Genomic DNA, 72,089 nt, shown 5'->3' on the forward strand with positions numbered 1-72,089 from the left:
ATCCCCCAGTTGGTGTCTCCCTTGTTTCCCCCTGTATCCCCCAGTTGGTGTCTCCCTTGTTTCCCCCTGTATCCCCCAGTTGGTGTCTCCCTTGTTACCCCCTGTATCCCCCAGTTGGTGTCTCCCTTGTTACCCCCCTGTATCTCCCAGTTGGTGTCTCCCTTGTTACCCCCCTGTATCTCCCAGTTGGTGTCTCCCTTGTTACCCCCTGTATCCCCCAGTTTGTGTCTCCCTTGTTACCCCCTGTATCCCCCAGTTTGTGTCTCCCTTGTTACCCCCTGTATCCCCCAGTTGGTGTCTCCCTTGTTACCCCCTGTATCCCCCAGTTGGTGTCTCCCTTGTTACCCCCTGTATCCCCCAGTTGGTGTCTCCCTTATTACCCCCTGTATCCCCCAGTTGGTGTCTCCCTTGTTTCCCCCTGTATCCCCCAGTTGGTGTCTCCCTTGTTACCCCCTGTATCCCCCAGTTGGTGTCTCCCTTGTTACCCCCTGTATCCCCCAGTTTGTGTCTCCCTTATTACCCCCTGTATCCCCCAGTTGGTGTCTCCCTTGTTACCCCCTGTATCTCCCAGTTGGTGTCTCCCTTGTTACCCCCTGTATCCCCCAGTTGGTGTCTCCCTTGTTACCCCCTGTATCCCCCAGTTGGTGTCTCCCTTGTTACCCCCTGTATCCCCCAGTTGGTGTCTCCCTTGTTACCCCCTGTATCCCCCAGTTGGTGTCTCCCTTGTTACCCCCTGTATCCCCCAGTTGGTGTCTCCCTTGTTTCCCCCTGTATCCCCCAGTTGGTGTCTCCCTTGTTACCCCCTGTATCCCCCAGTTGGTGTCTCCCTTGTTACCCCCTGTATCCCCCAGTTGGTGTCTCCCTTGTTACCCCCCTGTATCCCCCAGTTGGTGTCTCCCTTGTTACCCCCCTGTATCCCCCAGTTGGTGTCTCCCTTGTTACCCCCTGTATCCCCCAGTTGGTGTCTCCCTTGTTACCCCCTGTATCCCCCAGTTGGTGTCTCCCTTGTTACCCCCTGTATACCCCAGTTGGTGTCACCCTTGTTACCCCCTGTATCCCCCAGTTGGTGTCTCCCTTGTTACCCCCTGTATCCCCCAGTTGGTGTCTCCCTTGTCCCCCCCTGTATCCCCCAGTTGGTGTCTCCCTTGTTACCCCCTGTATCCCCCAGTTGGTGTCTCCCTTGTTACCCCCTGTATCCCCCAGTTGGTGTCTCCCTTGTTACCCCCCTGTATCCCCCAGTTGGTGTCTCCCTTGTTACCCCCTGTATCCCCCAGTTGGTGTCTCCCTTGTTACCCCCTGTATCCCCCAGTTGGTGTCTCCCTTGTTACCCCCTGTATCCCCCAGTTGGTGTCTCCCTTGTTCCCCCCTGTATCCCCCAGTTGGTGTCTCCCTTGTTACCCCCTGTATCCCCCAGTTGGTGTCTCCCTTGTTGCCCCCTGTATCCCCCAGTTGGTGTCTCCCTTGTTACCCCCTGTATCTCCCAGTTGGTGTCTCCCTTGTTACCCCCTGTATCCCCAGTTGGTGTCTCCCTTGTTACCCCCTGTATCCCCCAGTTGGTGTCTCCCTTGTTTCCCCCTGTGTCCCCCAGTTGGTGTCTCCCTTGTTACCCCCTGTATCCCCCAGTTGGTGTCACCCTTGTTACCCCCTGTATCCCCCAGTTGGTGTCTCCCTTGTTACCCCCTGTATCCCCCAGTTGGTGTCTCCCTTGTTACCCCCTGTATCCCCTAGTTGGTTTCTCCCTTGTTACCCCCCTGTATCCCCCAGTTGGTGTCTCCCTTGTTACCCCCTGTATCCCCCAGTTGGTGTCTCCCTTGTTACCCCCTGTATCCCCCAGTTGGTCTCTCCCTTGTTACCCCCTGTATCCCCCAGTTGGTGTCTCCCTTGTTACCCCCTGTATCCCCCAGTTGGTGTCTCCCTTGTTACCCCCTGTGTCCCCCAGTTGGTGTCTCCCTTGTTACCCCCTGTATCCCCCAGTTGGTGTCTCCCTTGTTACCCCCTGTATCTCCCAGTTGGTCTCTCCCTTATTACCCCCTGTATCCCCCAGTTGGTGTCTCCCTTGTTACCCCCTGTATCCCCCAGTTGGTCTCTCCCTTATTACCCCCTGTATCCCCCAGTTGGTGTCTCCCTTGTTACCCCCTGTATCCCCCAGTTGGTTTCTCCCTTGTTACCCCCTGTATCCCCCAGTTGGTGTCTCCCTTGTTACCCCCTGTATCCCCCAGTTGGTTTCTCCCTTGTTACCCCCTGTATCCCCCAGTTGGTTTCTCCCTTGTTACCCCCTGTATCCCCCAGTTGGTGTCTCCCTTGTTACCCCCTGTATCCCCCAGTTGGTGTCTCCCTTGTTACCCCCTGTATCCCCCAGTTCGTGTCTCCCTTGTTACCCCCTGTATCCCCCAGTTGGTGTCTCCCTTGTTACCCCCCTGTATCCCCCAGTTGGTGTCTCCCTTGTTACCCCCTGTATCCCCCAGTTGGTTTCTCCCTTGTTACCCCCTGTATCCCCCAGTTGGTGTCTCCCTTGTTACCCCCCTGTATCCCCCAGTTGGTTTCTCCCTTGTTACCCCCTGTATCCCCCAGTTGGTGTCTCCCTTGTTACCCCCTGTATCCCCCAGTTGGTGTCTCCCTTGTTACCCCCTGTATCCCCCAGTTGGTGTCTCCCTTGTTACCCCCTGTATCCCCCAGTTGGTGTCTCCCTTGTTACCCTCCTGTATCCCCCAGTTGGTGTCTCCCTTGTCCCCCCCTGTATCCCCCAGTTGGTGTCTCCCTTGTTACCCCCTGTATCCCCCAGTTGGTGTCTCCCTTGTTACCCCCTGTATCTCCCAGTTGGTGTCTCCCTTGTTACCCCCTGTATTCCCCAGTTGGTGTCTCCCTTGTTACCCCCTGTATCCCCCAGTTGGTGTCTCCCTTGTTACCCCCTGTATCCCCCAGTTGGTGTCTCCCTTGTTACCCCCTGTATCCCCCAGTTGGTGTCTCCCTTGTTACCCCCTGTATCCCCCAGTTGGTGTCTCCCTTGTTACCCCCTGTATCCCCCAGTTGGTTTCTCCCTTGTTTCCCCCTGTATCCCCCAGTTGGTGTCTCCCTTGTTACCCCCTGTATCCCCCAGTTGGTGTCTCCCTTGTTTCCCCCTGTATCCCCCAGTTGGTGTCTCCCTTGTTTCCCCCTGTATCCCCCAGTTGGTGTCTCCCTTGTTTCCCCCTGTATCCCCCAGTTGGTGTCTCCCTTGTTACCCCCTGTATCCCCCAGTTGGTGTCTCCCTTGTCCCCCCCTGTATCCCCAAGTTGGTGTCTCCCTTGTTACCCCCTGTATCCCCCAGTTGGTGTCTCCCTTGTTACCCCCTGTATCCCCCAGTTGGTGTCTCCCTTGTTACCCCCTGTATCCCCCAGTTGGTGTCTCCCTTGTTTCCCCCTGTATCCCCCAGTTGGTGTCTCCCTTGTTACCCCCTGTATCCCCCAGTTGGTGTCTCCCTTGTTACCCCCTGTATCCCCCAGTTGGTGTCTCCCTTGTTACCCCCTGTATCCCCCAGTTGGTGTCTCCCTTGTTACCCCCTGTATCCCCCAGTTGGTGTCTCCCTTATTACCCCCTGTATCCCCCAGTTTGTGTCTCCCTTGTTACCCCCTGTATCCCCCAGTTGGTGTCTCCCTTGTTACCCCCTGTATCCCCCAGTTGGTGTCTCCCTTGTTACCCCCTGTATCCCCCAGTTGGTGTCTCCCTTGTTACCCCCTGTATCCCCCAGTTGGTGTCTCCCTTATTACCCCCTGTATCCCCCAGTTGGTGTCTCCCTTGTTACCCCCTGTATCTCCCAGTTGGTGTCTCCCTTGTTACCCCCTGTATCCCCCAGTTGGTCTCTCCCTTATTACCCCCTGTATCCCCCAGTTGGTGTCTCCCTTGTTACCCCCTGTATCCCCCAGTTGGTTTCTCCCTTGTTACCCCCTGTATCCCCCAGTTGGTGTCTCCCTTGTTACCCCCTGTATCCCCCAGTTGGTTTCTCCCTTGTTACCCCCTGTATCCCCCAGTTGGTTTCTCCCTTGTTACCCCCTGTATCCCCCAGTTGGTGTCTCCCTTGTTACCCCCTGTATCCCCCAGTTGGTGTCTCCCTTGTTACCCCCTGTATCCCCCAGTTCGTGTCTCCCTTGTTACCCCCTGTATCCCCCAGTTGGTGTCTCCCTTGTTACCCCCCTGTATCCCCCAGTTGGTGTCTCCCTTGTTACCCCCTGTATCCCCCAGTTGGTTTCTCCCTTGTTACCCCCTGTATCCCCCAGTTGGTGTCTCCCTTGTTACCCCCCTGTATCCCCCAGTTGGTTTCTCCCTTGTTACCCCCTGTATCCCCCAGTTGGTGTCTCCCTTGTTACCCCCTGTATCCCCCAGTTGGTGTCTCCCTTGTTACCCCCTGTATCCCCCAGTTGGTGTCTCCCTTGTTACCCCCTGTATCCCCCAGTTGGTGTCTCCCTTGTTACCCCCTGTATCCCCCAGTTGGTTTCTCCCTTGTTTCCCCCTGTATCCCCCAGTTGGTGTCTCCCTTGTTACCCCCTGTATCCCCCAGTTGGTGTCTCCCTTGATTCCCCCTGTATCCCCCAGTTGGTGTCACCCTTGTTACCCCCTGTATCCCCCAGTTGGTTTCTCCCTTGTTTCCCCCTGTATCCCCCAGTTGGTGTCTCCCTTGTTACCCCCTGTATCCCCCAGTTGGTTTCTCCCTTGTTTCCCCCTGTATCCCCCAGTTGGTGTCTCCCTTGTTACCCCCTGTATCCCCCAGTTGGTGTCTCCCTTGTTACCCCCTGTATCCCCCAGTTGGTGTCTCCCTTGTTACCCCCTGTATCCCCCAGTTGGTGTCTCCCTTGTTTCCCCCTGTATCCCCCAGTTGGTTTCTCCCTTGTTTCCCCCTGTATCCCCCAGTTGGTGTCTCCCTTGTTACCCCCTGTATCCCCCAGTTGGTGTCTCCCTTGTTTCCCCCTGTATCCCCCAGTTGGTGTCTCCCTTGTTACCCCCCTGTATCCCCCAGTTGGTGTCTCCCTTGTTACCCCCTGTATCCCCCAGTTGGTGTCTCCCTTGTTACCCCCTGTATCCCCCAGCTGGTGTCTCCCTTGTTACCCCCTGTATCCCCCAGTTGGTGTCTCCCTTGTTACCCCCTGTATCCCCCAGTTGGTGTCTCCCTTGTTTCCCCCTGTATCCCCCAGTTGGTGTCTCCCTTGTTACCCCCCTGTATCCCCCAGTTGGTGTCTCCCACACCCCTATCCCCAGTTGGTATTACCCGTCCCTAGCCACGCCCCCCAGTCATGTCTCCGCCTCGCTGTCTCCGCCCCCGCCCCCGCCCCGCCCCCTGTTTGCTGGCTCTGTCTGTCCATGGAGTGCCGGGTGCTGTCCATCCAGAGTCACGTGGTGCGGGGGTATGTGGGCAACAAGGCGGCCGCCTTCCCCCTGCAGGTAACCGGGGCAACTGGGAGGGCGGAGGCAGGTAGGTAGAGGGGGCAGATGGTGGGAGGGAGGTAGGTAGAGGGGGCAGATGGTGGGAGGGAGGTAGGTAGAGGGGGCAGATGGTGGGAGGAGGTAGGTAGAGGGGGCAGATGGTGGGAGGGAGGTAGGTAGAGGGGGCAGATGGTGGGAGGAGGTAGGTAGAGGGGGCAGATGGTGGGAGGAGGTAGGTAGAGGGGGCAGATGGTGGGAGGGAGGTAGGTAGAGGGGGCAGATGGTGGGAGGGAGGTAGGTAGAGGGGGCAGATGGTGGGAGGCAGGTAGGTAGAGGGGGCAGATGGTGGGAGGCAGGTAGGTAGAGGGGGCAGATGGTGGGAGGGAGGTAGGTAGAGGGGGCAGATGGTGGGAGGGAGGTAGGTAGAGGGGGCAGATGGTGGGAGGCAGGTAGGTAGAGGGGGCAGATGGTGGGAGGTAGGTAGAGGGGGCAGATGGTGGGAGGCAGGTAGGTAGAGGGGGCAGATGGTGGGAGGGAGTTAGGTAGAGGGGGCAGATGGTGGGAGGGAGGTAGGTAGAGGGGGCAGATGGTGGGAGGGAGGTAGGTAGAGGGGGCAGATGGTGGGTGGTAGGGAGGTAGGTAGAGGGGGCAGATGGTGGGTGGGAGGGAGGTAGGTAGAGGGGGCAGATGGAGGTAGGTAGAGGGGGCAGATGGAGGTAGGTAGAGGGGGCAGATGGAGGTAGGTAGAGGGGGCAGATGGAGGTAGGTAGAGGGGGCAGATGGTGGGAGGCAGGTAGGTAGAGGGGGCAGGTAGGTAGAGGGGGCAGATGGTGGGAGGCAGGTAGGTAGAGGGGGCAGATGGTGGGAGGCAGGTAGGTAGAGGGGGCAGATGGTGGGAGGGAGGTAGGTAGAGGGGGCAGATGGTGGGAGGGAGGTAGGTAGAGGGGGCAGATGGTGGGAGGGAGGTAGATAGAGGGGGCAGATGGTGGGAGGCAGGTAGGTAGAGGGGGCAGATGGTGGGAGGCAGGTAGGTAGAGGGGGCAGATGGTGGGAGGCAGGTAGGTAGAGGGGGCAGACGGTGGAAGGCAGGTAGGTAGAGGGGGCAGATGGTCGGTGGTAGGGAGGTAGGTAGAGGGGGCAGATGGTGGGTGGGAGGGAGGTAGGTAGAGGGGGCAGATGGTGGGTGGGAGGGAGGTAGGTAGAGGGGGCAGATGGCGGGAGGGAGGTAGGTAGAGGGGGCAGATGGCGGGAGGGAGGTAGGTAGAGGGGGCAGATGGCGGGAGGGAGGTAGGTAGAGGGGGCAGATGGCGGGAGGGAGGTAGGTAGAGGGGGCAGATGGAGGGAGGTAGAGGGGGCAGATGGTTGGAGGTAGGTAGGTAGAGGGGGCAGTTGGTTGGAGGCAGATAGGTAGCGGGCAGTGGGTGTGTGGCAGGTAGGTAGAGGTGCAGAGGATGGGGGATGACTGTGAGTGGAGGGAGGTGGCCGTGCATTGGGGGTGACCGTGAGTGGAGAAGGTGGCAGGGTAATAGATTGGAGCAGGTGAAGAAAGGAGGATAGATGTGCGGTGAATTGTAATCACTCGTTCCCCCCCTTCATCTTGAAGTTTTGATATTTTTGAGTCTGTCTGCACCCCCCCATCCTTTATGTCATCTCTTGACTCTTCCTTCTCTGGGACCTGATGACTTGTCACAACATCCCATGAGCTTCACTCCTCACTCTGTTCCTCCGTGGTCCTTTGTCCTCCCTGTACCTGCGTGGCGACAAGCAGCGACGAATCATCAGTCTTGCTCTTTCTCCAGGTTCTGGGCATTGAGGTGGACACTGTCAATTCTGTCCAGTTCTCCAATCACACTGGTAAGTCTGCAACTTTTCCCTTTGTGATGTTTGCTTTGTTTTGAATTAACGCCATGAACACCGCCCGCCTTGCTTGATCTAATTGATCGTCCTGCCCGTCCCGCTGGGTCTCAGTGACCCATCCTGCCCGTCCCGCTGGGTCTCAGTGACCCATCCTGCCCGTCCCGCTGGGTCTCAGTGACCCATCCTGCCCGTCCCGCTGGGTCTCAGTGACCCATCCTGCCCGTCCCGCTGGGTCTCAGTGACCCATCCTGCCCGTCCCGCTGGGTCTCAGTGACCCGTCCCGCTGGGTCTCTGTGACCCGTCCCGCTGGGTCTCTGTGACCCGTCCCGCTGGGTCTCAGTGACCCGTCCCGCTGGGTCTCAGTGACCCGTCCCGCTGGGTCTCAGTGACCCGTCCCGCTGGGTCTCAGTGACCCGTCCCGCTGGGTCTCAGTGACCCGTCCCGCTGGGTCTCAGTGACCCGTCCCGCTGGGTCTCAGTGACCCGTCCCGCTGGGTCTCAGTGACCCGTCCCGCTGGGTCTCAGTGACCCGTCCCGCTGGGTCTCAGTGACCCGTCCCGCTGGGTCTCAGTGACCCGTCCCGCTGGGTCTCAGTGACCCGTCCCGCTGGGTCTCCGTGACCCGTCCCGCTGGGTCTCCGTGACCCGTCCCGCTGGGTCTCCGTGACCCGTCCCGCTGGGTCTCCGTGACCCGTCCCGCTGGGTCTCAGTGACCCGTCCCGCTGGGTCTCAGTGACCCGTCCCGCTGGGTCTCAGTGACCCGTCCCGCTGGGTCTCAGTGACCCGTCCCGCTGGGTCTCAGTGACCCGTCCCGCTGGGTCTCAGTGACCCGTCCCGCCCGTCCCGCTGGGTCTCAGTGACCCGTCCCGCTGGGTCTCAGTGACCCGTCCCGCTGGGTCTCAGTGACCCGTCCCGCTGGGTCTCAGTGACCCGTCCCGCTGGGTCTCAGTGACCCGTCCCGCTGGGTCTCAGTGACCCGTCCCGCTGGGTCTCAGTGACCCGTCCCGCTGGGTCTCAGTGACCCGTCCCGCTGGGTCTCAGTGACCCGTCCCGCTGGGTCTCAGTGACCCGTCCCGCTGGGTCTCAGTGACCCGTCCCGCTGGGTCTCAGTGACCCGTCCCGCTGGGTCTCAGTGACCCGTCCCGCTGGGTCTCAGTGACCCGTCCCGCTGGGTCTCAGTGACCCGTCCCGCTGGGTCTCAGTGACCCGTCCCGCTGGGTCTCAGTGACCCGTCCCGCTGGGTCTCAGTGACCCGTCCCGCCCGTCCCGCTGGGTCTCAGTGACCCGTCCCGCCCGACCCGCTGGGTCTCAGTGACCCGTCCCGCCCGACCCGCTGGGTCTCAGTGACCCGTCCCGCTGGGTCTCAGTGACCCGTCCCGCTGGGTCTCAGTGACCCGTCCCGCTGGGTCTCAGTGACCCGTCCCGCTGGGTCTCAGTGACCCGTCCCGCTGGGTCTCAGTGACCCGTCCCGCTGGGTCTCAGTGACCCGTCCCGCTGGGTCTCAGTGACCCGTCCCGCTGGGTCTCAGTGACCCGTCCCGCTGGGTCTCAGTGACCCGTCCCGCTGGGTCTCAGTGACCCGTCCCGCTGGGTCTCAGTGACCCGTCCCGCTGGGTCTCAGTGACCCGTCCCGCCTGGTCTCAGTGACCCGTCCCGCCTGTCCCGCTGGGTCTCTGTGACCCGTCCCGCTGGGTCTCTGTGACCCGTCCCGCTGGGTCTCTGTGACCCGTCCCGCTGGGTCTCTGTGACCCGTCCCGCTGGGTCTCTGTGACCCGTCCCGCTGGGTCTCTGTGACCCGTCCCGCTGGGTCTCTGTGACCCGTCCCGCTGGGTCCCTGCTGCCCGTCCCGCTGGGTCTCTGTGACCCCTGCTGCCCGTCCCGCTGGGTCTCTGTGACCCCTGCTGCCCGTCCCGCTGGGTCTCTGTGACCCCTGCTGCCCGTCCTGACCTCCCAGGTTTCATCAAACCACTTCCTTCTCATCCTGGTGGGTATTTCTAACACCCCTCCTCCTAACCCGACCCCTCCGATGGGTATTTTCAAATGCCCTCACACTATTAACCATGATCCCTTCTCTTGACTCACTCTGGGCTTACTCTAGAAGTCTACCAGACTTTTTCATTTCCTTAGGTTACACTCACTGGAAAGGGCAGGTGCTCAATGCTGAGGAGCTGCAGGAACTGTACGAGGGTCTTAAACTGAACCAAGTGACACAATACGACTATGTGCTCACAGGTAAGAAGAATCTCTAGCCAGAACAGATTGGACATAGATTTAAGCTGTATATAGGTTAAATGTGTGTACTGACGGTATGCCATCGGGTAAGGGGTGTGTACTGACTGTATGCCATCGGGTTAGGGGTGTGTACTGACTGTATCCCATCGGGTTAGGGGTGTGTACTGACTGTATCCCATCGGGTTAGGGGTGTGTACTGACTGTATCCCATCGGGTTAGGGGTGTGTACTGACTGTATCCCATCGGGTTAGGGGTGTGTACTGACTGTATCCCATCGGGTTAGGGGTGTGTACTGACTGTATCCCATCGGGTTAGGGGTGTGTACTGACTGTATCCCATCGGGTTAGGGGTGTGTACTGACTGTATCCCATCGGGTTAGGGGTGTGTACTGACTGTATCCCATCGGGTTAGGGGTGTGTACTGACTGTATCCCATCGGGTTAGGGGTGTGTACTGACTGTATCCCATCGCTTTAGGGGTGTGTACTGACTGTATCCCATCGGGTTAGGGGTGTGTACTGACTGTATCCCATCGGGTTAGGGGTGTGTACCGACTGTATCCCATCGGGTTAGGGGTGTGTCCTGACTGTATCCCATCGGGTTAGGGGTGTGTACTGACTGTATCCCATCGGGTTAGGGGTGTGTACTGACTGTATCCCATCGGGTTAGGGGTGTGTACTGACTGTATCCCATCGGGTTAGGGGTGTGTACTGACTGTATCCCATCGGGTTAGGGGTGTGTACTGACTGTATCCCATCGGGTTAGGGGTGTGTACTGACGGTATGCCATCGGGTTAGGGGTGTGTACTGACTGTATCCCATCGGGTTAGGGGTGTGTACTGACTGTATCCCATCGGGTTAGGGGTGTGTACTGACTGTATCCCATCGGGTTAGGGGTGTGTACTGACTGTATCCCATCTGGTTAGGGGTGTGTACTGACTGTATCCCATCGGGTTAGGGGTGTGTACTGACTGTATCCCATCTGGTTAGGAGTGTGTACTGACTGTATGCCATCTGGTTAGGGGTGTGTACTGACTGTATCCCATCTGGTTAGGGGTGTGTACTGACTGTATCCCATCTGGTTAGGAGTGTGTACTGACTGTATCCCATCGGGTTAGGGGTGTGTACTGACTGTATCCCATCTGGTTAGGAGTGTGTACTGACTGTATCCCATCTGGTTAGGGGTGTGTACTGACTGTATCCCATCTGGTTAGGAGTGTGTACTGACTGTATGCCATTGGGTTAGGGGTGTGCACTGACTGTATCCCATCGGGTTAGGGGTGTGTACTGACTGTATCCCATCGGGTTAGGGGTGTGTACTGACTGTATCCCATCGGGTTAGGGGTGTGTACTGACTGTATCCCATCGGGTTAGAGGTGTGTACTGACTGTATCCCATCGGGTTAGAGGTGTGTACTGACTGTATCCCATCGGGTTAGGGGTGTGTACTGACTGTATCCCATCGGGTTAGAGGTGTGTACTGACTGTATCCCATCTGGTTAGGGGTGTGTACTGACTGTATCCCATCTGGTTAGGGGTGTGTACTGACTGTATCCCATCTGGTTAGGGGTGTGTACTGACTGTATCCCATCTGGTTAGGGGTGTGTACTGACTGTATCCCATCTGGTTAGGGGTGTGTACTGACTGTATCCCATCTGGTTAGGGGTGTGTACTGACTGTATCCCATCTGGTTAGGGGTGTGTACTGACTGTATCCCATCTGGTTAGGGGTGTGTACTGACTGTATCCCATCTGGTTAGGGGTGTGTACTGACTGTATCCCATCTGGTTAGGGGTGTGTACTGACTGTATCCCATCTGGTTAGGGGTGTGTACTGACTGTATCCCATCTGGTTAGGGGTGTGTACTGACTGTATCCCATCTGGTTAGGGGTGTGTACTGACTGTATCCCATCTGGTTAGGGGTGTGTACTGACTGTATCCCATCTGGTTAGGGGTGTGTACTGACTGTATCCCATCTGGTTAGGGGTGTGTACTGACTGTATCCCATCTGGTTAGGGGTGTGTACTGACTGTATCTCATCTGGTTAGGGGTGTGTACTGACTGTATCCCATCTGGTTAGGGGTGTGTACTGACTGTATCCCATCTGGTTAGGGGTGTGTACTGACTGTATCCCATCTGGTTAGGGGTGTGTACTGACTGTATCCCATCTGGTTAGAGGTGTGTACTGACTGTATCCCATCTGGTTAGGGGTGTGTACTGACTGTATCCCATCGGGTTAGGGGTGTGTACTGACTGTATCCCATCGGGTTAGGGGTGTGTACTGACTGTATGCCATCGGGTTAGGGGTGTGTACTGACTGTATGCCATCGGGTTAGGGGTGTGTACTGACTGTATGCCATCGGGTTAGGGGTGTGTACTGACTGTATGCCATCGGGTTAGGGGTGTGTACTGACTGTATGCCATCGGGTTAGGGGTGTGTACTGACTGTATGCCATCGGGTTAGGGGTGTGTACTGACTGTATGCCATCGGGTTAGGGGTGTGTACTGACTGTATGCCATCGGGTTAGGGGTGTGTACTGACTGTATGCCATCGGGTTAGGGGTGTGTACTGACTGTATGCCATCGGGTTAGGGGTGTGTACTGACTGTATGCCATCGGGTTAGGGGTGTGTACTGACTGTATGCCATCGGGTTAGGGGTGTGTACTGACTGTATGCCATCGGGTTAGGGGTGTGTACTGACTGTATGCCATCGGGTTAGGGGTGTGTACTGACTGTATGCCATCGGGTTAGGGGTGTGTACTGACTGTATGCCATCGGGTTAGGGGTGTGTACTGACTGTATGCCATCGGGTTAGGGGTGTGTACTGACTGTATGCCATCGGGTTAGGGGTGTGTACTGACTGTATGCCATCGGGTTAGGGGTGTGTACTGACTGTATGCCATCGGGTTAGGGGTGTGTACTGACTGTATGCCATCGGGTTAGGGGTGTGTACTGACTGTATGCCATCGGGTTAGGGGTGTGTACTGACTGTATGCCATCGGGTTAGGGGTGTGTACTGACTGTATGCCATCGGGTTAGGGGTGTGTACTGACTGTATGCCATCGGGTTAGGGGTGTGTACTGACTGTATGCCATCGGGTTAGGGGTGTGTACTGACTGTATGCCATCTGGTTAGGGGTGTGTACCGACTGTATCCCATCTGGTTAGGGGTGTGTACCGACTGTATCCCATCGGGTTAGGGGTGTGTACCGACTGTATCCCATCTGGTTAAGGGTGTGTACCGACTGTATGCCATCTGGTTAGGGGTGTGTACCGACTGTATCCCATCGGGTTAGGGGTGTGTACCGACTGTATCCCATCGGGTTAGGGGTGTGTACCGACTGTATGCCATCTGGTTAGGGGTGTGTACCGACTGTATGCCATCTGGTTAGGGGTGTGTACCGACTGTATGCCATCTGGTTAGGGGTGTGTACCGACTGTATGCCATCTGGTTAGGGGTGTGTACCGACTGTATGCCATCGGGTTAGGGGTGTGTACCGACTGTATGCCATCGGGTTAGGGGTGTGTACCGACTGTATGCCATCGGGTTAGGGGTGTGTACCGACTGTATGCCATCGGGTTAGGGGTGTGTACCGACTGTATGCCATCGGGTTAGGGGTGTGTACCGACTGTATGCCATCGGGTTAGGGGTGTGTACCGACTGTATGCCATCGGGTTAGGGGTGTGTACCGACTGTATCCCATCGGGTTAGGGGTGTGTACTGACTGTATGCCATCGGGTTAGGGGTGTGTACTGACTGTATGCCATCGGGTTAGGGGTGTGTACCGACTGTATGCCATCGGGTTAGGGGTGTGTACCGACTGTATGCCATCGGGTTAGGGGTGTGTACCGACTGTATCCCATCGGGTTAGGGGTGTGTACCGACTGTATCCCATCGGGTTAGGGGTGTGTACCGACTGTATCCCATCGGGTTAGGGGTGTGTACCGACTGTATCCCATCGGGTTAGGGGTGTGTACCGACTGTATCCCATCGGGTTAGGGGTGTGTACTGACTGTATGCCATCGGGTTAGGGGTGTGTACTGACCGGCTGATTGGATATGCTGAATTCTATATGCTGTCACTATTGATTTCTCAGTATTTGCTTTTTGTAGTATTTTTGGCTGTCCTCCTGTTCATATGGTTGGACGATATAGATTTGTTATTCTGAGGTTTGTTTTCTACAATGTAAAAAGATTTCCTGAAGTGGAGATTGTGTCTGTTTCATACAAAGGCTATTGGCCCTACCTTGACTGGCGTCCTATTTACTTTATTTGGCCCCTGGAGCTTCAATGGACCCTGGAAATTGAATATTGATTTGCAGTGTTGCATGCCATTGACGTCAGGTGATTTTAATACATTATGAGTTTTATTTATTTGCGACTGAGAGTCTGGTAGACTTTTTTTTTTTTACGGATTGCCACTGTGACAGAGTTCCCTGTACCCCAGCTAGGTACCTCCACAAAGGACCGCTTCCTAGCTGGAACAGGGGAAAACCTCAGCGCTTCTGCCCCAGTCGCCGTGTCTGGACTGGGGTCTTCCTGGAACAGAACAGGGGACTAGCTCTATTCCCTGCCAGGGACTGGACGACACACAGTCCTGGGAGCTCTAGTCCTTACAAGGGCTGTGACGGACCGTCTGGCACTCCGATTGGGTACCTCCGTCAACCGCTGCGTCCTAGTAATCCTTGAGTACCATAATCACCGTACTGGAACACCATAACCACCGCAAAGACCACAAACCGCTGCAGCTTAGTTGGGGTCTCGCTGTCCTCCACCCACCCTGGACCCAAGACCAGGATCCAGCTTCCAGTGGGTAGACCTCTCCTAGTCCCGAGAGCGAAGCAGGCTGCTCTTATAAGATCAATCGTTGTGATCCAAGGGAGTATAGTGATTATAGCAATCCCCCAGAGTGACTATAGCTCTCCAATCACCCAAACAGGAGCCTAGACTTCATGAAGGGTAAAACAAATCTCTTTAATGGAAGCCACAACTGGCCTTTTATGCAGGTCCCCATGCAAGGGGCACTTCCCCCTGGACCTGAGAGTAGACTGCAGTAAAAACAAATACACAATTACATTGGCTCTTAGGTCCAGGACGCTCCCATACAAAATAGGTCAATCCCTCCCCTATGACTGGGAGATAATTGCGTCAGCACTGAATTAAACTCCATTATCTCCACGCACAGAAAACGTACATTTTTCCAAAACCCACAAAATACCTTAAAACACACACAATCCTCACAAGTTACATCCCCTGTGTAGCAAAATCCACCTGGCTGTCCAGCATATTTCCCTTCCATTGTTTTCCCCATAGACTTCGTGTGAATTAAAACGTTTGTCTAATTGTACCCATAAATCGTACTGAAATACTTTATTCACCATACGAACACAAACTACCGAACACCGGACCACCTTGATGCAAAAGTGTGACTTCAATTAACCTCCCTGTTCGCTTAATTGAATTCCCCAGTGAAAAGCACAAACTCATTGTTAAAGTCCCTGGGTGGTCGCCATTTCGGGAGCCAAACACGTGGCGGCGGCCATCTTAAACTCCTGAACAGTGGTGTTTTGCCGTCGAGTGTCTGGAACTAAAATCGGACACTCGACTAAGCGAACACCGCTGAGACCTCCAGAGCTATGGAAGAGACTGATAGAAGCTCCCGAACGGCCTGCCGTTCAGTAGTTTAAATCCCACGAATAAGGGGATTCATCCGAATGCAAACACAGCTCTGGATGGCATTGAGTTCGGGACTTTTTAGACACAAAAAGAGACCGACCGCAAGGCCAAAACTCATGGAACTATTTTCGGCTACTGTTGCCTGTGCGGTCGGTCAAAACTTTACACCTCCATAACTCCCGAACCCCTGGTCCGATCTGGGTGATTTTTGAGTATGTTGCTCACCCAGATTAGGGGTGTACCTTATGTAGTTGGGGTACATCTAGAACTTGGGGAAAATTGTGTACCTTTTTAATTATGCTTGTGGCGAAACCAACTTCGCCACTGTGAACTGGAGAAGCCTGGTTGCTAGCCTCCTGCCCTGCGACTATGGCCCCTGGACATATTGTACTATAAAAACTATATTTGGGCATGTAATAATCTATATTACTGCTACTGGGCCTTTAAGGGCCATCCGTGGACCTATTGGGACTTTTGGGATACTGTACCTTTAAGACTGTGGAGCGTAGTACAGTAATCCTGCCTTTAATCCTTTAATGTCATGTATGTATTTATGTGTGCAGTTAACCTGGGTTATATATATGCAGCATTCATCTGATTGTTCGGTAGAATCACTCCATTCATTGTATTGAGGAAACTACCGAACAACCAGACCACCCAGGACTAAGTGTGCCTCCAATTACCGTTTGCAACAATGTTGCAAATGGGTAATTGGCAATCAGTGCAGTGTGGTCTTTGTCCTCTGGGTGGCCGCCATTCAGGAAACTAACACGTGGCGGCGGCCATCTTTAACTACCGAACAGCGGTGTTTTGCCGTCGAGCGTCTGGAACTAAAATCGGACACTCGACTAGGCAAACACCGCTGAGACCTCCAGACTTCCAGGATTTCGTGGGGAAACTACCGAACGGCCCGCCGTTCAGTAGAAAGAAACGTACGAACTAGGGGATTCATGCGAATCCCCCTTAGTCTCTATAACACCAGTAATTCGTCTATTTCATTCACTTGTTTGTGACCGACCGCAGGGCCAAAATGCATGGAACTGTTTTCGGATACTTTACCCATGCGGTCGGTCAATACTTTAAAGTCCCATAACTCCCGAACCGTTTATCCGAATGGGCTGATTTTAACGTATGTTGTTCCCCCAGACTAGGGCTATCTGGAGATATTGGATTTGTGGATGTACCCCAAGTATTTAGGGTACATCCAAAACTTGGGTAAAACTATGTCCCTGTTAATTGTGTTAACAGATATGTTGGAGGGAGGAGATGTGTGGGTTGTACCTTAAACTGGATTGGTGTACTGTAAACCCCTCCCTTGCATGGGAGAATCTCATATAAGCCTGTGTGTGAATAAATCAGTGTTGTTGCTGTTTAACCCTGAAGCTGGAGTGTGTCTCTTTCTTGGGGGGAAAGGGGACTGTATGCCGACTGCCAGGAGTGTAAGCTGTTCGTATTGCTTTTCCTGTTCGGCTGCTTCCAGGGTTCGTGTGTCTGCTGTTCGAGAGTTGGTGAATCCGTGCAGTTTGGGAGTTCGGGAAATTGGTGTTTATAGTAGCTGCTGGTCTATGGAAAAGGGGATTATCGCCTAAACTGGGTTTTATCCCCTTGTGTGCAAAACGGTCCGTTACAATGCTAAATGTTTATCTGAGGGGAGGAGATGTGTGGGTTGTACCTTGTACCCGATTGGTTATTGTAATAATTATGGTGGGTGTCTCCCTTGCATGGGAGGATTGCATAAAAGCAGGGGTTGTGTGATTAAAGATGAGTTCTGCTCCTGATACTGTGTGTCGTCCAGTTATTGGGAAACGTGATTGGATATTCTTGGATTATATTGCTTATGGTGCCTGCTACTCTATTGGATTTACTACTCGTTCCTGAACTATTCTAAGATACCAGCGGAAATAGGCTGTGGGAGACCAGCTCTCCGCTACACCCTGATAGCCCCGATCTGAGGGACCAACATCCAAAAATCACCCAGATCGTTTCAGGGTTCAGGATTTCCATGGAAGTCATAATTTTGACCAACCGTGCACATGGTCCTATGCCCAAAACAGTTCCAGGGAATCAGGGCTAACGGTCAGTCTCTCTTTCTGGAGTACAAAAATCACGTGAACGGAGCCTTTTAAAGTGCTTTGGGCAAGGTATATTGCAGAGCCCATAGTCTTGAGGCAGGATGCTGGCAAGCAGGCTGCTCCAGGAGCTCATGGCAAACGACCAGACCACAGGTCGTTTGTCACAAGGACTTTCCCCACTGAATCCTCCCCGACCTGGAACAAGGTGCTGAGCAGTGATTATAGCCCTTTCCCTCCCAGTAACTAGACGACACATAGTTCTGGGAGTACAACTGGTTTAACCCCTTAAGGACCAAACTTCTGGAATAAAAGGGAATCATGACGTGTCACACATGTCGTGTGTCCTTAAGGGGTTAAGAGAGGCAAACATAAAAATACCAAAAACATAATAAAAACATAAAATAACCTCACAAATAATACATCTTTAAATAGCCCTGATCTGAGCGCCCAGGTTCGCCAAATAGTGCTCAGATCTGTGCAGTGTAGGTGAAACGCCATGTGTTAAAATTTTGACCTTCCGCACACGTGGTCCTATGCCCATAATAGTTCCAGGGCGTTTGGTGCTTTTGCCGGTCAACTTTCGGGAGCTCCTGTGGCCCAATACGGGGTGCTTTGCCTGGATCTTGGGTAGCGTTTGTTCCCCTTAGTCTTAGGCACCTTCCCTCCAAAGAGCGCTCTCCTGGCGGATTTCGAAGTGGTTCAAAACCCCGAACCAAGTTTTCTGGGAACCGCACAGTCACCTCATGCCGAAAATTTGTTCCATAGCGGTCTCGGCTTAGTACCGCTGGGACTATTTGTGGGTTTGGTTCATGCGAACAGACACCTGAGAGCCAGCGTTCGGTTTCATTCAAATGAAGGGAAAGTGCTGAACCAGGGGCACCCAGGGAAAGCTGTTAATGGCGGCTAGGCAGAGTAACTCCCAAACGGTTGTGACAAACTGCCATTTGCCACTGGGCATTGGAGAGGACTGATCGCTAGCCTCCTGCCCTGCGACTATGGCCCTGGGATGTATTGCCCTTTAAGAACTGCATTTGGGCATAATGGAGTTTTATAATGCTGTTCCTGGCCCTTTAAATACTTTGGAGCAGTGTTACAACTTTTAAACTGGCACTTCGGATGCAGCCGAAGTCGTCGAAGTGGCCGCCATTCGACAAACTAACACGTGGCCATTTTAACTTATTCAAACGCGGTCAGCGGTGTGTGCAGCCAAATCTATGGAACTTTTTTCGGCTACCCAATTGCACGAACACCGCTGGCCCGTACCTTCTACGTTACTTCGACACTGCAGCTGGAGACTAAGTCCCGTTCGAAGATTCAAACGCTCGTTCGAATGGGACTTAGTCATTTTCTCGGTGCAAAATATACCGACCGCACAGCCCAAATCTATGGAACTGTTTTTGGCATGAAAATGTGCTTGCGGTCGGTCAAAAGTGACTTATACCTATCTCCCGAATGGCTGAACGGATTTGAATGATTTTTGGGTATGTTTGTATGTGGAATGTGCTGATTAAGAATATGTAACTGTTATTAATATTGGATGTATGGTTTTAGAGTTATGAAAGTTGGGTAAAAAGTATGTTTTAAACTGTACGGATAATTGGCTTACCTCTCAGGCTAAGGGGAGGAGATGTGTGGGATGTAACCATTGTGTGATTGGGTAATGTTTAATTGGATGTGGGCGTCTCCCTTGCAGGGGATATTTGCATAAAAGCAGAGTGTGTGCCATTAAACCTGAGTTCTTCTTGACCCTCAACACGTAGTCTTGTCTCGTGATTGGAGGGGACAGCTATATTCACACTGGGGATTGCTATGCGCTGCATACTCCCTGGAGCTTTAATCACTTAGCTCTTTTGAGAGTTTGATCCTGTTACGCTCTCCTTGGAGGAGAGGTCTTCCCCACACGGTCCTGGATGCTGGAGGTTCATACAGGGTGGAAGGAAGACGGCGCGGCTCCAGTTAAGCTACGGCGGTTGTGGAGTCTGCGCCTCAGGAAGCGCTAGGAGCATCCGTCAACGGAAGGTGTCCGTTACAACGGTGTCCCAGACCTGGACCATAGTCAGTGGGCAGGAGGCCAGCTTCTACACTCCTCCAGGAGTTCCTTGCAAATGTACGTGGGAAGGAGCATTTGCCACACCCTTTCGATGTTTAGGGTCTCCTGTCCCATTGTACAGCAGTATGGAATTTGCTGGCGCTTTATAAATAATATAATAACCAGAATTCCACTGAGAGCAACTTAGTGACTTCCTAAGGCCTTGTGGCGTTATCCTTCAACTGTTTACAAAGAGTCATCCCACTGATGATGGACCTTTTGCAATGTTGTATGCATAAGTGAGCACAGGAATGTGTGCAATGTAAACCATGTGTCCGTTTCTTAATGGATCAGTTAATCTGCTAGAAATGTATAAACTTGTACTCCGGTTAATCTTCATCATGAGACTTCTCTAAACTGCGCAACAGACCTAAATCTGTCACATATAGGAGAAACATAATCCTAATTTCTTTTTATCACGTTTGCAGCTGTAAAATGAAACCTTTACCAAGGAAATGTATTATAACTGCAGCTGTTATGGTGTAAGGAGGTCCCCTGTCTCCCCGCACACGGTGTATTATAACTGCAGCTATAAGGTTATGGTGTAAGGAGGTCCCCTGTCTCCCCGCACACAGTGTATTATAACTGCAGCTATAAGGTTATGGTGTAAGGAGGTCCCCTGTCTCCCCGCACACAGTGTTTTATAACTGCAGCTATAAGGTTATGATGTAAGAAGGTCCCCTGTCTCCCCGCACACAGTGTTTTATAACTGCAGCTATAAGGTTATGGTGTAAGGAGGTCCCATGTCTCCCCGCACACAGCGTATTATAACTGCAGCTATAAGGTTATGGTTTAAGTAGGTCCCCTGTCTCCCGGCACACAGTGTATTATAACTGCAGCTATAAGGTTATGGTGTAAGGAGGTCCTCTGTCTCCATACACAGTGTATTATAACTGCAGCTATAAGGTTATGGTGTAAGGAGGTCCCCTGTCTCCCGGCACACAGTGTATTATAACTGCAGCTATAAGGTTATGGTGTAAGGAGGTCCCCTGTCTCCCCACATACAGTGTATTATAACTGCAGCTATAAGGTTATGGTGTAAGGAGGTCCCCTGTCTCCCCGCACACAGTGTATTATAACTGCAGCTATAAGGTTATGGTGTAAGGAGATCCCCTGTCTCCCCGCACACGGTGTATTATAACTGCAGCTATAAGGTTATGGAGTAAGGAGGTCCCCTGTCTCCCCGCACACAGTGTATTATAACTGCAGCTATAAGGTTATGGTTTAAGGAGGTCCCCTGTCTCCCCGCACACGGTGTATAACTGCAGCTATAAGGTTATGGTTTAAGGAGGTCCCCTGTCTCCCCTGCACACAGCGTATTATAACTGCAGCTATAAGGTTATGGAGTAAGGAGGTCCCCTGTCTCCCCGCACACAGTGTATTTAACAGCAGCTATAAGGTTATGGTGTAAGGAGGTCCCCTGTCTCCCCGCACACAGTGTATTTAACAGCAGCTATAAGGTTATGGTGTAAGGAGGTCCCCTGTCTCGCCGCACACAGTGTATTATAACTGCAGCTATAAGGTTATGGTGTAAGGAGGTCCCCTGTCTCCCCACATACAGTGTATTATAACTGCAGCTATAAGGTTATGGTGTAAGGAGGTCCCCTGTCTCCCCGCACACAGTGTATTATAACTGCCGCTATAAGGTTATGGTTTAAGTAGGTCCCCTGTCTCCCGGCACACAGTGTATTATAACTGCAGCTATAAGGTTATGGTGTAAGGAGGTCCCCTGTCTCCCCACACACAGTGTATTATAACTGCAGCTATAAGGTTATGGTTTAAGGAGGTCCCCTGTCTCCCCGCACACGGTGTATAACTGCAGCTATAAGGTTATGGTTTAAGGAGGTCCCCTGTCTCCCCTGCACACAGCGTATTATAACTGCAGCTATAAGGTTATGGAGTAAGGAGGTCCCCTGTCTCCCCGCACACAGTGTATTTAACAGCAGCTATAAGGTTATGGTGTAAGGAGGTCCCCTGTCTCCCCGCACACAGTGTATTTAACAGCAGCTATAAGGTTATGGTGTAAGGAGGTCCCCTGTCTCGCCGCACACAGTGTATTATAACTGCAGCTATAAGGTTATGGTGTAAGGAGGTCCCCTGTCTCCCCGCACACAGTGTATTATAACTGCCGCTATAAGGTTATGGTTTAAGTAGGTCCCCTGTCTCCCGGCACACAGTGTATTATAACTGCAGCTATAAGGTTATGGTGTAAGGAGGTCCCCTGTCTCCCCACACACAGTGTATTATAACTGCAGCTATAAGGTTATGGTTTAAGGAGGTCCCCTGTCTCCCCACACACAGTGTATTATAACAGCAGCTATAAGGTTATGGTGTAAGGAGATCCCCTGTCTCCCCGCACACGGTGTATTATAACTGCAGCTATAAGGTTATGGAGTAAGGAGGTCCCCTGTCTCCCCGCACACAGTGTATTATAACTGCAGCTATAAGGTTATGGTTTAAGGAGGTCCCCTGTCTCCCCGCACACGGTGTATAACTGCAGCTATAAGGTTATGGTTTAAGGAGGTCCCCTGTCTCCCCTGCACACAGCGTATTATAACTGCAGCTATAAGGTTATGGAGTAAGGAGGTCCCCTGTCTCCCCGCACACAGTGTATTTAACAGCAGCTATAAGGTTATGGTGTAAGGAGATCCCCTGTCTCCCCGCACACAGTGTATTTAACAGCAGCTATAAGGTTATGGTGTAAGGAGGTCCCCTGTCTCGCCGCACACAGTGTATTATAACTGCAGCTATAAGGTTATGGTGTAAGGAGGTCCCCTGTCTCCCCGCACACAGTGTATTATAACTGCAGCTATAAGGTTATGGTGTAAGGAGGTCCCCTGTCTCCCTGCACACAGTGTATTATAACTGCAGCTATAAGGTTATGGTGTAAGGAGGTCCCCTGTCTCCCCGCACACAGTGTATTATAACTGCAGCTATAAGGTTATGGTGTAAGGAGGTCCCCTGTCTCCCCGCACACAGTGTATTATAACTGCAGCTATAAGGTTATGGTGTAAGGAGGTCCCCTGTCTCCCCGCACACAGTGTATTATAACTGCAGCTATAAGGTTATGGTGTAAGGAGGTCCCCTGTCTCCCCGCACACAGTGTATTATAACTGCAGCTATAAGGTTATGGTGTAAGGAGGTCCCCTATCTCCTCGCACAGTGTATTATAACTGCAGCTATAAGGTTATGGTGTAAGGAGGTCCATGTCTCCCCGCACACAGTGTGTTATAACTGCAGCTATAAGGTTATGGTGTAAGGAGGTCCCCTGTCCATGTAAGTCTTCAGTTACCTTGACCTCTGTCCAATATACAGGTCTATATGATTTACAAAGAACACTTTTGTAACACACTAATCTCCAAAACATTTTTCATTTTATTAAGTAATGAGATTAATGAGACCAAACTGGCTGAGCTTAGCAACAAATTCCTTAAGTTACTAATTAAAAAACCCTCCCTTAGATTAATCTGACGAGCATGCAAAGCTGCTGCTCCTTGTGTAACATGGGATAATGCCACTACTTGCCCAAAGGGGGGCGCTCTTGTAGAGGAGTATAGTTAGATCTAATTGCAAACATCATCCTGATGAAGGCACAAGATCAGTAGATGAATGTATTGTGAACCCACCAGACCACCTGGTGATAGACCCAGCTTCCTCTAGGAAAATGCAAACATTGACCACAAGGTAAGAAAGCAATAAACTTTGCCTTTTAGATCACAAAACATCCATATGAAGGTGCCACCAGCTGTACGGATCTAGCCGCATATCTTCCTGTCTAAGCCTCTAGGCTAGCAAATCAAATGTGGTTGCTGTAAAAATTATTTTTTTAAATGCTTGACTTTAATTGAAAGTAATTATAACCCCGAATTTGTGTGCTACAAAATTAAGATCTTTCCCACGAAACACAAAAACTTAAAGGGACACTCTAACCATCAATACGTCAGCTTAGTGAAATGGTTTTGGTGTATAGACCATGCCCCTGCAGTCTCTGCCATTTAGGAGTTAAATACATTTGATTGTGCAACCCTAGTCACATATACGCTGACTGAGACTCCACACTACATACTTCCTGATAAAGTGTCTAAAGAGCTTATCTTCCCTGACTGCACCGAATGTGTTTAATTTAAACATGTCCTATCTCCTGCTAGAACCTGCGTCTGCCTCCTATGTGTGATTTAAGGTTCTGTTAACAGATGAGGAGATGAGCAATTCTAAAGTTAACACACTGTGCTGTAAGATCTGACTGAAAATGAAACATTTTTTCCATTGTGGCTGTGTAAGTCACAGACAAGGGAGGTGTGGCAAGGGCGGAATAAATAGTGTTTTAACTCCTAAATGGCAGAGAATTGATCAATGTTCTATACACCAAAACCACTTCATTAAGCTAAAGTTGTTTAGAATGCCACCCATGCACAGTTAGATCCAGTAAAATCTGGACATATCAAACTGTGTAATGAAAGCCCAATAAAGCATTTCTTAAATTGTAATAATCAGGAGGCCATCGACAACAAATTGATCAGCAACAAGAGAATTGATGCAAACAGGAGATTGTTTACCTTACAGAGACATGCTCTGACTCTCCGAGACCAGTTACAATAATCAAGCAGTTTATAGTAACTGGTCATTACCACTTGGGGATTTGAGATCCATCCTGCTGGCTTTCACCAGCCACTGATTCCTCTTTCTGGAAACCAAATGCAAGATGCTACAACCTATAGCGGGCACGTTTCACAACCTCTTGTACCATGTCCATCTGTCCCTACGAGGAGAACTGAGTCTGGCTTTCAGGGTAAACTTTGTTTGTCTTTTGCTTTGTTTAACAGAGTGAGGAGGCGTTATTTCTACGTAGGTTCTGAATGGAAGTACATTTACCAGTCTGTCAGCGAGAAAGATGAAGGGGCCCTCAGAAAGCAAAGACTGAATTGGAGGTGGAATCCTCCTGATAATGCTGTCTTAATTACCATTTATCCATCTCCCGCTTTGCTGCTAATTGTTGGTTGCCCCTTGTTCAGTGATAATGTCGTTACGGTTGGGGTGCCTGTTCTGCCATTGGGACTCAGGGGTGCCGATGATTTCTGGTTATTGTAGTCATCTGGGGTGATGGTTAGAGCCTTGTTTCTGGTAGAGTCGTAGTCATGTCCCCTATGTTTATATTGTACTTTTGTCTTTCCAGGTTATACTCGAGATTCTTCTTTCCTAGCCAGGGTCGTCGATATTGTGCAGGAACTAAAACAACAAAATCCACAGCTGGTCTATGGTAACATGTTAACTTATAATTAACCGCATTGTTTATTTAATAGGAAGATAGGCAGTGAAAGGGCAGGGGATGGTAGTGCTGGTGGGTAGTGGCTATGCGGTGCACCATTACTGGAGTTGAATGTTGGAATCTGTAGAAGTGGTAGATAAGGGGTTCATAGTGCAGTGTGTGAAACATTGGCAAGTGTCAGAATACTCGTTGGCTACAATGTTGGGGCTTATCAAAATGTCAATGGTTCAGCATTTGAACGAACCAAAAGGCAGAGGGACAATGAAAACATTAACAAAAGGGCAGGGTGTGCTTGGTTTGTTTTAATGTAACATTATGGACGAAGTGTTCTAGGCAATTGGCAGGGTGGTGGGCTGAAAGTGTTGCAGATAATGAGGAGCTGGCTGGTGAAATGGAAGGGTTGCAGGTAACTGGCAAGGTAGTGGTGTTTTGATGTTACAAATAACATGGAGCAAGGTGGTGGGATGTTGATGTTGTAGGTAACTAGCAAGGTGGTGGGATGTTGATGTTGCAGGTAACTAGCAGGGTGGTGGGATGTTGATGTTGCAGGTAACTAGCAAGGTGGTGGGATGTTGATGTTGCAGGTAACTAGCAGGGTGGTGGGATGTTGATGTTGCAGGTAACTAGCAGGGTGGTGGGATGTTGATGTTGCAGGTAACTAGCAGGGTGGTGGGATGTTGATGTTGCAGGTAACTAGCAGGGTGGTGGGATGTTGATGTTGCAGGTAACTAGCAGGGTGGTGGGATGTTGATGTTGCAGGTAACTAGCAAGGTGGTGGGATGTTGATGTTGCAGGTAACTAGCAGGGTGGTGGGATGTTGATGTTGCAGGTAACTAGCAGGGTGGTGGGATGTTGATGTTGCAGGTAACTAGCAGGGTGGTGGGATGTTGATGTTGCAGGTAACTAGCAGGGTGGTGGGATGTTGATGTTGCAGGTAACTAGCAGGGTGGTGGGATGTTGATGTTGCAGGTAAATAGCAAGGTGGTGGGATGTTGATGCTGCAGGTAACTAGCAAGGTGGTGGGATGTTGATGTTGCAGGTAACTAGCAAGGTGGTGGGGTGGTAGTGTTGCTGGTAACCTGCAGGGTTGACATCTTGGTGGCTGATTAGTTGGTTTGTTGGGGTGGTAATGGGCACATTAAAGTAGTTTATGGAAGGAGGTGTGCTTGTAGTGTTGGTGTTAATGGATAGGGTGGTGGGTGGGAGTGCTGGTGATAACGGGCACAGTACCTGGTTTGTATTAGTCATATTAAAGTGTTGGTAGTTTATGAATGAAGGTGTGCTTGAAATGTTGGTGAGAACAGATGGGGATCTGCTGTAAACACTCCATGTTCCTGTTTCTCTCTCGTTCCTCAGTCTGTGATCCTGTTCTTGGAGATAAGTGGAACGGCGAGGGCTCCATGGTATGAATGCTGTCCTTTTAAACCTTAATCCCTGAACCATCCCCAGTTTAAACCCTCTAGTCCAGTAATCTGACCCTTCCAGTGTCTCTGCCCCCGTTACTCATTATTTAAACCCTCTAGTCCAGTAATCTGACCCTTCCAGTGTCTCTGCCCCCGTTACTCATTATTTAAACCTGCTAGTTCAGTAATCTGACCCTTCCAGTGTCTCATTATTTAAACCCTCTAGTTCAATAATCTGACCCTTCCAGTGTCTCTACCCCCGTTACTCATTATTTAAATCCTCTAGTTCAGTAATCTGACCCTTCCAGTGTCTCTGACCCCCGTTACTCATTATTTAAACCCTCTAGTCCAGTCATCTGACCCTTCCAGTGTCTCTGCCCCCGTTACTCATTATTTAAACCTGCTAGTTCAGTAATCTGACCCTTCCAGTGTCTCATTATTTAAACCCTCTAGTTCAATAATCTGACCCTTCCAGTGTCTCTACCCCCGTTACTCATTATTTAAATCCTCTAGTTCAGTAATCTGACCCTTCCAGTGTCTCTGACCCCCGTTACTCATTATTTAAACCCGCTAGTTCAGTAATCTGACCCTTCCAGTGTCTCATTATTTAAACCCTCTAGTTCAGTAATCTGACCCTTCCAGTGTCTCTGCCCCCGTTACTCATTATTTAAACCCTCTAGTCCAGTAATCTGACCCTTCCAGTGTCTCTGCCCCGTTACTCATTATTTAAACCCTCTAGTTCAGTAATCTGACCCTCCCAGTGTCTCTGCCCCGTTACTCATTATTTAAACCCTCTAGTTCAGTAATCTGATCCTTCCAGTGTCTCTGCCCCCGTTACTCATTATTTAAACCCTCTAGTTCAGTAATCTGACCCTTCCAGTGTGTCTGTCCCCGTTACTCTTTATTTAAACCCTCTAGTCCAGTAATCTGACCCTTCCAGTGTCTCTGCCCCCCCCGTTACTCATTATTTAAACCCTCTAGTTCATTAATCTGACCCTTCACGTGTCTCTGACCCCCGTTACTCATTATTTAAACCCTCTAGTTCATTAATCTGACCCTTCCAGTGTCTCTGACCCCCGTTACTCATTATTTAAATCCTCTAGTTCATTAATCTGACCCTTCCAGTGTCTCTGACCCCCGTTACTCATTATTTAAACCCGCTAGTTCAGTAATCTGACCCTTCCAGTGTCTCTGCCCCGTTACTCATTATTTAAACCCGCTAGTTCAGTAATCTGACCCTTCCAGTGTCTCTGACCCCCGTTACTCATTATTTAAACCCGCTAGTTCAGTAATCTGACCCTTCCAGTGTCTCTGCCCCGTTACTCATTATTTAAACCCGCTAGTTCAGTAATCTGACCCTTCCAGTGTGTCTGTCCCCCGTTACTCTTTATTTAAACCCTCTAGTCCAGTAATCTGACCCTTCCAGTGTCTCTGCCCCCCCCCCCCCCCCCCCCCCCGTTACTCATTATTTAAACCCTCTAGTTCAATAATCTGGCCCTTCCAGTGTCTCTGCCCCCGTTACTCATTATTTAAACCCTCTAGTCCAGTAATCTGATCCTTCCAGTGTCTCTACCCCCGTTACTCATTATTTAAATCCTCTAGTTCAGTAATCTGACCCTTCCAGTGTCTCTGACCCCCGTTACTCATTATTTAAACCCTCTAGTCCAGTCATCTGACCCTTCCAGTGTCTCTGCCCCCGTTACTCATTATTTAAACCTGCTAGTTCAGTAATCTGACCCTTCCAGTGTCTCATTATTTAAACCCTCTAGTTCAATAATCTGACCCTTCCAGTGTCTCTACCCCCGTTACTCATTATTTAAATCCTCTAGTTCAGTAATCTGACCCTTCCAGTGTCTCTGACCCCCGTTACTCATTATTTAAACCCTCTAGTCCAGTCATCTGACCCTTCCAGTGTCTCTGCCCCCGTTACTCATTATTTAAACCTGCTAGTTCAGTAATCTGACCCTTCCAGTGTCTCATTATTTAAACCCTCTAGTTCAATAATCTGACCCTTCCAGTGTCTCTACCCCCGTTACTCATTATTTAAATCCTCTAGTTCAGTAATCTGACCCTTCCAGTGTCTCTGACCCCCGTTACTCATTATTTAAACCCGCTAGTTCAGTAATCTGACCCTTCCAGTGTCTCATTATTTAAACCCTCTAGTTCAGTAATCTGACCCTTCCAGTGTCTCTGCCCCCGTTACTCATTATTTAAACCCTCTAGTCCAGTAATCTGACCCTTCCAGTGTCTCTGCCCCGTTACTCATTATTTAAACCCTCTAGTTCAGTAATCTGACCCTCCCATTGTCTCTGCCCCGTTACTCATTATTTAAACCCTCTAGTTCAGTAATCTGATCCTTCCAGTGTCTCTGCCCCCGTTACTCATTATTTAAACCCTCTAGTTCAGTAATCTGACCCTTCCAGTGTGTCTGTCCCCGTTACTCTTTATTTAAACCCTCTAGTCCAGTAATCTGACCCTTCCAGTGTCTCTGCCCCCCCCGTTACTCATTATTTAAACCCTCTAGTTCATTAATCTGACCCTTCCAGTGTCTCTGACCCCCGTTACTCATTATTTAAACCCTCTAGTTCATTAATCTGACCCTTCCAGTGTCTCTGACCCCCGTTACTCATTATTTAAATCCTCTAGTTCATTAATCTGACCCTTCCAGTGTCTCTGACCCCCGTTACTCATTATTTAAACCCGCTAGTTCAGTAATCTGACCCTTCCAGTGTCTCTGCCCCGTTACTCATTATTTAAACCCGCTAGTTCAGTAATCTGACCCTTCCAGTGTGTCTGTCCCCCGTTACTCTTTATTTAAACCCTCTAGTCCAGTAATCTGACCCTTCCAGTGTCTCTGCCCCCCCCCCCCCCCCTGTTACTCATTATTTAAACCCTCTAGTTCAATAATCTGGCCCTTCCAGTGTCTCTGCCCCCGTTACTCATTATTTAAACCCTCTAGTCCAGTAATCTGATCCTTCCAGTGTCTCTGCCCCCGTTACTCATTATTTAAACCCTCTAGTTCAGTAATCTGACCCTTCCAGTGTCTCTGCCCCCGTTACTCATTATTTAAACCCTCTAGTCCAGTAATCTGACCCTTCCAGTGTCTCTGCCCTCGTTACTCATTATTTAAACCTGCTAGTTCAGTAATCTGACCCTTCCAGTGTCTCATTATTTAAACCCTCTAGTTCAATAATCTGACCCTTCCAGTGTCTCTACCCCCGTTACTCATTATTTAAATCCTCTAGTTCAGTAATCTGACCCTTCCAGTGTCTCTGACCCCCGTTACTCATTATTTAAACCCGCTAGTTCAGTAATCTGACCCTTCCAGTGTCTCATTATTTAAACCCTCTAGTTCAGTAATCTGACCCTTCCAGTGTCTCTGCCCCCGTTACTCATTATTTAAACCCTCTAGTCCAGTAATCTGACCCTTCCAGTGTCTCTGCCCCGTTACTCATTATTTAAACCCTCTAGTTCAGTAATCTGACCCTCCCAGTGTCTCTGCCCCGTTACTCATTATTTAAACCCTCTAGTTCAGTAATCTGATCCTTCCAGTGTCTCTGCCCCGTTACTCATTATTTAAACCCTCTAGTCCAGTAATCTGACCCTTCCAGTGTCTCTGACCCCCGTTACTCATTATTTAAACCCTCTAGTTCATTAATCTGACCCTTCCAGTGTCTCTGACCCCCGTTACTCATTATTTAAATCCTCTAGTTCATTAATCTGACCCTTCCAGTGTCTCTGACCCCCGTTACTCATTATTTAAACCCGCTAGTTCAGTAATCTGACCCTTCCAGTGTCTCTGCCCCGTTACTCATTATTTAAACCCGCTAGTTCAGTAATCTGACCCTTCCAGTGTCTCTGACCCCCGTTACTCATTATTTAAACCCGCTAGTTCAGTAATCTGACCCTTCCAGTGTCTCTGCCCCGTTACTCATTATTTAAACCCGCTAGTTCAGTAATCTGACCCTTCCAGTGTGTCTGTCCCCCGTTACTCTTTATTTAAACCCTCTAGTCCAGTAATCTGACCCTTCCAGTGTCTCTGCCCCCCCCCCCCCCCCCCCGTTACTCATTATTTAAACCCTCTAGTTCAATAATCTGGCCCTTCCAGTGTCTCTGCCCCCGTTACTCATTATTTAAACCCTCTAGTCCAGTAATCTGATCCTTCCAGTGTCTCTGCCCCCGTTACTCATTATTTAAACCCTCTAGTTCAGTAATCTGACCCTTCCAGTGTCTCTGCCCCCGTTACTCATTATTTAAACCCTCTAGTCCAGTAATCTGACCCTTCCAGTGTCTCTGCCCCGTTACTCATTATTTAAACCCTCTAGTCCAGTAATCTGACCCTTCCAGTGTCTCTGACCCCGTTACTCCTTATTTAAACCCGCTAGTTCAGTAATCTGACCCTTCCAGTGTCTCTGACCCCCGTTACTCATTATTTAAACCCGCTAGTTCAGTAATCTGACCCTTCCAGTGTCTCTGCCCCCGTTACTCATTATTTAAACCCTCTAGTCCAGTAATCTGACCCTTCCAGTGTCTCTGCCCCGTTACTCATTATTTAAACCTGCTAGTTCAGTAATCTGACCCTTCCAGTGTCTCATTATTTAAACCCTCTAGTTCAATAATCTGACCCTTCCAGTGTCTCTACCCCCGTTACTCATTATTTAAACCCGCTAGTTCAGTATTCTGACCCTTCCAGTGTCTCATTATTTAAACCCTCTAGTTCAGTAATCTGACCCTTCCGGTGTCTCTGACCCCCGTTACTCATTATTTAAACCCTCTAGTCCAGTAATCTGACCCTTCCAGTGTCTCTGCCCCGTTACTCATTATTTAAACCCTCTAGTTCAGTAATCTGACCCTTCCAGTGTCTCTGCCCCCGTTACTCATTATTTAAACCCTCTAGTTCAGTAATCTGACCCTTCCAGTGTGTCTGTCCCCCGTTACTCTTTATTTAAACCCTCTAGTCCAGTAATCTGACCCTTCCAGTGTCTCTGCCCCCCCGTTACTCATTATTTAAACCCTCTAGTTCAATAATCTGACCCTTCCAGTGTCTCTGACCCCCGTTACTCATTATTTAAACCCTCTAGTTCATTAATCTGACCCTTCCAGTGTCTCTGACCCCCGTTACTCATTATTTAAACCCGCTAGTTCAGTAATCTGACCCTTCCAGTGTCTCTGCCCCCGTTACTCATTATTTAAACCCTCTAGTTCAATAATCTGACCCTTCCAGTGTCTCTGCCCCCGTTACTCATTATTTAAACCCTCTAGTTCAGTAATCTGACCCTTCCAGTGTCTCTGCCCCCTTTACTCATTATTTAAACCCTCTAGTTCAATAATCTGACCCTTCCAGTGTCTCTGCCCCCGTTACTCATTATTTAAACCCTCTAGTTCAATAATCTGACCCTTCCAGTGTCTCTGCCCCCGTTACTCATTATATAAACCCTCTAGTTCAATAATCTGACCCTTCCAGTGTCTCTGCCCCCGTTACTCATTATTTAAACCCTTACTTTTCCTCAGTACGTCCCAGAGGAACTGCTTCCAGTCTATAAGGATTTGGTGATCCCTGTGGCAGATATCATTACTCCAAACCAGTTTGAGGCAGAGTAAGTGCAATATTAATTAATATATATATAATTTATTTATTTTAATTCGCTATGTTGTATAATAATAAAACAGTTCAACTTGCAATGCCCCAACAGCACATGTAAGTGCAAGATAACACAAAGTAGAACAACAGTTAATCAGCATTCCGAGGGAACTGCACGTTTTATAACACATACAGGCTAAACGTGCACGTTTTATAACACATACAGGCTAAACGTGCACGTTTTATAACACATACAGGCTAAACGTGCACGTTTTATAACACATACAGGCTAAACGTGCACGTTTTATAACACATACAGGCTAAACGTGCACGTTTTATAACACATACAGGCTAAACGTGCACGTTTTATAACATATACAGGCTAAACGTGCACGTTTTATAACATATACAGGCTAAACGTGCACGTTTTATAACATATACAGGCTAAACGTGCACGTTTTATAACATATACAGGCTAAACGTGCACGTTTTATAACATATACAGGCTAAACGTGCACGTTTTATAACATATACAGGCTAAACTTGCACGTTTTATAACATACAGGCTAAACGTGCACGTTTTATAACATATACAGGCTAAACGTGCACGTTTTTTTACACATACAGGCTAAACGTGCACGTTTTATAACATATACAGGCTAAACGTGCACGTTTTATAACATATACAGGCTAAACGTACACCTTTTATAACATATACAGGCTAAACGTGCACGTTTTATAACATACAGGCTAAACGTGCACGTTTTATAACATATACAGGCTAAACGTGCACGTTTCATAACACATACAGGCTAAACGTGCACGTTTCATAACACATACAGGCTAAACGTGCACGTTTCATAACACATACAGGCTAAACGTGCACGTTTTATAACACATACAGGCTAAACGTGCTCGTTTTATAACATATACAAATGGGTAGAACACAGTCCTGCACTGAAGGAGTAAGCTTCAGGCCTGCAGGCCCATACAGGATCCAGCGTTTTGCCACATGTACCGCATACAGAATTCCCTGCAGCATCTCCTGCCTGGTAGGTGGCTCAGCCCCAGCTTGCGTTTGTTTCCATTGCCGTACCGCCTCGTGATGAGGCAATCTGTGCAGGCCGATCCGTCGCCGAGTCGGTGTCTGCGTCACAGCCCGAGCTGTGGGTTCTTGTTTGGCATCTGGGTTCTGCTTTTGAAGTGAGCAGCTACTTGGATGCTTTGGGGTTGGTTGGTGCAGCCAGCGTTCCAGCTTCCTCCAAAATTGGGCAAAATGACTATTGAGCCTGAACATATACAGGCTCACAATTGGTAGCTGGGAGAGGGGAAGCATGCGGTTTCTGCCATATTGGGAGCGTTGCAAGAGCCTCCGGCAGGTATGCTAGCTTCTCCCCACATTCTAGGCTCCCAGGGCTGGACCAGGATCACCCACACAGGGGACGGGGGGTAGAAATGGGGCACTGGGTCAAGCAGAGTTTCTTCTATGCACCTCTGGGCCAGGGGATTGGACACCTTCCCCACCCGGTGTGCACCAGGTCGCATGTGTCAGGGTGGAATAACGAAGCTCCCAAGAGTTTTTGACCACTGCGTAGTGTGGCAGGTAGGCCTAGGAGCTATAATTTCTCAGGAATAGTTTGGCAAGGGTGCATGTAGTTTTGTTTTGTAGTATAGTGGAGGAGCTGCTCAAGATGCGTCCTTCCACCATGGCAGTCAGTCCCCGCCCCTGCAATATTAATATAAATCCTCTGGTCTGTATAATGTATATGATGTCTGGTGTGTATAATTTGTAGAATGGATGTGGTTTGGGGAATGACCTGTGCTCTGTATAGTTTAAAGGACAGGGGATATAGGATAAGGATGGTTTGAGGACTGGCCTGGTCCTTATGATTTATCAGGATTGGATTGTTTGTATAGGTTTATTGGACATGTGATTGTTTGGGAAATGTACTCCGATCTGATTTACTGAGCAGGTTTATTATATTTGTATAATTTAATGAGTGGGACTGGTTTAAGTTGATCTTAGACTGTATATTATGTAGGAGCTGGTCTGTTGTGCTGCAGCTAATGAAGTCTTTTTTAACACAGGTTACTAACTGGCCGCAAGATACAAACTCGGGAGGAAGCTGTCCAGGTAATCTTAATCTGTCATCTCTACAACCATTTTACCCGCCATTGTCCCTATTTCTGTCCTAGAAAGTTTTGTTAGTTTCTTTGTGTAACTCATGATGGCTGATTCTCCAAGCTCTAGAAGACTACCAAACTCAGGTTTTCACAACCCTCTCTTCCTCCTTTCTTTCTTGCTTTAGTTTTTTTAGTGCTTTCTAGTTTAAGGCACAGCAATGGGCACTCATTTTGTGCCATTTGTCACTATAAATCACTACACCGGAAGGTATGTTTTCGATGGTTCATGAGCGTATTCATTTGTACAGAGTGTTTGTAGTTGACCAGCTCGTTAATTGTTTGGAATTATATGTTCAGAAATGGTGCAAACAGCATTCCGGTAGCACTCTTTTCTTATATTGGTTATTTGCATCCTTATTGGTTACCAATGCTAGAGCAAGAGTGATGAGGATTATCGAGCAGCTCATGATAACATTGATTTTACAGGTATTACAGTAATCTAGCCTCATTCTTTACTCTTTTTATCGGTGGAAATGAGCCTCTGCATGACTAGTGCAATCCTACTGTAACATAATGCAGGGTGAAGAGAACATCCGGAAATCATGAAATATGAGTAAAAGTAGTATAGAATTCCTCAGTTCTGCCAATAGATTTCTATAAACCCAGCGAACCCTGCTTCTATCTATCTATGGATTTATATAGTGTATAAACAGAGCGAGCCCTGGTTCTATCTATCTATGGATTTATATAGTGTATAAACAGAGCGAGTCCTGCTTCTATCTATGGATTTATATAGTGTATAAACAGCGAGCCCTGCTTCTATCTATTGATTTATATAGTGTATAAACAGAGCGAGCCCTGCTTCTATCTATCTATGGATTTATATAGTGTATAAACAGAGCGAGCCCTGCTTCTATCTATCGATGGATTTATATAGTGTATAAACAGAGCGAGCCCTGCTTCTATCTATCTATGGATTTATATAGTGTATAAACAGAGCGAGCCCTGCTTCTATCTATCTATGGATTTATATAGTGTATAAACAGAGCGAGCCCTGATTCTATCTATCTATGGATTTATATAGTGTATAAACAGAGCGAGCCCTGATTCTATCTATCTATGGATTTATATAGTGTATAAACAGCGTCAGCCCTGCTTCTATCTATGGATTTATATAGTGTATAAACAGAGCGAGCCCTGCTTCTATCTATGGATTTATATAGTGTATAAACAGAGCGAGCCCTGCTTCTATCTATCTATGGATTTATATAGTGTATAAACAGAGCGAGTCCTGCTTCTATCTATGGATTTATATAGTGTATAAACAGAGCGAGCCCTGCTTCTATCTATCTATGGATTTATGTAGTGTATAAACAGAGCGAGCCCTGCTTCTATCTATGGATTTATATAGTGTATAAACAGAGCGAGCCCTGCTTCTATCTATCTATGGATTTATATAGTGTATAAACAGAGCGAGCCCTGCTTCTATCTATCTATGGATTTATATAGTGTATAAACAGAGCGAGCCCTGCTTCTATCTATGGATTTATATAGTGTATAAACAGAGTGAGCCCTGCTTCTATCTATCTATGGATTTATATAGTGTATAAACAGAGCGAGTCCTGCTTCTATCTATGGATTTATATAGTGTATAAACAGAGCGAGCCCTGCTTCTATCTATCTATGGATTTATGTAGTGTATAAACAGAGCGAGCCCTGCTTCTATCTATGGATTTATATAGTGTATAAACAGAGCGAGCCCTGCTTCTATCTATCTATGGATTTATATAGTGTATAAACAGAGCGAGCCCTGCTTCTATCTATCTATGGATTTATATAGTGTATAAACAGAGCGAGCCCTGCTTCTATCTATGGATTTATATAGTGTATAAACAGAGCGAGTCCTGCTTCTATCTATGGATTTATATAGTGTATAAACAGAGCGAGCCCTGCTTCTATCTATCTATGGCTTTATATAGTGTATAAACAGAGCGAGCCCTGCTTCTATCTATCTATGGATTTATATAGTGTATAAACAGAGCGAGCCCTGCTTCTATCTATGGATTTATATAGTGTATAAACAGAGCGAGTCCTGCTTCTATCTATCTATGGATTTATATAGTTTATAAACAGAGCGAGCCCTGCTTCTATCTATCTATGGATTTATATAGTGTATAAACAGAGCGAGTCCTGCTTCTATCTATCTATGGATTTATATAGTGTATAAACAGAGCGAGCCCTGCTTCTATCTATGTATGGATTTATATAGTGTATAAACAGAGCGAGCCCTGCTTCTATCTAGCTATGAATTTATATAGTGTATAAACAGAGCGAGTCCTGCTTCTATCTATCTATCTATGGATTTATATAGTGTATAAACAGAGCGAGTCCTGCTTCTATCTATCTATGGATTTATATAGTGTATAAACAGAGCGAGCCCTGCTTCTATCTATGTATGGATTTATATAGTGTATAAACAGAGCGAGCCCTGCTTCTATCTAGCTATGAATTTATATAGTGTATAAACAGAGCGAGTCCTGCTTCTATCTATCTATCTATGGATTTATATAGTGTGTAAACAGAGCGAGTCCTGCTTCTATCTATTGATTTATATAGTGTATAAACAGAGCGAGCCCTGCTTCTATCTATCTATGGATTTATGTAGTGTATAAACAGAGCGAGCCCTGCTTCTATCTATGGATTTACATAGTGTATAAACAGAGCGAGCCCTGCTTCTATCTATGGATTTATATAGTGTATAAACAGAGCGAGCCCTGCTTCTATCTAGCTATGGATTTATATAGTGTATAAACAGAGCGAGTCCTGCTTCTATCTAGCTATGGATTTATATAGTGTATAAACAGAGCGAGTCCTGCTTCTATCTATGGATTTATATAGTGTATAAACAGAGCAAGCCCTGCTTCTATCTATCTATGGATTTATATAGTGTATAAACAGAGCGAGCCCTGCTTCTATCTATTGATTTATATAGTGTATAAACAGAGCGAGCCCTGCTTCTATCTATCTATGGATTTATATAGTGTATAAACAGAGCGAGCCCTGGTTTTATCTATCTATGGATTTATATAGTGTGTAAACAGAGCGAGTCCTGCTTCTATCTATGGATTTATATAGTGTATAAACAGAGCGAGCCCTGCTTCTATCTATCTATGGATTTATATAGTGTATAAACAGAGCGAGCCCTGCTTCTATCTATCTATGGATTTATATAGTGTATAAACAGAGCGAGTCCTGCTTCTATCTATCTATGGATTTATATAGTGTATAAACAGAGCGAGCCCTGCTTCTATCTATCTATGGATTTATATAGTGTATAAACAGAGCGCGCCCTGCTTCTATCTATGGATTTATATAGTGTATAAACAGAGCGAGCCCTGCTTCTATCTATCTATGGATTCATATAGTGTATAAACAGAGCGAGCCCTGCTTCTATCTATCTATGGATTTATATAGTGTATAAACAGAGCGAGCCCTGCTTCTATCTATGGATTTATATAGTGTATAAACAGAGCGAGCCCTGCTTCTATCTATGGATTTATATAGTGTATAAACAGAGCGAGCCCTGCTTCTATCTATGGATTTATATAGTGTATAAACAGAGTGAGCCCTGCTTCTATCTATCTATGGATTTATATAGTGTATAAACAGAACGAGCCCTGCTTCTATCTATGGATTTATATAGTGTATAAACAGAGCGAGCCCTGCTTCTATCTATCTATGGATTTATATAGTGTATAAACAGAGCGAGCCCTGGTTCTATCTATCTATGGATTTATATAGCGTATAAACAGAGCGAGTCCTGCTTCTATCTATGGATTTATATAGTGTATAAACAGAGCGAGCCCTGCTACTATCTATCTATGGATTTACATAGTGTATAAACAGAGCGAGCCCTGCTTCTATCTATCTATGGATTTATATAGTGTATAAACAGAGCGAGCCCTGGTTTTATCTATCTATGGATTTATATAGTGTGTAAACAGAGCGAGTCCTGCTTCTATCTATGGATTTATATAGTGTATAAACAGAGCGAGCCCTGCTTCTATCTATCTATGGATTTATATAGTGTATAAACAGAGCGAGCCCTGCTTCTATCTATCTATGGATTTATATAGTGTATAAACAGAGAGAGTCCTGCTTCTATCTATCTATGGATTTATATAGTGTATAAACAGAGCGAGCCCTGCTTCTATCTATCTATGGATTTATATAGTGTATAAACAGAGCGCGCCCTGCTTCTATCTATCTATGGATTTATATAGTGTATAAACAGAGCGAGCCCTGCTTCTATCTATCTATGGATTCATATAGTGTATAAACAGAGCGAGCCCTGCTTCTATCTATCTATGGATTTATATAGTGTATAAACAGAGCGAGCCCTGCTTCTATCTATGGATTTATATAGTGTATAAACAGAGCGAGCCCTGCTTCTATCTATGGATTTATATAGTGTATAAACAGAGCGAGCCCTGCTTCTATCTATGGATTTATATAGTGTATAAACAGAGTGAGCCCTGCTTCTATCTATCTATGGATTTATATAGTGTATAAACAGAACGAGCCCTGCTTCTATCTATGGATTTATATAGTGTATAAACAGAGCGAGCCCTGCTTCTATCTATGGATTTATATAGTGTATAAACAGAGCGAGCCCTGCTTCTATCTATGGATTTATATAGTGTATAAACAGAGCGAGTCCTGCTTCTATCTATCTATGGATTTATATAGTGTATGAACAGAGCGAGCCCGGCTTCTATCTATGGATTTATATAGTGTATAAACAGAGCGAGTCCTGCTTCTATCTATGGATTTATATAGTGTATAAACAGAGCGAGCCCTGCTTCTATCTATGGATTTATATAGTGTATAAACTGGGCGAGCCCTGCTTCTATCTATCTATGGATTTATATAGTGTATAAACAGAGCGAGTCCTGCTTCTATCTATGGATTTATATAGTGTATAAACAGAGCGAGCCCTGCTTCTATCTATGGATTTATATAGTGTATAAACAGAGCGAGTCCTGCTTCTATCTATCTATGGATTTATATAGTGTATAAACAGAGCGAGCCCTGCTTCTATCAATCTATGGATTTATATAGTGTATAAACAGAGTGAGCCCTGCTTCTATCTATCTATGGATTTATATAGTGTATAAACAGAACGAGCCCTGCTTCTATCTATGGATTTATATAGTGTATAAACAGAGCGAGCCCTGCTTCTATCTATGGATTTATATAGTGTATAAACAGAGCGAGCCCTGCTTCTATCTATGGATTTATATAGTGTATAAACAGAGCGAGTCCTGCTTCTATCTATCTATGGATTTATATAGTGTATGAACAGAGCGAGCCCGGCTTCTATCTATGGATTTATATAGTGTATAAACAGAGCGAGTCCTGCTTCTATCTATGGATTTATATAGTGTATAAACAGAGCGAGCCCTGCTTCTATCTATGGATTTATATAGTGTATAAACTGGGCGAGCCCTGCTTCTATCTATCTATGGATTTATATAGTGTATAAACAGAGCGAGTCCTGCTTCTATCTATGGATTTATATAGTGTATAAACAGAGCGAGCCCTGCTTCTATCTATGGATTTATATAGTGTATAAACAGAGCGAGCCCTGCTTCTATCTATCTATGGATTTATATAGTGTATAAAAGAGCGAGTCCCGCTTCTATCTATCTATGGATTTATATAGTGTATAAACAGAGCGAGCCCTGCTTCTATCTATCGATGGATTTATATAGTGTATAAACAGAGCGAGCCCTGCTTCTATCTATCTATGGATTTATATATAGTGTATAAACAGAGCGAGCCCTGCTTCTATCAATCTATGGATTTATATAGTGTATAAACAGAGCGAGCCCTGCTTCTATCTATCTATGGATTTATATAGTGTATAAACAGAGCGAGCCCTGATTCTATCTATCTATGGATTTATATAGTGTATAAACAGAGCGAGCCCTGCTTCTATCTATGGATTTATATAGTGTATAAACAGCGTCAGCCCTGCTTCTATCTATGGATTTATATAGTGTATAAACAGAGCGAGCCCTGCTTCTATCTATGGATTTATATAGTGTATAAACAGAGCGAGCCCTGCTTCTATCTATCTATGGATTTATGTAGTGTATAAACAGAGCGAGCCCTGCTTCTATCTATGGATTTATATAGTGTATAAACAGAGCGAGCCCTGCTTCTATCTATCTATGGATTTATATAGTGTATAAACAGAGCGAGCCCTGCTTCTATCTATCTATGGATTTATATAGTGTATAAACAGAGCGAGCCCTGCTTCTATCTATGGATTTATATAGTGTATAAACAGAGCGAGTCCTGCTTCTATCTATGGATTTATATAGTGTATAAACAGAGCGAGCCCTGCTTCTATCTATCTATGGCTTTATATAGTGTATAAACAGAGCGAGCCCTGCTTCTATCTATCTATGGATTTATATAGTGTATAAACAGAGCGAGCCCTGCTTCTATCTATGGATTTATATAGTGTATAAACAGAGCGAGTCCTGCTTCTATCTATCTATGGATTTATATAGTTTATAAACAGAGCGAGCCCTGCTTCTATCTATCTATGGATTTATATAGTGTATAAACAGAGCGAGTCCTGCTTCTATCTATCTATGGATTTATATAGTGTATAAACAGAGCGAGCCCTGCTTCTATCTATGTATGGATTTATATAGTGTATAAACAGAGCGAGCCCTGCTTCTATCTAGCTATGAATTTATATAGTGTATAAACAGAGCGAGTCCTGCTTCTATCTATCTATCTATGGATTTATATAGTGTATAAACAGAGCGAGTCCTGCTTCTATCTATCTATGGATTTATATAGTGTATAAACAGAGCGAGCCCTGCTTCTATCTATGTATGGATTTATATAGTGTATAAACAGAGCGAGCCCTGCTTCTATCTATCTATCTATGGATTTATATAGTGTGTAAACAGAGCGAGTCCTGCTTCTATCTATTGATTTATATAGTGTATAAACAGAGCGAGCCCTGCTTCTATCTATCTATGGATTTATATAGTGTATAAACAGAGCGAGTCCTGCTTCTATCTATCTATCTATGGATTTATATAGTGTATAAACAGAGCGAGTCCTGCTTCTATCTATCTATGGATTTATATAGTGTATAAACAGAGCGAGCCCTGCTTCTATCTATGTATGGATTTATATAGTGTATAAACAGAGCGAGCCCTGCTTCTATCTATCTATCTATGGATTTATATAGTGTGTAAACAGAGCGAGTCCTGCTTCTATCTATTGATTTATATAGTGTATAAACAGAGCGAGCCCTGCTTCTATCTATGGATTTACATAGTGTATAAACAGAGCGAGCCCTGCTTCTATCTATGGATTTATATAGTGTATAAACAGAGCGAGCCCTGCTTCTATCTAGCTATGGATTTATATAGTGTATAAACAGAGCGAGTCCTGCTTCTATCTAGCTATGGATTTATATAGTGTATAAACAGAGCGAGTCCTGCTTCTATCTATGGATTTATATAGTGTATAAACAGAGCAAGCCCTGCTTCTATCTATCTATGGATTTATATAGTGTATGAACAGAGCGAGTCCTGCTTCTATCTATCTATGGATTTATATAGTGTATAAACAGAGCGAGTCCTGCTTCTATCTATCTATGGATTTATATAGTGTATAAACAGAGCGAGCCCTGCTTCTATCTATCTATGGATTTATATAGTGTATAAACAGAGCGAGCCCTGGTTCTATCTATCTATGGATTTATATAGTGTATAAACAGAGCGAGCCCTGCTACTATCTATCTATGGATTTATATAGTGTATAAACAGAGTGAGCCCTGCTTCTATCTATCTATGGATTTATATAGTGTATAAACAGAGCGAGCCCTGCTACTATCTATCTATGGATTTATATAGTGTATAAACAAAGCGAGCCCTGCTTCTATCTATCTATGGATTTATATAGTGTATAAACAGAGCGAGCCCTGCTTCTATCTATCTATGGATTTATATAGTGTATAAACAGAGCGAGCCCTGGTTTTATCTATCTATGGATTTATATAGTGTGTAAACAGAGCGAGTCCTGCTTCTATCTATGGATTTATATAGTGTATAAACAGAGCGAGCCCTGCTTCTATCTATCTATGGATTTATATAGTGTATAAACAGAGCGAGCCCTGCTTCTATCTATCTATGGATTTATATAGTGTATAAACAGAGCGAGTCCTGCTTCTATCTATCTATGGATTTATATAGTGTATAAACAGAGCGAGCCCTGCTTCTATCTATCTATGGATTTATATAGTGTATAAACAGAGCGCGCCCTGCTTCTATCTATGGATTTATATAGTGTATAAACAGAGCGAGCCCTGCTTCTATCTATCTATGGATTCATATAGTGTATAAACAGAGCGAGCCCTGCTTCTATCTATCTATGGATTTATATAGTGTATAAACAGAGCGAGCCCTGCTTCTATCTATGGATTTATATAGTGTATAAACAGAGCGAGCCCTGCTTCTATCTATGGATTTATATAGTGTATAAACAGAGCGAGCCCTGCTTCTATCTATGGATTTATATAGTGTATAAACAGAGCGAGCCCTGCTTCTATCTATGGATTTATATAGTGTATAAACAGAGTGAGCCCTGCTTCTATCTATCTATGGATTTATATAGTGTATAAACAGAACGAGCCCTGCTTCTATCTATGGATTTATATAGTGTATAAACAGAGCGAGCCCTGCTTCTATCTATCTATGGATTTATATAGTGTATAAACAGAGCGAGCCCTGGTTCTATCTATCTATGGATTTATATAGCGTATAAACAGAGCGAGTCCTGCTTCTATCTATGGATTTATATAGTGTATAAACAGAGCGAGCCCTGCTACTATCTATCTATGGATTTACATAGTGTATAAACAGAGCGAGCCCTGCTTCTATCTATCTATGGATTTATATAGTGTATAAACAGAGAGAGTCCTGCTTCTATCTATCTATGGATTTATATAGTGTATAAACAGAGCGAGCCCTGCTTCTATCTATCTATGGATTTATATAGTGTATAAACAGAGCGCGCCCTGCTTCTATCTATCTATGGATTTATATAGTGTATAAACAGAGCGAGCCCTGCTTCTATCTATCTATGGATTCATATAGTGTATAAACAGAGCGAGCCCTGCTTCTATCTATCTATGGATTTATATAGTGTATAAACAGAGCGAGCCCTGCTTCTATCTATGGATTTATATAGTGTATAAACAGAGCGAGCCCTGCTTCTATCTATGGATTTATATAGTGTATAAACAGAGCGAGCCCTGCTTCTATCTATGGATTTATATAGTGTATAAACAGAGTGAGCCCTGCTTCTATCTATCTATGGATTTATATAGTGTATAAACAGAACGAGCCCTGCTTCTATCTATGGATTTATATAGTGTATAAACAGAGCGAGCCCTGCTTCTATCTATGGATTTATATAGTGTATAAACAGAGCGAGCCCTGCTTCTATCTATGGATTTATATAGTGTATAAACAGAGCGAGTCCTGCTTCTATCTATCTATGGATTTATATAGTGTATGAACAGAGCGAGCCCGGCTTCTATCTATGGATTTATATAGTGTATAAACAGAGCGAGTCCTGCTTCTATCTATGGATTTATATAGTGTATAAACAGAGCGAGCCCTGCTTCTATCTATGGATTTATATAGTGTATAAACTGGGCGAGCCCTGCTTCTATCTATCTATGGATTTATATAGTGTATAAACAGAGCGAGTCCTGCTTCTATCTATGGATTTATATAGTGTATAAACAGAGCGAGCCCTGCTTCTATCTATGGATTTATATAGTGTATAAACAGAGCGAGTCCTGCTTCTATCTATCTATGGATTTATATAGTGTATAAACAGAGCGAGCCCTGCTTCTATCAATCTATGGATTTATATAGTGTATAAACAGAGTGAGCCCTGCTTCTATCTATCTATGGATTTATATAGTGTATAAACAGAACGAGCCCTGCTTCTATCTATGGATTTATATAGTGTATAAACAGAGCGAGCCCTGCTTCTATCTATGGATTTATATAGTGTATAAACAGAGCGAGCCCTGCTTCTATCTATGGATTTATATAGTGTATAAACAGAGCGAGTCCTGCTTCTATCTATCTATGGATTTATATAGTGTATGAACAGAGCGAGCCCGGCTTCTATCTATGGATTTATATAGTGTATAAACAGAGCGAGTCCTGCTTCTATCTATGGATTTATATAGTGTATAAACAGAGCGAGCCCTGCTTCTATCTATGGATTTATATAGTGTATAAACTGGGCGAGCCCTGCTTCTATCTATCTATGGATTTATATAGTGTATAAACAGAGCGAGTCCTGCTTCTATCTATGGATTTATATAGTGTATAAACAGAGCGAGCCCTGCTTCTATCTATGGATTTATATAGTGTATAAACAGAGCGAGCCCTGCTTCTATCTATCGATGGATTTATATAGTGTATAAACAGAGCGAGCCCTGCTTCTATCTATCTATGGATTTATATAGTGTATAAACAGAGCGAGCCCTGCTTCTATCTATCTATGGATTTATATAGTGTATAAACAGAGCGAGCCCTGATTCTATCTATCTATGGATTTATATAGTGTATAAACAGAGCGAGCCCTGCTTCTATCTATGGATTTATATAGTGTATAAACAGCGTCAGCCCTGCTTCTATCTATGGATTTATATAGTGTATAAACAGAGCGAGCCCTGCTTCTATCTATGGATTTATATAGTGTATAAACAGAGCGAGCCCTGCTTCTATCTATCTATGGATTTATGTAGTGTATAAACAGAGCGAGCCCTGCTTCTATCTATGGATTTATATAGTGTATAAACAGAGCGAGCCCTGCTTCTATCTATCTATGGATTTATATAGTGTATAAACAGAGCGAGCCCTGCTTCTATCTATCTATGGATTTATATAGTGTATAAACAGAGCGAGCCCTGCTTCTATCTATGGATTTATATAGTGTATAAACAGAGCGAGTCCTGCTTCTATCTATCTATGGATTTATATAGTTTATAAACAGAGCGAGCCCTGCTTCTATCTATCTATGGATTTATATAGTGTATAAACAGAGCGAGTCCTGCTTCTATCTATCTATGGATTTATATAGTGTATAAACAGAGCGAGCCCTGCTTCTATCTATGTATGGATTTATATAGTGTATAAACAGAGCGAGCCCTGCTTCTATCTAGCTATGAATTTATATAGTGTATAAACAGAGCGAGTCCTGCTTCTATCTATCTATCTATGGATTTATATAGTGTATAAACAGAGCGAGTCCTGCTTCTATCTATCTATGGATTTATATAGTGTATAAACAGAGCGAGCCCTGCTTCTATCTATGTATGGATTTATATAGTGTATAAACAGAGCGAGCCCTGCTTCTATCTATCTATCTATGGATTTATATAGTGTGTAAACAGAGCGAGTCCTGCTTCTATCTATTGATTTATATAGTGTATAAACAGAGCGAGCCCTGCTTCTATCTATCTATGGATTTATGTAGTGTATAAACAGAGCGAGCCCTGCTTCTATCTATGGATTACATAGTGTATAAACAGAGCGAGCCCTGCTTCTATCTATGGATTTATATAGTGTATAAACAGAGCGAGCCCTGCTTCTATCTAGCTATGGATTTATATAGTGTATAAACAGAGCGAGTCCTGCTTCTATCTAGCTATGGATTTATATAGTGTATAAACAGAGCGAGTCCTGCTTCTATCTATGGATTTATATAGTGTATAAACAGAGCAAGCCCTGCTTCTATCTATCTATGGATTTATATAGTGTATGAACAGAGCGAGTCCTGCTTCTATCTATCTATGGATTTATATAGTGTATAAACAGAGCGAGTCCTGCTTCTATCTATCTATGGATTTATATAGTGTATAAACAGAGCGAGCCCTGCTTCTATCTATCTATGGATTTATATAGTGTATAAACAGAGCGAGCCCTGGTTCTATCTATCTATGGATTTATATAGTGTATAAACAGAGCGAGCCCTGCTACTATCTATCTATGGATTTATATAGTGTATAAACAGAGCGAGCCCTGCTTCTATCTATCTATGGATTTATATAGTGTATAAACAGAGCGAGCCCTGGTTTTATCTATCTATGGATTTATATAGTGTGTAAACAGAGCGAGTCCTGCTTCTATCTATGGATTTATATAGTGTATAAACAGAGCGAGCCCTGCTTCTATCTATCTATGGATTTATATAGTGTATAAACAGAGCGAGCCCTGCTTCTATCTATCTATGGATTTATATAGTGTATAAACAGAGCGAGTCCTGCTTCTATCTATCTATGGATTTATATAGTGTATAAACAGAGCGAGCCCTGCTTCTATCTATCTATGGATTTATATAGTGTATAAACAGAGCGCGCCCTGCTTCTATCTATGGATTTATATAGTGTATAAACAGAGCGAGCCCTGCTTCTATCTATCTATGGATTCATATAGTGTATAAACAGAGCGAGCCCTGCTTCTATCTATCTATGGATTTATATAGTGTATAAACAGAGCGAGCCCTGCTTCTATCTATGGATTTATATAGTGTATAAACAGAGCGAGCCCTGCTTCTATCTATGGATTTATATAGTGTATAAACAGAGCGAGCCCTGCTTCTATCTATGGATTTATATAGTGTATAAACAGAGTGAGCCCTGCTTCTATCTATCTATGGATTTATATAGTGTATAAACAGAACGAGCCCTGCTTCTATCTATGGATTTATATAGTGTATAAACAGAGCGAGCCCTGCTTCTATCTATCTATGGATTTATATAGTGTATAAACAGAGCGAGCCCTGGTTCTATCTATGGATTTATATAGTGTATAAACAGAGCGAGCCCTGCTTCTATCTATCTATGGATTTATATAGCGTATAAACAGAGCGAGTCCTGCTTCTATCTATGGATTTATATAGTGTATAAACAGAGCGAGCCCTGCTACTATCTATCTATGGATTTACATAGTGTATAAACAGAGCGAGCCCTGCTTCTATCTATCTATGGATTTATATAGTGTATAAACAGAGCGAGCCCTGGTTTTATCTATCTATGGATTTATATAGTGTGTAAACAGAGCGAGTCCTGCTTCTATCTATGGATTTATATAGTGTATAAACAGAGCGAGCCCTGCTTCTATCTATCTATGGATTTATATAGTGTATAAACAGAGCGAGCCCTGCTTCTATCTATCTATGGATTTATATAGTGTATAAACAGAGAGAGTCCTGCTTCTATCTATCTATGGATTTATATAGTGTATAAACAGAGCGAGCCCTGCTTCTATCTATCTATGGATTTATATAGTGTATAAACAGAGCGAGCCCTGCTTCTATCTATCTATGGATTCATATAGTGTATAAACAGAGCGAGCCCTGCTTCTATCTATCTATGGATTTATATAGTGTATAAACAGAGCGAGCCCTGCTTCTATCTATGGATTTATATAGTGTATAAACAGAGCGAGCCCTGCTTCTATCAATGGATTTATATAGTGTATAAACAGAGCGAGCCCTGCTTCTATCTATGGATTTATATAGTGTATAAACAGAGTGAGCCCTGCTTCTATCTATCTATGGATTTATATAGTGTATAAACAGAACGAGCCCTGCTTCTATCTATGGATTTATATAGTGTATAAACAGAGCGAGCCCTGCTTCTATCTATGGATTTATATAGTGTATAAACAGAGCGAGCCCTGCTTCTATCTATGGATTTATATAGTGTATAAACAGAGCGAGTCCTGCTTCTATCTATCTATGGATTTATATAGTGTATGAACAGAGCGAGCCCGGCTTCTATCTATGGATTTATATAGTGTATAAACAGAGCGAGTCCTGCTTCTATCTATGGATTTATATAGTGTATAAACAGAGCGAGCCCTGCTTCTATCTATGGATTTATATAGTGTATAAACTGGGCGAGCCCTGCTTCTATCTATCTATGGATTTATATAGTGTATAAACAGAGCGAGTCCTGCTTCTATCTATGGATTTATATAGTGTATAAACAGAGCGAGCCCTGCTTCTATCTATGGATTTATATAGTGTATAAACAGAGCGAGTCCTGCTTCTATCTATCTATGGATTTATATAGTGTATAAACAGAGCGAGCCCTGCTTCTATCAATCTATGGATTTATATAGTGTATAAACAGAGTGAGCCCTGCTTCTATCTATCTATGGATTTATATAGTGTATAAACAGAACGAGCCCTGCTTCTATCTATGGATTTATATAGTGTATAAACAGAGCGAGCCCTGCTTCTATCTATGGATTTATATAGTGTATAAACAGAGCGAGCCCTGCTTCTATCTATGGATTTATATAGTGTATAAACAGAGCGAGTCCTGCTTCTATCTATCTATGGATTTATATAGTGTATGAACAGAGCGAGCCCGGCTTCTATCTATGGATTTATATAGTGTATAAACAGAGCGAGTCCTGCTTCTATCTATGGATTTATATAGTGTATAAACAGAGCGAGCCCTGCTTCTATCTATGGATTTATATAGTGTATAAACTGGGCGAGCCCTGCTTCTATCTATCTATGGATTTATATAGTGTATAAACAGAGCGAGTCCTGCTTCTATCTATGGATTTATATAGTGTATAAACAGAGCGAGCCCTGCTTCTATCTATGGATTTATATAGTGTATAAACTGGGCGAGCCCTGCTTCTATCTATCTATGGATTTATATAGTGTATAAACAGAGCGAGTCCTGCTTCTATCTATGGATTTATATAGTGTATAAACAGAGCGAGCCCTGCTTCTATCTATGGGTTTATATAGTGTATAAACAGAGCGAGTCCTGCTTCTATCTATGGATTTATATAGTGTATAAACAGAGCGAGCCCTGCTTCTATCTATGGATTTATATAGTGTATAAACAGAGCGAGTCCTGCTTCTATCTATGGATTTATATAGTGTATAAACAGAGCGAGCCCTGCTTCTATCTATGGATTTATATAGTGTATAAACAGAGCGAGCCCTGCTTCTATCTATGGATTTATATAGTGTATAAACAGAGCGAGTCCTGCTTCTATCTATGGATTTATATAGTGTTTCATGAAGACCAGATGTGACAGAGCTGCCTTAGCTTTTGGTTGATTGGCACAGTTTTCCTACTTTTGCTTCTTCCATATAGTATTTTTTTCTTGCTATGTTATTATGTTACATGAGACTGTTATACGGTGTATATAATGAGTGTTTGTCTTTCACACCATATAGTTTCATGGGACATCAGTATTAAGCATGTGTACATGTTGGTTGCCTTTTTAACAGGCTTTGTTTTTCCTTTTGAAGATTGATTATTGTTTTGATTTAACCTATGATTAAGTGCTGTGGGACATTAAGATCTCTGCACCTTTTATTTTCCTTGGATTGGAATGACATACATAGCAAAGTTTTCCCCATAGACTGTTTTTCTCTTACTCTTTGTGGCTTTCTCAACTCTTCCTGAATCTCTTCTCTGGCAGCTGCCTATCCTACCATGACTCCCCTGAATGTTTGTCCTTAATTCTTGGAATCTACTGGCCACCAGAGCTGTATTGTCTGTCTCCCTTCCTACATGTACATCTTCAGCCTTATGCAGTCACTAACCCGCTGCGTCTTCCATCACTGCCAGGTTATGGATTTGCTGCACTCTCTTGGACCAAATACTGTAGTCATCACCAGCTCAGATCTTCCATCGCCACGAGGAGCAGAATATCTTGTTACTCTGGGAAGCCAAAGACGGGGTAAGGACCCACTGGAAGAATAGGCTGTGATGGTTGCACCAGCACACGCTTGTACATGCAACCTCTTTTCACACCCTGCAGACAGAGTGCATATTGCAATCTTTTCACTCCTACATACTGTTTCTAATTCCTTGTGTGGATAGTCATTACCTCTCTCATGATACTGTGGCCCCTCTCCCCCAGCTCTCTTGGCCCCGTGGAATACTTTTCCTTAATTCTCTTTGTTCTCCTGTTAGGATTCCTGCAGCTCTCTGGGCCACAGTTAGTACTATCCTTTAACCTTCTAGGCCATTGGTCAAAATTTCCACTTTCTATAATTGTCAACTAGCATCTCCTGATTCCTTGCATGGAATGGACGAGACCTCATACACCCCAGAATCTATCTCTCTCTTATTATCCTTTCTCTAACTCTTCATACAGTGGGGACAGATGGACGTGTGGAAACACAGAGGATCTGCCTGGATTTACCACGTGTGGACGCAGTTTTTGTTGGAACTGGAGATCTCTTTGCCTCAATGCTTCTAGCTTGGACACACCACCATCCCAATAATTTCAAGGTGACCCCAGGAGCAAGGAATATATTTTGTATATAAAAGAACGGGTACAGTTACTTTTTAACAGAATATAACAGAATTCCTGATAAGAGTAGGCTAAACTTTTATAACCAAGTACTTTAACCTAGGTTAAAGGTTAGTTTAGTTTCAACTACTTCCTACTAGTTAACTCTATGTAAATGTATTGCCCTTTCTTTATTTCCCCTTTGTCCCTGCCATTATCCTTCATCCAAACCTCTCTATACCACATTGTCGTTCATCCCTGTTCTATATTATCCTTTAACTAAACCTTTCCTGTCCATTCCACAAAGACCTTCAATTAAACCTTCCCTGTCCATTCCACATAGTCCTTCATCTAAACCTTCCCTGTCCATTCCACGTTGTCCTTCGTCCAAACCTTCCCTGTCCATTCCACGTTGTCCTTCGTCCAAACCTTCCCTGTCCATTCCACATTGTCCTTCGTCCAAAACCTTCCCTGTCCATTCCACGTTGTCCTTCGTCCAAACCTTCCCTGTCCATTCCACGTTGTCCTTCGTCCAAACCTTCCCTGTCCATTCCACGTTGTCCTTCGTCCAAACCTTCCCTGTCCATTCCACGTTGTCCTTCGTCCAAACCTTCCCTGTCCATTCCACGTTGTCCTTCGTCCAAACCTTCCCTGTCCATTCCACGTTGTCCTTCGTCCAAACCTTCCCTGTCCATTCCACGTTGTCCTTCGTCCAAACCTTCCCTGTCCATTCCACGTTGTCCTTCGTCCAAACCTTCCCTGTCCATTCCACGTTGTCCTTCGTCCAAACCTTCCCTGTCCATTCCACATTGTCCTTCGTCCAAAACCTTCCCTGTCCATTCCACGTTGTCCTTCGTCCAAACCTTCCCTGTCCATTCCACGTTGTCCTTCGTCCAAACCTTCCCTGTCCATTCCACGTTGTCCTTCGTCCAAACCTTCCCTGTCCATTCCACGTTGTCCTTCGTCCAAACCTTCCCTGTCCATTCCACGTTGTCCTTCGTCCAAACCTTCCCTGTCCATTCCACGTTGTCCTTCGTCCAAACCTTCCCTGTCCATTCCACGTTGTCCTTCGTCCAAACCTTCCCTGTCCATTCCACGTTGTCCTTCGTCCAAACCTTCCCTGTCCATTCCACGTTGTCCTTCGTCCAAACCTTCCCTGTCCATTCCACGTTGTCCTTCGTCCAAACCTTCCCTGTCCATTCCACGTTGTCCTTCGTCCAAACCTTCCCTGTCCATTCCACGTTGTCCTTCGTCCAAACCTTCCCTGTCCATTCCACGTTGTCCTTCGTCCAAACCTTCCCTGTCCATTCCACGTTGTCCTTCGTCCAAACCTTCCCTGTCCATTCCACGTTGTCCTTCGTCCAAACCTTCCCTGTCCATTCCACGTTGTCCTTCGTCCAAACCTTCCCTGTCCATTCCACGTTGTCCTTCGTCCAAACCTTCCCTGTCCATTCCACGTTGTCCTTCGTCCAAACCTTCCCTGTCCATTCCACGTTGTCCTTCGTCCAAACCTTCCCTGTCCATTCCACGTTGTCCTTCGTCCAAACCATACTTTTTTAATTGCACGTTGTCCTTCGTCCAAACCATACTTTTTTAATTGCACGTTGTCCTTCGTCCAAACCATACTTTTTTCATTGCACGTTGTCCTTCGTCCAAACCATACTTTTTTCATTGCACGTTGTCCTTCGTCCAAACCATACTTTTTTCATTGCACGTTGTCCTTCGTCCAAACCATACTTTTTTCATTGCACGTTGTCCTTCGTCCAAACCATACTTTTTTCATTGCACGTTGTCCTTCGTCCAAACCATACTTTTTTCATTGCACGTTGTCCTTCACCTTATTCCCGTGCATGTCACTTTGCCCTTCCTCTCCTTGTGCATGTCACTTTGCCCTTGACATCTCCTTGTGATTTTCACATTTATTTTCACTGTCATCTCATGCACATTATATTGTCCTTCACCCTCTCCTCGTGCATTTCACATTGTCCCTCTCCTTTCTTCATGCATGCCACATTGTCCTTCACTCTCTCCCTGTCTTTGTCTTGCCATACCACCCTACCTATATCTTCCTCTGTTTCCTAAATGTCCTCTATCATCTCTGTAATCCATGTATCCTATGATTTAAGTGATGATAATATTTATCTAATGACGAAGTGCTAATCCACGTTATACTAAACTCTCTTCCCCCCCATATCCTTCCTTTCACTTGTATCTGATGTATTGTCTTATGGTGTATTTTCAGCTAGCCTGTGAGAAGACTGTGTCTGCCATGCATCATGTCCTTCAAAGAACCATTTCAAGCGCCCGAGGTGAGTTCCCAGGCTGACATTTAAGGGGGGCACATGTTTTTTTATTCAGACAGATAGAGGCACTTGTTGGTTGAAGGAAGGGGTTTATTTTGGATCAATAGGAAGATCATATAGTGTTTGTTAATGAAATGTGTGCAATATCTTTCTGAGTCTCTTTCTTGTTTCATAGCCCTTGCTGGTCCTGGAGTGAGACCCTCCTACTCTCAGCTGGAATTGCGAATGGTCCAAAGCAGGAAGGATATAGAGAACCCAGAGCTTATTGTAGCAGCTACAGTGTTATAGAGCTGGCAGTGAACTGGCTCCGGGAACTAATCTCAGGTCAATCAGTCACCCTGAGACTAACAAAATCCCAGGTCTATTCCCCAAAACTATCCACTGGGTAATGCACAAATAGACTCCTTTTCCGGGTCTCGAGAGCCCCATCCAGGGAGCACGATGCACAAAGTGCTACATGGATACTCCTGTGTCTGTGCCAAATTGTCCTTGTCTCTTCGAAGCAGCCTCTAGACCGAGCTGGATGTGCTGAAGATGCATGGTTTCCTTTGCCAGAAGAGCCAATATCTGCTGACCCTGGAAAGCACAGTGGGGCCCCTCACCAGGGTTATCTGTCCTGTTATTGCAGTATGTGTTTTTTTTTGTGGTCTGTGAAGCGAGATGAAGACAACTCATGGATAAAAGGCTTGACTTCTTCAGTGGCACACTGTAAATTGTCCATTAGAAATGCTAAATAAAATGATTTTCACAATGTGTGTGAGTGATTTGTTATCCACAGGATCTGTAATGATCAGAGGGAGGTGCACTGAATCTTTTAGCAGCTGTGCCCAGTGGCTCGAATTCAGGGCTAAGCCCAAGGTTTGGAGCCATATTCATGCAGCGCCTGGGGGTTCCCCAAAATAGCCACAGTGACTATCTGCGTAAAAAACTAAAATAGTTGGGATGGGTAGCCTTTCATAACGGCCTTTCATAAGTGCTTAGTGAACATATGTTAAACCATGCTGTTTTCTATAGGCTAATGGCGAGGCTATAAGTAGAATGGATATGAGTATAAACCAAAAACTTAATGCACTTACAGCTATAATGCTGGCAAAGCATCAAGGGAGATGTAATCCACAACACCTGTATTGTCTAAGCTTGCCTTTCCCTGCTGTAGACCAATTCTAAGGCACACTGCATCGAGAGACCCCCACCTCCAACGCACACTACATCGAGAGACCCCCACCTCCAACGCACACTGCATCGAGAGACCCCCACCTCCAACGCACACTGCATCGAGAGACCCCCACCTCCAACGCACACTGCATCGAGAGACCCCCACCTCCAACGCACACTGCATCGAGAGACCCCCACCTCCAACGCACACTGCATCGAGAGACCCCCACCTCCAACGCACACTGCATCGAGAGACCCCCACCTCCAACGCACACTGCATCGAGAGAGAATCACTTCCAACGCACACTGCATCGAGAGAGAATCACTTCCAACGCACACTGCATCGAGAGACCCCCACCTCCAACGCACACTGCATCGAGAGACCCCCACCTCCAACGCACACTGCATCGAGAGACCCCCACCTCCAACGCACACTGCAGCGAGAGACCCCCACCTCCAACGCACACTGCAGCGAGAGAGAAACTGTCATGACATGAAGGGGTGCTGCCCTGCAACAGCACTGTCCCTTTAAGTGTGGGAACCAACTTAGCAGAGAAATAATTCTAGGACACGATAAATGGAGTAATAAAGAAAATGTATTAAGGCAAACCAAAAGGATATAGATATATATATAAATATATACAATAACCCAATATATACAATAGAGCAGGCAGAGTCCATGATAGTCCTAGGCAAAGGTAAAGGCTTAGTCAGGTTAGTGCAGCCACCAAGTACAAAATGAACATCAAGGGGCAAAGTCCTAAGCAGGCCACACAGAAATAATGCAGCAAGGTCAGAATCACTGGAGAAGGAGTCTAGACAGGAACACTGCAGGCGAACACTGGAACAGGAGACACAGGATACTCAGGACCATAAGGACATCGGAACACCGGATCAGGAAACACAGGATACACAGGAAACAAGACACAGGAGACAGGAGCAAGGAGCCAGAATCACGGGAACTAGGAAACAGCAGGTACAGGGTCAAGGATAGAGGATAATGATCTGACAGGGAGTGAGGGGAGAAACCAGAATATATAGGTGCTAAACAAGGGCCAGGTGTAGTGCCTAACGAAAGGAAATGAGAAACAGTGCCAAACAGAAACAGTGGTGAGTGCGAGTACTGCACGAGGGCATGTCGACTAAGGAGTGTCGTGACAGTACCCCCCCCCCTTAAGGAGCGACTCCCGGCGCTCCAAAACCCAAAGATCCCCCACGGGTGACAGAAGAAAATCAGGGCCACCCAACCAGTAGAGGAAAACAAGGAGGAGGCTTAGGAGGAATGAGAGGTGGACAATCCCATGGGAGAAACCAACGAGGCAGAATAGAAACATACAAAAGCAAGGACTGTAGAGTAACATTTAGCAATAGAAGGGCAGACACAGAAACAGAAGGTAAAGGCACATAAGATAAGAAACACTCCATACCAGTGACCGACAAATGTGTTAACCCACTAGATCTGGGACTATTGCTAGTAACAGGTTCATCACTCAGAAGTCCTGGGTCTGACTTGGTTTCTGGCTTGTGGGATCCTCGGAACAAAGACTGCGATGCAACTTCAGTCGAAGGGAGAACAGTCTCTGCGTAATCTTGGGTAGGTACCACTGGAACCAAACAAGGAGAATCCCCTAAATTAATAGGTACAGGATCAAGAACATTCTGCGAGCCTTCCTCCACAGACCGCAGATATGCATCAAGGAATGGTTCCCCAAATTTCTCCGAGCACGGGGCTAACCGAAGCAGAGACGACTCTCTCTCAAATTGACATTTTTCTGTAGCGGCTAGAGATACCTGGTTAATGAAATCATTCTCTTCTTCCCTTGTGAACTCAGCTTGAGATAGTTCTTTATTTGTCGTAGATAGACTTTCAACTGAAGGCAAGTCTTCATTTAATACTTGCTGGAGTTTAGGTGGAGTGATAGACATCATGGTAACTGAAATGTCATAGAAGGAGCTTCCTTCATCATGGGAACAGGTACCTCCTTGTTCGGTTTCACTCCCTTCCTTTGGCGTTTGGTTAAGCGGCTGATTAGAATAATCTTCGGCGCTTGGTTCAGGTACAAGCTTGGTAGTTGGGGTTTCCTCTTGCAGCAGAGAAATTGTTCTACCAGAGCATGTAACTTGAAGAACTGTAGAGTCTTCTTCAGGCTGTGGGTTTAGAACAAGCCTGGTCTCATTTAGATTCTTCTCTTGTACAAGATCAATAATAAATTGCACTTCAGGTAACAAGGCAACAAGATTATTGTGCATTACTCTCACTTGTCTCTGCAAATATGATAAAGATTTTTTATGGGATATCTCTTTAAGAGACATACGGATAAGTGTATACACCCTACTTATCACAGGAGGCTCTCTCAACCATATATCGCAATTAGGTAACTGAAAAAGCAATGAATCACATATGTTTTTGTGAAAAGTTTGAAGTTCATAGATAAATCCACATAATACAGATTTCTGGATTTGACAGGAGACATCGATAATAGATAAGCATAAATTAGAGGCCTTTCCAATCTGCCGCTGAATTTTTCCTAACTGATTACAACAAGTCTCAATGAGAGCACACTCTTGCTGTGAATCAGCGTGAATACCAACAAGGTTCTTCATTGTGATCCTAGACATTATACTCTGCCGGTTCCAAGTGGTCAGATCATTCTGTAAGGACATGAAGGGGTGCTGCCCTGCAACAGCACTGTCCCTTTAAGTGTGGGAACCAACTTAGCAGAGAAATAATTCTAGGACACGATAAATGGAGTAATAAAGAAAATGTATTAAGGCAAACCAAAAGGATATAGATATATATATAAATATATACAATAACCCAATATATACAATAGAGCAGGCAGAGTCCACGATAGTCCTAGGCAAAGGTAAAGGCTTAGTCAGGTTAGTGCAGCCACCAAGTACAAAATGAACATCAAGGGGCAAAGTCCTAAGCAGGCCACACAGAAATAATGCAGCAAGGTCAGAATCACTGGAGAAGGAGTCTAGACAGGAACACTGCAGGCGAACACTGGAACAGGAGGCACAGGACACAGGACCATAAGGACATCGGAACACCGGATAAGGGAACACAGGATACTCAGGAAACAAGACACAGGAGACAGGAGCAAGGAGCCAGAATCACGGGAACCAGGAAACAGCAGGTACAGGGTCAAGGATAGAGGATAATGATCTGACAGGGAGTGAGGGGAGAAACCAGAATATATAGGTGCTAAACAAGGGCCAGGTGTAGTGCCTAACGAAAGGAAATGAGAAACAGTGCCAAACAGAAACAGTGGTGAGTGCGAGTACTGCACGAGGGCATGTCGACTAAGGAGTGTCGTGACAGAAACACTTCCAACGCACACTGCATCGAGAGACCCCCACCTCCAACGCACACTGCATCGAGAGACCCCCACCTCCAACGCACACTGCATCGAGCGCCCACCTCCAACGCACACTGCATCGAGAGACCCCCACCTCCAACGCACACTGCATCGAGAGACCCCCACCTCCAACGCACACTGCATCGAGAGAGAATCACTTCCAACGCACACTGCATCGAGAGAGAATCACTTCCAACGCACACTGCATCGAGAGACCCCCACCTCCAACGCACACTGCATCGAGAGACCCCCACCTCCAACGCACACTGCATCGAGAGAGAATCACTTCCAACGCACACTGCATCGAGAGACCCCCACCTCCAACGCACACTGCATCGAGAGAGAATCACTTCCAACGCACACTGCATCGAGAGACCCCCACCTCCAACGCACACTGCATCGAGAGAGAATCACTTCCAACGCACACTGCATCGAGAGAGAATCACTTCCAACGCACACTGCATCGAGAGAGAATCACTTCCAACGCACACTGCATCGAGAGATAATCACTTCCAACGCACACTGCATCGAGAGACCCCCACCTCCAACGCACACTGCATCGAGAGAGAATCACTTCCAACGCACACTGCATCGAGAGAGAATCACTTCCAACGCACACTGCATCGAGAGAGAATCACTTCCAACGCACACTGCATCGAGAGAGAATCACTTCCAACGCACACTGCAGCGAGAGAGAATCACTTCCAACGCACACTGCAACGAGAGAGAGAATCACTTCCAACGCGCACTGCAGCGAGAGAGAGAAACACTTCCAACGCACACTGCAACGAGAGAGAAACACTTCCAACGCGCACTGCATCGAGAGAGAATCACTTCCAACGCACACTGCATCGAGAGAGAATCACTTCCAACGCACACTGCATCGAGAGACCCCCACCTCCAACGCACACTGCATCGAGAGAGAATCACTTCCAACGCACACTGCATCGAGAGAGAATCACTTCCAACGCACACTGCATCGAGAGAGAATCACTTCCAACGCGCACTGCATCGAGAGAGAGAATCACTTCCAACGCACACTGCAGCGAGAGAGAGAATCACTTCCAACGCACACTGCATCGAGTGAGAATCACTTCCAACGCACACTGCAGCGAGAGAGAGAATCACTTCCAACGCACACTGCATCGAGAGAGAATCACTTCCAACGCGCACTGCATCGAGAGAGAGAATCACTTCCAACGCACACTGCAGCGAGAGAGAGAATCACTTCCAACGCACACTGCATCGAGAGAGAATCACTTCCAACGCGCACTGCATCGAGAGAGAGAATCACTTCCAACGCACACTGCAGCGAGAGAGAGAATCACTTCCAACGCACACTGCATCGAGAGAGAAACACTTCCAACGCACACTGTCCTTTTGCCGGATAGGAACTAGATTTCTCACTGTGAGACGTCTAGTTCCTATCCCTGTAAGGGACCATTGTTAGCTGAAGGTATAGAGGTCCCTTAGCAGTATAGGAACTAGGTATTACTATCCCTGTAGAATAGAAAAAGCAGGTAATAGGCGCTCACTAAAATAGTACAAATAAACGGCAGCAGTGAACCAGCAGGACTTCCCAACCTGCTAATAACCAGAAAGTGCAAAAACAGAGTGGTAGACCGCGCCACAGAGGATTAGAAAATATTAAATAATATATACATACATATAGAGTATCCCAACAGTATGTTAGTGGATATAAACCTTGAGGGAAATAAAAAATAAAGAACAGATAGTGCAATATGTCAATATAAAATAAAATAAATGTATAAAATATATGGAAAACCAGTAAAAGGGCTAACTCACACTTTGCAGAGCTACTGAGAGCTCTGCCGTATAGTGCCTGGACGGTATAATCCCCGTCTTAGGATATGATGATGGAGTGTAGTATCCAAAGCTCCACGACCATGCGTAAAAAAACACAAATAAAATCCAATGGTATAGTACAGTGATGGCGAACCTATGGCACACGTGCCCTCTCTGTGGGCACGCGGCCACAGGTCCGCCATCACTGCAGAGTAGGCACCTGTCTGCCCGAAACGGCAGGCGCCTACTCTGCTTCCGTGTCGGGAGGCAGGGGGAGGGATCTGTGAAGCAGCTCCCCTGTCCTCCCGCGCGATGCTGTGTGGAGCGTTGCCGAGCGTTACCATGGCAACGCTCCACGCAGCATCGCGCGGGAGGACAGGGGAGCTGCTTCACAGATCCCTCCCCCTGCCTCCCGACACGGAAGCACTGCCTGCCACCACCAGACCACCAGGGATGACGGTACCACCACCGGACCACCAGGGATGGCTGTGTCCCCCCCCCCCACTTCATTAAAGGTAAGAAGGAGGGAGGGGGGAGGGATACTGACACACAGCACCCCTACCCCCCCCCCCCCCAGAAGTACCCTTACCCCCCCAGCACCACCCCTACCCCCCCAGCTCCACCCCTACCCCCACAGCACCACCCCACCCCCCCAGCAGTACCTCTAACCCCCAGCAGTACCCCTACCCCCCCAGCAGTACCCCTACCACCCCAGCAGTACCCCTACTCCCCCACAACAGTACCCCTATCCCCCCACAACAGTACCCCTACCCCCCCAGCACCCTTACCATCCCCCCAGCAGTACCCCTACCCCCCCAGAAGTACCCCTACCCCCCCACACACAGCACCCCTACCCCCCCACACACAGTACCCCTACCCCCCCACAGCACCCCTACCCCCCCACACACAGTATCCCTACCCCCCACAGCAGTACCCATACCCCGCCAGCAGTATCCCCTACCCCCCCACACACAGTATCCCTACCCCCCACAGCAGTACCCATACCCCGCCAGCAGTACCCATACCCCGCCAGCAGTATCCTCTAACCCCCCACACAGTACCCCTACCCCCCCAGCAGTACCCCTACCCCCCCAGCAGTACCCCTACCCCCCACAGCACCCCTCTCACACACACATACAGCACCCCTACCCCACGCACAGCACCCATCTCACACACATACAACACACACACACACACGCACCCCCCCACACACACACGCACCCCCCCACACACACACACGCAATTGCCGCGTTGGCACTTTAAGGAAAAAATAGTTGGCATGTATTGCGGTTTGGGCACTCGGGCTCAAAAAGGTTCGCCATCACTGGTATAGTAGTAATATAAGAAGTATGTATCCTACTTACGATTTCCAGAGCAATGACTTGGTCTGGTGATGAAAGCTAGTGGTGGTATAATCCCCACCAAGGGATATAAACAGGATCCAAAGTGCACCAGGAACAGAAATGGACCAAGGAGAAAAATAGGAAAAAACTGTAACTTTATTACAAATATGTGTTATTAAAATATAAATAAAAGTCCAACATCCAATCTCCCACAGTACTTTACGCGTTTCGCCCGAATAAGGGCTTCTTCAGAAGTATCAATATCTTTGGGGGTCTGTCCAAGAGCTTATAAAGCTTGTTAATACTCCAGTTGTAGTCCGGTGTGTGCACTTTTCCTGTTTCCGGCGTGTCGCGTACGTCAACCGGAAGTGACGCGCGGCCCGCACGGGGTGATGGGTAATGTAGTTCGGATGTTGCTGTTTTTGCCAGTAGTCGCGTACGTCGCCAGGAAATGGCGTAACGTGGCTTGCGGTGATTGTTGGGAGTAGTAGTTTATAGCAATATAGTTTGAAACATACTGTCTCCAATAAGAGAGAAAAGAAGTTATATTTAAATTAACACATTTATCAGTACTCAATAAAAGGATATAAATATATATAGTGGAATTCATATTGTGGCGAAACCGACCTCGCCACGTGTCCTTGGAGGGGGCTGATTGCCCGCCTCTTGCCTTTGGACTATGGACCAGACTTTATGGGAATGTGATACCCCAGATAGCCATACCATGGAGCCTATTCATATAATGAAAGACTATGGGAAAGACTTTAGCTCCATGGCAATTGTACTGTGTGAGTAGGAAATGCGCGCTATTCGGTAGTTTTGTGCGTGCAGATCCCAGCTATCTGGGGATATGTGAAATGTCTGTGTGTTATGGTTAAAAAGTAACTTTCTGTATTTTAAAGTGTTTTATGTCTTTCTGTAACCATGTGGTTAATGGAGTCTGTCTATGTGCTGGAGATAATTAGATTACTTCTCCAGCACAGAGAAGGCTCTGTAAAAAACAGTCTGAGCTGGGAAGCTAGGGGTTTTAAAAGATACTTTACTAACTTTTGAACCCCTGGTCTGATCCATGCCATTTTTTAATATGTTGTTCCCCTGAATGGATTGATTGTGGATATGTATTTTTATGTGAATGTGATGTATGGTTTTAGAGTTAGGAAAGTTGTGTAAAAGTATATTTTAAACTGTATGCATAATGGGATTATGTGTCACACTAAGGGGAGGGGATGTGTGGGAGGTAACATCTATGTCATTGGTTCTTTTATGCCTCCCCCTGGGTGTGGCCTGTATGTGTGAGTTGGAAATAAAAGCCAGGCTGGATGAGCCAATCCTGAGTTCCTGTTTTACCCTCAAAGTGATGTGTCGTCTCATTATTGGGGGAAGGATTTATTGCATGCTGTTCCAGTTGACTGCTAGGAGTACAAGCCTATTCGTATGGTTCCTATTCAATGGTCTACAGCATTCATATGCTTGGGAGAATTTAAAGGTTTCTCAGATTCGGTGATTGTGGTGTCTGCCAGAGTGCTTGGAGTCCTCAGGAAGCACTAGGAGCATCCATTAACGGAGGTACCAAGTCGGGGTGCCAGGTGATCCGTTACACATATAAATAGACAGATCGAATTTGATTAATGACATTATTCATAAATTACCAGATTTTACTAATTTCATGACGTAAAGTCATGATTTTATTAAGGACACGGAGGCGAGTATTCTGCTTATTCTCTTTCTTTTATTCCTCAGCAGCAAAATATTTATTTTAGAAAAACAAATCAAAACATGTAAACATGCCCCCAAAGGGTTAATCCTATAACAGTACAACCAATCATAATGCCTTCAGCATCATCAACTCCCCATGTGACCTTAAGCCACTCCTCTTTCTTGGTGTTGTCGACGAAGAATCCACAGCAGAACATATGTCAACTTGAATGAAAAACAAAATGCCAAGAACGCCACAGAGAAGAGTCCAGTACTCTTCAGAGGTTGGAGTCTTTCCGTAGGTCCTGAAGGAATCTGTGCACAACGGTGCCAAATCCGTTCATGAAGCTGAAAGGAACAGAGAAACAAACTGGTAAAATATGTTTCTGGACATCTGATTATAACCATAGTACAGAAATCATCATCGGAATATATGCCACCAATAACAGATTATCATCTAAACAAACCTTTCAATACCTGCAATGTGCTGTAGTAACTGTAACGGACCGTTTCACTTACAAGAGGATAAAACCCAGTTTAGGCGATAATCCCCTTTAGATAGACCAGCAGCTACTATAAACACCAAGTTCCCGAACTCCCAAACTGCACGGATTCATCAACTCTCGAACAGCAGACACACGAACCCTGGAAGCAGCCGAACAGGAAAAGCAATACAAACAGCTTACACTCCTGGCAGTCGGCATACAGTCCCCTTTCCCCCAAGAAAGAGACACACTCCAGCTTCAGGGTTAAACAGCAACAACACTGATTTATTCACACACAGGCTTATATGAGATTCTCCCATGCAAGGGAGGGGTTTACAGTACACCAATCCAGTTTAAGGTACAACCCACACATCTCCTCCCTCCAACATATCTGTTAACACAATTAACAGGGACATATTTTTACCCAAGTTTTGGATGTACCCTAAATACTTGGGGTACATCCACAAATCCAATATCTCCAGATAGCCCTAGTCTGGAGGGACAACATATGTTAAAATCAGCCCATTCGGATAAACGGTTCGGGAGTTATGGGACTTTAAAGTATTGACCGACCGCATGGGTAAAGTATCCGAAAACAGTTCCATGCATTTTGGCCCTGCGGTCGGTCACAAACAAGGGAATGAAAACAGACGAATTGCCTGTGTTATAGAGACTAAGGGGGATTCGTATGAATCCCCTAGTTCGTACGTTTCTTTCTACCGAACGGCGGGCCGTTCGGTAGTTTCCCCACGAAATCCTGGAAGTCTGGAGGTCTCAGCGGTGTTTGCCTAGTCGAGTGTCCGATTTCAGTTCCAGACACTCTACGGCAAAACACCGCTGTTCGGTAGTTAAAGATGGCCGCCGCCACGTGGTTGTTTCCCGAATGGCGGCCACCCAGAGGACACAGAATACATTACATGGATTGCCAATTACCTGTTTGCAACATTGTTGCAAACGGTAATTGGAGGCACACTTATTCCTGGGTGGTCTGGTTGTTCGGTAGTTTCACTCAATATAATGAATGGAGTGATTCTACTGAACGATCAGATGAATGCTGCATATATATCACCCAGGTTAAACTTAACACATAATACATATACAATATTACAGGCAGTACACTAGAATATGCTTCACGGCCTTAAAGGGACAGTAGTCCCAAAAGTCCCAATCTGTTCCTAGATGCTTTTAAAGGGCCGGTAGCAGCAATATACATTATTACATGCCCAAATATAGTTTTTACAGTACAATATGTACAGGGCCATAGTCGCAGGGCAGGAGGCTAGCAACCAGGCTTCTCCAGTCCACAGTGGCGAAGTTGGTTTCGCCACAGTAACCTAAATCCGTAGTAATCTAATGACCACATATCCATAGGAGGGAGCCACTTACCTGCATCAGGTGGGATAATACTCGCCTCCGTGTCCTTAATAAAATCATGACTTTACGTCATGAAATTAGTAAAATCTGGTAATTTTATTTAAGGACACGGAGGCTCATATTATGCTTGTTCAAAGCTGTGAAACTACCACATCAGAAATATGAGAAATCGGCCGAAAATAAAACTCCTTGAAGGTAGATTCGCGGGACCAATCAGCCGCCCGGAGTAGGTCCTCCAACCTGCATCCTTTGGAGAAAGCCTTAGTCGCCATGGCACCCCTGACCGAGTGTGCTCCATACACTGTAGTGTCGATGCCCGCTGATGCCATAATCCATTTGACCCAACGAGACAATGTGACTGTTGAAACAGGGTGATATGGATGACGAATGGCCAAGAATAACTCTGGATATGTAGGGTCACGAGTAGACGAAGTCCTGGACTCGTATTCCTTGAGACATGCCACTGGACATAGCTTAGCGTTTAGTGGAAAGGCTGGGTAGAAAACTGAGGTGATTGACGTCTTTGTACGCCTAGAAATATTAAACGAGACACCTTCGGGGGTGAATGAACGTGCGGAGAGGTCCAACGCACGTACATCAGACACCCGTTTACAGGAGATCAAACAAAACAACATCACCAACTTTGCTGTGAGTTGTTTCAGTGAGAGATCGTCGTTCTTTGGCCAGTCTCTCAGAAGCTGGAGGACGAGGTCAACGTCCCATGATGAAGAGTACCTAGGTTGCGGTGGACGTGCAAATCTAATGCTGCGCAGGAGTCGGCATACGAGGAGATGTTTACCTGCCGGGGAACCCTCCAATCCTTGGTGTCCTGCGGAAATTGCTGATCGGTACACATTTATCGTGCGATAGGCTAGGCCATGGTCAAACAGAGAAGTGAGAAATCTCAAAACGTGATTTACAGGTGCAGATAAGGGATCCATGTGTTGTTCCATGCACCAACCACTCCATGAATTCCAGGCATGTATGTAGGATTTCCTTGTTCCCAGAGCCCAAGCTCCCGCCAGAAGGTCAATAGTTGTCTGTGGAACGTCTGGGATGAATCCAAATCCCCGGAGAGGAGCCATGCCAGTAACTGGAGGTGTCCCTGTAATAGCATGGAGTGCGGTTCCCCGTTGGGGTCTAATAAGAGGTCTGGAGAGGTTGGAAGTAGTCTTGGGTAGTCCATGGACATTTCCATGAGTGTAGGGAACCATGGTTGAGCCGTCCAGAATGGGGCGATGAGAATCATGGAGGTTTGGTAGCGCCTGAGATGTAGAAGCGTCCTCGCAATCAAGGAGAAAGGAGGAAAGGCGTACGTTCGCGTGTCCGGCCACCGTTGAAGGAATGCATCTAAGGCCAACGCCTCTGGATCCGGTCTCCAACTGAAGAACCTCGGAAGTTAGGAATTCAACCGTGATGCGAAGAGGTCGATCTCCAGTGGGCCCCAAGTGACTGGAGTTGCAGGAAAATGGCCCGCTTCAGCCGCCAGTCGCTGGCATCCCGTAGGTATCTGGAATTCCAATCCACCACCATATTGGACATCCCGGGAATGTATTCCGCCTGAACCGAAATATTGCGATCCAGGCAGAAGTGCCAGAAGTCTTTCGCCAGTTCCGCTAACACCACGGACCTCGTACCCCCGAGATGGTTGATGTAGCAGACTGCTGACACTTTGTCCATCCGTAACAGAATGGAACAGTTGGTTGAGATACCCACGAGACTCCGAACTGCAAATGACCCCGCCAATAGCTCGAGGCAATTGATGTGTAACTCTTGTTCGACTGGGGACCATTTCCCTCCGGTGGAGATAGGACCGCAACGCGCGCCCCAGCCCAGCAGACCTGCGTCCGATTCCACGACAAGGTCTGGCCTTGTCCCAAAAATTGCTCTTCCGTTCCCTGCTTCCATGTGCTGCAGCCACCAAGAGAGTTCTTCTTTGGCTGCGCAATCGAGAGGTACAGAGTCTGCATAGGAGAGACGAAGGTATCTTGCCTTTAGGCGTTGAAGTGCCCTGTAGTGAAGTGGGCCCGGGAAAATTGCTTGGATAGAGGCCGAGAGAAGGCCGATGACCCTGGCCAGTTGTCGTAACGTTAGTGCCGGTCGAGCCAAAGTCCGGCGGATTTCTTTCTTGATGATCCTGACTTTGGAAGATGGTAACAGGAGTGTTCCTTTCACCGAATCGATGGTGAAGCCCAGAAATTCCAAGACTTGGGAGGGTTGTAACACCGACTTGTCCCAGTTGATGAGGAAACCAAGGTTGCCAAGTAATGTCATTGTCCAATTCATGTGTTCTTGGAGTAAGCGTGGGTCTTGTGCCATCAGAAGCATGTCGTCCAAGTATATAATCAGACGCACCCCTCTGCTGCGCAGGAGGGCGACCACTGGCCGCATGAGCTTCGTGAAGCACCATGGGGCCGAGGAGAGGCCGAAGGGCAAGCATCTGAAACGCCATGTGGTCTCCTCCCATTGGAACTGGAGGAAATGTTGGCAATCTTCGGCCATCGGGACGGTGAGGTACGCATCTTGCAGGTCGAGTTTGACCATCCAATCCTCCAATAGGAGCAGGTCTCGGAGGGAGTGGATGCCCTCCATTTTGAAATGGTGGTACGCTACAAAGGCGTTCAGGGGGCGTAAGTTGATGACCGGTCGGACACTTCCACCTTTCTTGGGCACCACAAAAAGGTTGCAGAGAAAACCTGAAACTCCCGGATGTGACTCTATGATTGCACCTTTGTCGGCCAGAGACTGTATCTCTGCTGCGATTAATGATCTGTAGTGGGTGGAGGAGACGATATGTCTGGGAAGAGCTATCTGGGCAGGTGTTTGTACAAATTCTATGGCATAACCCACTACAGTTTGTAGGACCCAAGTATCCAAAGTCAACATTCGCCAGGCATCTATAAAGTGGCATAACCTGCCCGAAAAGATATAACTGGTATGTGAGCGCTCCAATTAATTATGCAGATCTACATAAAAATCAAGATGAAAATATCAATAAACTTAAAAATGACCAATCTCGCCGAGATCACCACAATGACCACCATAAACCACAATTGAATGTACTGGGTGAGTCTTATCTGAATCAGAATACTCTACACATATATATAAGAGTATAACAAAATATCATTTATTGTATAATAAACCAATCATAAAAATGAAACAACATCTCAAAACGTCCAGTATCAGATGTAAACGTGATGAATAGTAAGGGGCCCCTTATTCATATTCTTGTCGACAAAGGACTGATGTAAAAAATCAGAGATGTGCACATAGGCATAAAAACTATATGTGAACTAAAAAAGTTCAAGCAGTAGGCTCCAGTCCAGTCCGTGAAAAAATATATAAGTGGATAAACGGATAGTGCCCAGACGACCAAGCCGTCTTACGGAGAGGGAGCTCAAACAGCAGCCAAACACCCTGGTCAAGACTAAGAGGGAAGCGATAGGGATGGCCCCAAAGGTGAAAAATCACATCCAGATATGGAAAACTATGGGGATATCACTTCAGCAACTTACCCTATCCGTCCGACCATCGGGTGAGAAACTGGGAGCACATAAACTCCAAACCGTGAGGGCTGCAGGAAAAAGGCCGTTCTCGCCAGGTCGCTTGCCGAAAATCAATGGCGGGTCGTAAAGGACGAATCGGCTGGGAAGTTCAAATCCGTCGGCGGTGTGGTGAGGTAGCAGACAGCACGTCTACGCGTTTCGTCCTAGCTGGAGGACTTTTTCAAGACAATGTCTGCTGTCTAAGAGCCGGGTTTATATACCCACTCTTAATTGATTCATAGAATGGTCATGATTGTTAATTGATAAACTGAGATCATTACAGATCTAAAGTAAATGGTCATGATTGTTAATTGATAAACTGAGATCATTACAGATCTAAAATAAAATATGCTGCAAGTGGATAGAGAAACACAAAATATAATAAATGAAAACATATATCCTTATTAGGACAATCTCATATTATTAACATCGAAAAATTATATATATATAGACATAAAACAAAGATTAAAAATATATTTTTATTTTTACTTTTATTTTTACTAATAAAGTATTTCAATCTCAAGTTTAACAGAGATAATTAATCAATCTTGATTTGTGAGCCTTTTTTTTTTTTTTTTTTTTTTTTTTAAAATAATAATAATGATAATATAGTTCAATTGTTTTATAAAAATCATAAGAAATTTGTTATTTATATATATTAGATTAGGAACAAGAACATTAAAATAAATGTTGAGCACTATATTTTTGTATATATATTTATATGTATAATTAAGAAAAGAACATTGGAAAAAAATGCTGAACACTCATATAGGATTCATATAAGTGTTAAAGAGACCATAGGGTCTAAGGTGAATCGTAATATGTATGTGGTTCCCGATTCATCCTCTCCCACATATAGAGACAGTGAAAGATCTTTCACTCACAGGGACAAATAAGTATGTCTTCCAAATTTTGTCTTCCAAAATTTAAAATTTGGAAGACATACTTATTTGTCCCTGTGAGTGAAAGATCTTTCACTGTCTCTATATGTGGGAGAGGATGAATCGGGAACCACATACATATTACGATTCACCTTAGACCCTATGGTCTCTTTAACACTTATATGAATCCTATATGAGTGTTCAGCATTTTTTTCCAATGTTCTTTTCTTAATTATACATATAAATATATATACAAAAATATAGTGCTCAACATTTATTTTAATGTTCTTGTTCCTAATCTAATATATATAAATAACAAATTTCTTATGATTTTTATAAAACAATTGAACTATATTATCATTATTATTATTTAAAAAAAAAAAAAAAAAAAAAGGCTCACAAATCAAGATTGATTAATTATCTCTGTTAAACTTGAGATTGAAATACTTTATTAGTAAAAATAAAAGTAAAAATAAAAATATATTTTTAATCTTTGTTTTATGTCTATATATATATAATTTTTCGATGTTAATAATATGAGATTGTCCTAATAAGGATATATGTTTTCATTTATTATATTTTGTGTTTCTCTATCCACTTGCAGCATATTTTATTTTAGATCTGTAATGATCTCAGTTTATCAATTAACAATCATGACCATTTACTTTAGATCTGTAATGATCTCAGTTTATCAATTAACAATCATGACCATTCTATGAATCAATTAAGAGTGGGTATATAAACCCGGCTCTTAGACAGCAGACATTGTCTTGAAAAAGTCCTCCAGCTAGGACGAAACGCGTAGACGTGCTGTCTGCTACCTCACCACACCGCCGACGGATTTGAACTTCCCAGCCGATTCGTCCTTTACGACCCGCCATTGATTTTCGGCAAGCGACCTGGCGAGAACGGCCTTTTTCCTGCAGCCCTCACGGTTTGGAGTTTATGTGCTCCCAGTTTCTCACCCGATGGTCGGACGGATAGGGTAAGTTGCTGAAGTGATATCCCCATAGTTTTCCATATCTGGATGTGATTTTTCACCTTTGGGGCCATCCCTATCGCTTCCCTCTTAGTCTTGACCAGGGTGTTTGGCTGGTGTTTGAGCTCCCTCTCCGTAAGACGGCTTGGTCGTCTGGGCACTATCCGTTTATCCACTTATATATTTTTTCACGGACTGGACTGGAGCCTACTGCTTGAACTTTTTTAGTTCACATATAGTTTTTATGCCTATGTGCACATCTCTGATTTTTTACATCAGTCCTTTGTCGACAAGAATATGAATAAGGAGCCCCTTACTATTCATCACGTTTACATCTGATACTGGACGTTTTGAGATGTTGTTTCATTTTTATGATTGGTTTATTATACAATAAATGATATTTTGTTATACTCTTATATATATGTGTAGAGTATTCTGATTCAGATAAGACTCACCCAGTACATTCAATTGTGGTTTATGGTGGTCATTGTGGTGATCTCGGCGAGATTGGTCATTTTTAAGTTTATTGATATTTTCATCTTGATTTTTATGTAGATCTGCATAATTAATTGGAGCGCTCACATACCAGTTATATCTTTTCGGTTTCATTTAATAAGTCGCTCCCTTGTATGTGACGCAGCCCTACTGTTATTTCATCCCATTGGGTATATTTATTTCTCACTGTCAGTCCATATTACATTTACATTTTGGCATAACCTGCCCCCCACCAACGTTACTGAAGGGAGTGATGAAGGAAGTGAACTTACCATAAGCGCGTCGGCCGTAGGAAGAGCTTCTGGATCCACGAGCCTGCCATGGTCTTCCTCGAACTAGGAAGAATGGAGAGGACTTGGGTTCCGCACCCTGGTAACGTGACTGGAAGGAGCCTCTAGAAACCCGGTACGAGCCCCGGGAGGAACGGCCGGGCAGACGGCCCCGATATCTGCCGGCCCCGCCAAAAACTCTACGGGAGAATACCTTTTTCATATTAGTTTGCGCCTTGTCCAGAGCAGTAAACGTGCCCACATAGGTACCCAGCTCCTTCACAAAACTGTCCCCAAAAAGAACGCCTTTGGCCTGTGGCCCAGGCTCAGTAATAGCCTAGCTTTGGCTCGATCTTAATTAATATAGCCTTTCGTCTCTCTGTGGCTAGAGCCACGTTGGCATTTCCGAGAAGACATATGGCTCACTGTATCCAGCCACTGATAGCTAGCAGGTCTACGGGAGCGCCCCCTGCCAATGCCGTTTCGACCATGTCGAATATCTTTGCACTGGGTCCGAGGACATCCAGTACCTTATCCTGGCAATGACGAAGTGCAAAGTCTAGACCCTTCTTTGCCTTCCACCCAGTTTTTCCCAGGAACTGGGCAATCTTAGGGTCCACTACAGGGGCGATACATATCAAATCTGGGAGCGTGGGGCGTGGGCATTCTGCCCGCATCTTACTTCTTGCCCCCTTATCAAGGGGTTTCCTGATCCGTGCGGCAATATATTTTGCCACATGGTCCAGCGGGAACCACTCAGTAGATCTTGGGTGCTGCAGATTATCAGGGTCAAACAGTGGTTCGCCCTGTGGGTCAAGGAGGGTGGAGTCTTCCACACCGTCCTTATTCTCATTCACAGACATAGATATAGAGCTGTGGTCAGGGAATAGTGCGCCCAAATTGTATGAGTCTTCATCATCAGACTCGCTCCATGCCTCCTCCTATTCCGAATCTGACTCGGATGATTCCACTTGGGCTTTCACCCTTTTCCAACTCCTCACCGATTTTGCCCGGTGGGTGGCTCTTTGTTGTGGTGCAACCACATTATCTTTGAATGGACGTTCCCTGTCTGTCTGTAAAATTTTGGAGGCTTCCTCGTCTATCTGGCGAGATTTTTTGGCGGCTTTGCGCCCACTGGCCTTGCCTGTATCGTGCTCCGTAGGGTTAGGAGTAATATGAGTAGAGGTCCGCTGGGCGGCCATGAGGGCATGGCTGATAGAGTGGGACAGAGTGTCCGACATAACTCCCATGGCCGAATAAACGGCTTGGGTTACGGATCTAGTAATAGTGGCATCCAGGAGAGAATGAAGCTCTTCCGAGTTCAAATGCTCCTGGTCTGTCACATTAGTGACAGTTAAGCCGGATGGTCTGGGGACAACCTGGGGAGCAGGGGGTATATCAGCCCTAATGGGAGAATTGCCAGAGGCTGTGCCCAAATCCCTTTGAGACTGCATAATTAAAATAGCAGTTCTCACAGTGGTTATAGTAGGTGGAAATATAAATAGGGATTCAAATAAAAGAGGGGGGGGGACCCAAATAACTCTAGGAGCAATGAGTGACCACACTGATAAGCCCAAAAGCTTTATAGGCAATATGGGAACAAATAAGGCACCAGCAGTATGGGTACTAATGCAAACAAACTATACAGCAATATGAAAAAGGCAAGCTCACCAAGTGTTCCCTCAGGAATGGCTCCTGGGGCACACTGGTGAGCTGCCCAGCAACTGTGCTGTCCAATAAGCACCCACTCCCGCCCCCACAAGCTTAAAATAGAGCGGGAACTAAAAACGCGGCAAAAATGCCAGCCGCAAGATGGCCGCCGCAATGCGCACTAGCGTTGTGCGCATGCGCGAACGGCGCCAGCCGCGGTTATAGCCGCGAACCGGGAAGCCCAGAGGAAAACCTCTGAGGCACTGAATTACACTGGGCGGTAAGAGCCTCCGCACGGAGAGCTGTTAGCCGCCCCAGCTCAGTAGGTGATAATCCACCTGACTGAGTAAGAGATGGGAGGGGGGGGGAAGGGGTGAGGGATTGGCTCTAGGTTAAGGAAACAACCCAGAGCCAGCAATAAAACCAAGTATAGAAGCAGGGCAGAAGCCCTGCAGCAGACAGAAATCACAAATAAAATATAAATGCAATATCAAAACAAATTATGACAAAAACACATTGGTAGCATACAGAGAAAAATAGAAATGTACTTAGCTGAGGAAGGCAGCAGCAAGAAATAGGAGTGGCTTAAGGTCACATGGGGAGTTGATGGTGCTGAAGGCATTATGATTGGTTATACTGTTATAGGATTAACCCTTTG

At 46.1% G+C, this 72,089-nt stretch overlaps 1 protein-coding gene across 1 annotated transcript; it reads left to right on the forward strand.

Moving 5' to 3' along the window:
• The first annotated feature begins 5,283 nt into the window (after positions 1–5,283).
• Positions 5,284–53,140, forward strand: PDXK (pyridoxal kinase). Its single transcript, XM_063445717.1, has 11 exons — positions 5,284–5,412; positions 7,194–7,248; positions 9,376–9,480; positions 24,486–24,569; positions 25,935–25,981; positions 31,493–31,578; positions 33,651–33,696; positions 49,417–49,528; positions 49,949–50,085; positions 52,329–52,395; positions 52,565–53,140. Exons 1-11 carry the CDS (start codon positions 5,332–5,334, stop codon positions 52,675–52,677), a joined length of 933 nt encoding a protein of 310 aa, XP_063301787.1. The 5' UTR covers positions 5,284–5,331; the 3' UTR covers positions 52,678–53,140.
• The last annotated feature ends 18,949 nt before the right edge of the window (positions 53,141–72,089 follow it).

This window comes from Pelobates fuscus, chromosome 1, assembly GCF_036172605.1.
Source record: "Pelobates fuscus isolate aPelFus1 chromosome 1, aPelFus1.pri, whole genome shotgun sequence".
Classification (NCBI taxonomy): domain Eukaryota; kingdom Metazoa; phylum Chordata; class Amphibia; order Anura; family Pelobatidae; genus Pelobates; species Pelobates fuscus.

What these genes read in the sequence shown, in the direction of transcription:
- PDXK (XM_063445717.1), top strand. Translation starts at nt 5,332, where the DNA reads ATGGAGTGCCGGGTGCTGTCCATCCAGAGTCACGTGGTGCGGGGGTAT. An exon ending in CCAGTTCTCCAATCACACTG is followed by an intron (nt 7,249 to 9,375) that starts GTAAGTCTGCAA and finishes TCATTTCCTTAG; the next exon opens with GTTACACTCACTGGAAAGGG. An exon ending in GGAACGGCGAGGGCTCCATG is followed by an intron (nt 25,982 to 31,492) that starts GTATGAATGCTG and finishes ACTTTTCCTCAG; the next exon opens with TACGTCCCAGAGGAACTGCT.